Genomic DNA, 72,089 nt, shown 5'->3' with positions numbered 1-72,089 from the left:
TAGAGGGGGGTGAATAGGCGATTTTTATGAATTCTTCACTTAGGAATTTGCGGGTGAGGAAATTTCTAAGCGAAGAACTACTTGCAGTGTAATAAGTACTCAGATGTAAACATAATAGAACACAAGCATGGTCATCATAATGAAATGAAGACAAGCACAGAGTACAAAAACGTAAAGACAGGATAACATAGGATGAAGACAAACAGACTGAAGAAATTGAACTTAGGAAATTGAGAAAGTCTTCAGTCAACGTCTTCGAACAGATATGAACAGGCACACAACACAGTAATGAGGAAATGAAAGAGTTGAGGAAATAGAACCAGTAAGCTTGGTGAAGACAATGATTTGGTAGACCAGTTCCAACTGTTGTGTCAGTTGTACGTCTGGTTGGAGCGGCTAGGTATTTAAACCTGAGGACACACAGTCCTCACCATATTCTTTTTGAGCTAAGGTAACACAGACCTCGCCCAATCACTCGTGGTAAGTCTTCAGGTGAATTCCAAACCTTCACAAACTCGGTCACTCAGCGATCCACAATTTCCTCTTGGATGCTCAGACCATGACGCCTAACCATCTCGAAGAAGCACAATCTTCAAAGGTAACAAGCGTCGGATCTACACAAGATCAATTTCTTGATGCTCAATCACTTTGGGTTTGTAGGTGTTTGGGTTTTCCTCACTTGATGATTTTCGCAGAAAGACCTCGGAGGATGGGATGCTCTCAAATGACGAGTGTCAGTTTCTCTCGGGGCAGCCAACCAGCTAGTGGTTGTAGGGGGCGGCTATTTATAGCCTAGGGAGCAGCCCAACATGATAAGACATAAATGCCCTTCAATGATATGACCTCTAGGTGGGTAGATATTTTGGGACAGCTGACGCGTAGCACAGCAATGGTCGGAATTTTGAGTAGGCGCGGTCGTGGCGGCAGGGCCGGGCCGCGGACAAGCCCGGGACACACGCGTGAGGGCGCACACAGGGTGCGGCCACAGTGAGGAAGGGCGTGGGTGGCGCATGGCCACACGAGGGGCGGCCGGCGTGGTGAGCACGAGCCCGCAGGGAAGTGGTGGGCGGCACAAACGGCGACTAAACAAGGGGAAAGCGGGGGAATCGATGGAGACGCTCACCGCGGAGCTGGGGAAGGAGACGGCGAGGCCGAGGGTGGTCGGGGCAGCGCGGTTCGACGCCGAGAAGCAGTGGTCGGTGATGAGGAAGAAGAGGTCGATGCACTCGATCCTTGATGACTCGGCTCCAATCCGTGGACGTGGGCGATGATGGTGTTGCTGCTGGCGCAGCTCCTAGGCACGATGACGGAGAACGGGGTGGTCGGTGGCCGCGGTGACGCGCGGCGGCCGCGCTCGAGGAGGCGGATCTGGAGGAGGAAGGGAGGCCGAGAGGGTGATTGAGGAGTGGAGGGAAGCTAGGGGCGACACAGTGGGTCTGGGCGGCGGCGCAGGTAGGGCCGGCGGCGTAGTGGTCGGGGCGGCGGCGCAGTGGGTCGAGGCGGCGGCGCAGGTCTCTGGCTCTGGTCTGGTCGTTGGGGAGGGGAGAGGAAGGGAGGCAGATAGGGGGGAGACGACCGACCGGCTAGGTGATTTTAGTGGGGGGAGGGTTAGCAATGGCGCACCTTTTAGGGGTGCGCCATAAACACCGTGATAGCAATGGCGCGCCTTCTCCTGGTGCGCCATTACTAACTTTTTTTTGGATTTTTAGTTGCATGCAATGATTTTTTAGAAAATGACCATAAATTTTAAAATGTTACGATATAAGTAGTTATTAATAATTTTCAAATACTTGCATTGCAAAACATTTGTGAATTGGTAAAACATTTATGAATATGAAAAAATATTCATGAATTCAAAAAGTGCCCATGAAATTTAAAAATATTCATGTGTTCAAAAAATATTAACAAATTCAATACTTTTTGTGAGTTAGAAAAATGTTTGCATTTTCAAAAAATATTTGCAAATTTAAGCAGGAAAAGGAACACTGAAAAATAAAATACCAGAATAAACATAAATAAAAACACCGTGATAGCAATGGCGCACCTCCTAGGGGTGCGCCGTAAACACCGTGATAGCAATGGCGCAACTTCTCCTGGTGCGCCATTACTAACTTTTTTTTACCAGAATAAACATAAATAAAAACAATTAAAATACCAGAAGAAAACACAAAGAAGCCCAAGGTGCCTGTAAATGATGCTTTGCAACAAAACAAGAGGGAGAAGAACAAAAATTCCAAATCCAAGAAGAAAGTGGTCGATACTTCAACTTGGTGATGGAGAAGTTACAAAATATTAAAGGAAGGTAAGTACAGACAACATTAATCCCCACTGTTTTGAACAAAACAGGTTACTGGATAGAGGACTAGAATAGAAGAAATGCCATTTCCATATGTCGAAATACAATCGAGAAATGAAGACTACAATTTAAATACAATCGATCTTAGCTATCTTTTCACAATCTTATTGCCCTTATTTTTTGAAAATGGAGTTCTTCTCTTGAACGGACGTCCTTTAGGTAGGGTGGTCCTGCTTCTTCTTGTGGTGTATGGTACTTCATCGTCGTCGTCATGTTCCATCTTCGGGTCGCCGTACTTGTCAAAGTCTTGCTCATTGGCGACTCCATCCATTTCGATGATCTTCCTTTTGCCTCTCCTCACGACAACACGACTGGGCTTTGACGGGTCGGTAATGAAGAAGCATTGGTCCACTTGGGAAGCCAGTACCCTTGGCTCATTTTTCGCGGTGACTTTTGCGCCCGCGGTCTTGGATTTGGCTTCGGGTATAACCATGGTGGTGAAATAATGGTCTTCTTTTAGGACGCTCTTGGCCCATCTGACACGGAACATCGGGACCTTCTCTCCAGCATAGCTCATCTCCCAGATATCCTCGATCCTTCCGTAGTATCTGTCCTTGTCGTTACCGGTGTAGGATTCCATCGTTACCCCGGAGTTCTGATAATCTCTCTTCATGTCCTTTTCCTCGGTGTAGAATGTGTAGCCGTTGATATCGTATGCCTCATAGGTCACCAGGTTGTGCTCGGCGCCTGATACGTCTCCAACGTATCTATAATTTTTATTGTTCCATGCTATTATATTACCCGTTTTGGATGTTTATGGGCTTTACTTTACACTTTTATATCATTTTTGGGACTAACCTACTAATCGGAGGCCCAGCCCGTATTGCTGTTTGTTTGCCTATTTCAGTGTTTCAAAGATAAGGAATATCAAACGGAGTCCAAACGGAATGAAACCTTCGGGAGCATGATTTTTGGAACGAACGTGATCCAGAGGACTTGGAGTGCACGTCAAGAAGCAATCGATGAGGCCACGAGGGTGGAGGGCGCGCCCTTCCCTGGTGGGCGCGCCCCCTGTCTCGTGGGCCCCTCGAGCGTCCACTGACCTACTTCTTCCTCTTATATATAACCACGTACCCCAAAAACATCAGAGGCGACCACGAAAAACTATTTCCACCACCGTAACCTTCTGTATCCACGAGATCCCATCTTGGAGCCTTCGTCGGCGCTCCGCCGGAGGGGGAATCGACCATGGAGGGCTTCTACATCGACACCATAGCCCTTCTGATGAGTTGTGAGTAGTTTACCACAGACCTTCGGGTCCATGGTTATTAGCTAGATGGCTTCTTCTCTCTCTTTGAATCTCAATACAAAGTTCTCCTCGATCTTCTTGGAGATCTATTCGATGTAACTCTTTTTGCGGTGTGTTTGTCGAGATCCGATGAATTGTGGGTTTATGATCAAGTTTATCTATGAGAAATATTTGAATCTTCTCTGAATTCTTTTATGTGTGATTAAGTTATCTTTGCAAGTCTCTTTGAATTATCAGTTTGGTTTGGCCTACTAGATTGATCTTTCTTGCAATGGGAGAAGTGCTTAGCTTTGGGTTCAATCTTGCGGTGTCCTTTTCCAGTGACAGCAGGGGCAGCAAGGCACGTATTGTATTGTTTCCCTCTACATCATGTCATCTTTCTTAATGCGTTACTCTGTTCTTTATGAACTTAATACTCTAGATGCATGCTGGATAGCAGTCGATGTGTGGAGTAATAGTAGTAGATGCAGGCAGGAGTCGGTCTACTTGTCACGGACGTGATGCCTATATACATGATCATGCCTAGATAATCTCATAATTATTCGCTTTTCTATCAATTGCTCGACAGTAATTTGTTCACCCACCGTAATACTTATGCTATCTTGAGAGAAGCCACTATTGAAACCTATGGCCCCCGGGTCTATCTTTTATCATATAAAGTTTGCTATCTACTTTTATTCGCATCTTTACTTTTCCAATCTATATTATAAAATACCAAAAATATATTTATCTTATCATATTATCTATATCAGATCTCACTTTCGCAAGTGGCCGTGAAGGGATTGACAACCCCTTTATTCCGTTGGTTGTGAGTTCTTTGTTTGTTTATGTAGGTGTGTGGGACTTTTGAGGAGCCTCCTACTGGATTGATACCTTGGTTCTCAAAAACTGAGGGAAATACTTACGCTACTGTGCTGCATCACCCTTTCCTCTTCAAGGAAAACCAACGCAAGCTCAAGACGTAGCAAGAAGGATTTCTGGCGCCGTTGCCGGGGAGGCTTCCACCAAGTCAAGTCAAGATTCGACCTCCCGCCAACGTGCGATTTCTGGCGCCGTTGCCAGGGAGGTCTTCGCTTAAGTCAAGACATACCAAGTACCCATCACAAACTCATCTCCCTCGCATTTACATTATTTTCCATTTGCCACTCGTTTTCCTCTCCCCCACTTCACCCTTGCCATTTTATTCGCCCTCTCTTTCCCAATCTCCCCTCTCTTTCGCTTGCCTTTTGTTTGCTCGTTGTCATGGCTAGTCTTCCTATCCTCGTTATTACTCCCGAACATGAAATTCTTAATTTTAAGCAAAGGGAGGGAGAAAATTTAAAAGATGCTTGGCATAGAATTTGCAATGCTCAAAATAAATCTACTAGGAAGCTTTCTACTTCCGTTCTTCTTCGCAATTTTTATGTAGGCGTTACTCCTTGGAATAGATATATTCTTGATACCATTACCGGAGGGAACTTCTTGGGTAGCCATAGTTTTGATGCCTATAATGCCATGTTAGATTTGTTTGGTCCACCCCCTCTATTGGTTAATGGAACTGTTTTAACTTTGGAACATGTGATGCAAAGGCTTGAAATTATTGAAAATAAAGTTGCCACTGTTGAGTTAATTGAAAATTTGGATAAAAAGATCCACAATCATATTACCCAATATGGATCTAGGGTTGGTGTCACCTTGAAAATTTTTAAGGAAAAAGAACCTATAGTCAATGAAAGAATAGATCTTGATTCTACAAGATTAGTAAACTTGAGGATATTATCACCAACTTAGGGTCGGCGTTTTCTTCCGTGAAAAACACTCCAAACCCACCTACAAAAACTGCCAAATTTATCTATGTTCCTAAAAGTAAGGGTGAATCTTCTAGTAAGGAAAGTGCGGATCTCAAATCAATAAGTGTTCATCCCAATTGTTTCTCTATCATTAAGGAACCTTTTGCTACAAATGAATTTCTTGAATTCTTGCCTAGGGGTTTAATCATTGCTAAAAAGGGGGAAACCCCTAAAAGTTATAAGTGCTTTACTTATGAATTGAGTGCCAAAGATGGCACTACTTAGATCTATCCTTGTTTTTATGCCTAGCTAGGGGCGTTAAACGATAGCGCTAGTTGGGAGGCAACCCAATTTTCTTTGCGATTTTTGCTTTTGCTTCTGTTTAGTAATAAATTTATCATCTACCTTCTGTTTAGATGCGTTTTCATGTTTTAATTAGTGTTTGTGCCAAGTAGAACCTATAGGATTTTCTTGGATGATAACTATTTGATCTTGCTGACAATTCCAGAAACTTTCTGTTCACTAAAACAATTGTTTAAAATCACCAGAACGTGATAAAATACTGATTCCAATTGCAGTAGATCAATAAACATATTATCTAGGTCGTCCTATTTTGGTAGAAGTTTTTGAGTTCCAGAAGTTTGCGTTAGTTACAGATTACTTCAGACTGTTCTGTTTTTGACAGATTCTGTTTTCCATGTGTTGTTTGCTTATTTTGATGCATCTACGGCTAGTAAAATAGTTTATAAACCATAGAGAAGTTGGAATACAGTATTTTTAACACCAATATAAATAAAGAATGAGTTCATTACAGTACCTTGAAGTGGTATTTTGTTTTCTTTCGCTAACGGAGCTTACGAGATTTCTGTTCAGTTTTGTGTTGTGAAGTTTTCAAGTTTTGGGTAAAGATTTGATGGACTATGGAATAAGGAGTGGCAAGACCCTAAGCTTGGGGATGCCCATGGCACCCCAAGATATTCAAGAATAGCCAAAAGCCTAAGCTTGGGGATGCCCCGGGAAGGCATCCCCTCTTTCGTTTCGTTTATCGGTAACTTTACTTGGAGCTATATTTTTATTCGCCACATGATATGTGTTTTGCTTGGAGCGTCTTGTATGATATTAGTCTTTTCTTTTTAGTTTGCCACAATCATCCTTGCTGTACACACCTTTTGGGAGAAACCCACATGATTAGAATTTATTATAATACTCTATGTGCTTCACTTATATCTTTTGAGCTAGATAGTTTTTGCTGTAGTGCTTCACTTATATTTTTTTAGAGCACGGTGGTGGCTTAATTTTGTAGAAATTGTTAGTCTCTCATGCTTCACTTATATTATTTTGAGAGTCTTTTAGAATAGCATGGTATTTGCTATGGTTATAAAATTGGTCCTAGAATGGTAGGCATCCAAGTTGGGTATAATAAAAACTATCATAGAAAGTGAATTGGATGCTATGATCAATTTGATACTTGATAATTGTTTTGAGATATGGAGGTAGTGATATTAAAGTTATGCTAGTTGGGTGATTATGAATTTAAAGAATCCTTGTGTTGAAGTTAGCAAGTCCCGTAGCATGCACATATGGTAAAAGTTGTGTAACAAATTTGAAACATGAGGTGTTCTTAGATTGTGCATCCTTATGAGTGGCGGTCGGGGATGAGCGATGGTCTTTTCCTACCAATCTATCCCCCTAGGAGCATGCGCGTAGTGCTTGGTTTTTGATGACTTGTAGATTTTTGCAATAAGTATATGAGTTCTTTTGACTAATGTTGAGTCCATGGATTATACACACTTTTACCTTTCCATCATTGCTAGCCTCTTCGGTACCGTGCATTGCCCTTTCTCACCTTGAGAGTTGGTGCAAACTTCGCCGGTGCATCCAAACCCCGTGATACGATACGCTCTATCACACATAAACCTCCTTATATCTTCCTCAAAACAGCCACCATACCTACCTATTATGGCATTTCCATAGCCATTCCGAGATATATTGCCATGCAACTTTCCACCGTTCCGTTTATCATCATGACACGCATCATCATTGTCATATTGCCTTGCATGATCCTGTAGTTGACATCGTATTTGTGGCAAAGCCACCATGCATAATTTTTCATACATGTCACTCTTGATTCATTGCCCATCCCGGTACACCACCGAAGGCATTCATATAGAGTCATATCTTGTTCTAGTTTTGAGTTGTAATCCATAAGTTGTAAATAAATAGAAGTGAGATGATCATCATTATTAGAGCATTGTCCCCAAAGAAAAAAAAAGAAAGAAAAAAAGGAAAGGCCAAAAAGAAAAAAAGAAAGGCCAAAAGAAAAGAAAAAATTAAAAAAAATAAAAAATAAAAAGGGGGCAATGTTACTATCTTTTTCCCGCACTTGTGCTTCAAAGTAGCACCATGTTCTTCATATAGAGTCTCATATGTTGTCACTTTCATATACTAGTGGGAATTTTTCATTATAGAACTTGGCTTGTATATTCCTACGATGGGCTTCCTCAAATGCCCTAGGTCTTCGTGAGCAAGCAAGTTGGATGCACACCCACTTAGTTTCTTTTGTTGAGCTTTCATGCATTTTTAGCTCTAGTGCATCCGTTGCATGGCAATCCCTACTCCTCATGTTGACATCAATTGATGGGCATCTCCATAGCCCGTTGATTATCCTCGTCAATATGAGACTTTCTCCTTTTTTGTCTTCTCCACACAATCCCCATCATTATATTCTATTCCACCCATAGTGCTATATCCATGGCTCACGCTCATGTATTGCGTGAAGGTTGAAAAAGTTTGAGATTATTTAAGTACGAAACAATTGCTTGGCTTGTCATCGGGGGTGTACAAGATGGGAGCATATTTGTGTGACAAAAATGAAGCATGACCTAACTATATGATTTTGTAGGGATGAACTTTCTTTAACCATGTTATTTTGAGAAGACATGATTACTTTGATTAGTATGCTTGAAGTATTATTATTTCTTATGTCAATATGAACTTTTATTTTGAATCATTTGGATCTGAACATTCATGCCACAATAAAGAAAATTACATTTAGAATTATGCTAGGTAGCATTCCACATCAAAAATTCTGTTTTTATCATTTACCTACTCGAGGACGAGCAAGAATTAAGCTTGGGGATGCTTGATACGTCTCCAACGTATCTATAATCTTTGATTGTTTCATGCTATTATATTACCCGTTTTGGATGTTTATGGGCTTTACTTTACACTTTTATATCATTTTTGGGACTGACCTACTAACCGGACGCCCAGCCCGTATTGCTGTTTTTTTGCCTATTTCAGTGTTTCGAAGATAAGGAATATCAAACGGAGTCCAAACGGAATGAAACCTTCGGGAGCGTGATTTTTGGAACGAACGTGATCCAGAGGACTTGGAGTGCACGTCAAGAAGCAATCGAGGAGGCCACGAGGGTCGAGGGCGTGCCCTTCCCTGGTGGGCACGCCCCCTGTCTCGTGGGCCCCTCGGGCGTCCACCGACCTACTTCTTCCTCCTATATATACCCATGTACCCCGAAAACATCAGAGGCGACCACGAAAAACTATTTCCACCACTGTAACCTTCTATATCCACGAGATCCCATCTTGGAGCCTTCGCTGGCGCTCCGCCAGAGGGGGAATCGACCATGGAGGGCTTCTACATCAACACCATAGCCCTTCCGATGAGTTGTGAGTAGTTTACCACAGACCTTCGGGTCCATAGTTATTAGATAGATTGCTTCTTCTCTCTCTTTGAATCTCAACACAAAGTTCTCCTCGATCTTCTTGGAGATCTATTCGATGTAACTCCTTTTGTGGTGTGTTTGTCGAGATCCGATGAATTGTGGGTTTATGATCAAGTTTATCTATGAGAAATATTTGAATCTTCTCTGAATTTTTTTATGTGTGATTAAGTTATCTTTGCAAGTCTCTTCGAATTATCAGTTTGGTTTGGCCTACTAGATTGATCTTTCTTGCAATGGGAGAAGTGCTTAGCTTTGGGTTCAATCTTCCGGTGTCCTTTCCCAGTGACAGCAGGGGCAGCAAGGCACGTATTGTATTGTTGCCATCGAGGATAAAAAGATGGGGTTTATATCATACTGCATGAGTTTATCCCTCTACATCATGTCATCTTTCTTAATGTTTTACTCTGTTCTTTATGAACTTAATACTCTAGATGCATGCTGGATAGCGGTCGATGTGTGGAGTAATAGTATTAGATGCCGGCAGGAGTCGGTCTACTTGTCACGGACGTGATGCCTATATACATGATCATGCCTAGATAATCTCATAATTATTCGCTTTTCTATCAATTGCTCGACAGTAATTTGTTCACCCACCGTAATACTTATGTTATCTTGAGAGAAGCCACTAGTGAAACCTATGGCCCCCGGGTCTATCTTTTATCATATAGAGTTTTCTATCTACTTTTATTCGCATCTTTACTTTTCCAATCTATATTATAAAATACCAAAAATATATTTATCTTATCATATTATCTCTATCAGAACTCACTTTCGCAAGTGGCCATGAAGGGATTGACAACCCCTTTATTGCGTTGGTTGCGAGTTCTTTGTTTGTTTGTGTAGGTGTTTGGGACTTTTGAGGAGCCTCCTACTGGATTGATACCTTGGTTCTCAAAAACTAAGGGAAATACTTACGCTACTGTGCTGCATCACCCTTTCCTCTTCAAGGAAAACCAACGCAAGCTCAAGACGTAGCAGCGCCCTGTGACAAGGCAAATATGAGTTTTTCTTCCGCGGAAGAATCCTCATGTAAAGGGTATGACAGAAGCTTTTCCTTGAACCAACGCGTGAAACATGAGTTGTGCTCTTTGATTATATCTCCGTCCATTCTCTGTTGGCCTCGGTCATTGTACGTCTTCTCAATAAAGGTTTTGTGCTCTACCACCCAAGGATCGACCACGTCTATGTGTTGTAGCGCGACTAGGTTTGCTCTTTCAAAGTCGGTGAGTCGACCCTTGAAGTCGACATGCATTTCGTGGCGACCCTCGCGGTGACCCCATCCAGCGAGCCTGCCGAGGTGCCTGTTGACGGGCAGACCAACGGGGTTCTCGATGCCTAGATAATTCGTGCAGTAGGAGATGCACTCTTCGGTCAGAAAGCCCTTGGCTATGCTTCCATCTGGACGTGCCATGTTGCGAACGTATCCTTTGATGAGACCATTCATCCTTTCGAACGGAATCATGCTGTGCAGGAACGTCGGCCCGAGCTAGATGATATCCTCCATGATATGGACCAGCAGATGCACCATAACGTCGAAGAATGCGGGCGGGAAGTACATCTCAAACTCGCATAGTATCACCATGATCTCTTCCTGTAGCCTTCTGTAGCATTTCACGGACGTGCGCGTCCATGATCCCACGGATTTCAACTGGAAGTATCTGCGTCATCAGCACGTGACAGTCGTGAGACTTCATCCCGCTGAACTTCTGCTTCGCTGAGTCTAGGTATCTGCTTATCTTCCTCGCGTAACCGTAAGGAAGTTTTACTCCTATGAGGCAGGTGAAAAACTGCTCGATCTCCTCCTTACTTAGAGTGAAGCACGCGGGAGGGCAGTCATATTCGATCTTCTTGGCCTTTTTGCCTTTGCGACGACTTTCCGTGTCCTTCGCCTCATCATCATCATCATTAGGGAGTTTTGCGTGAAGCTCCTCCCTGATGCCCATTGATTGCAAGTCTGCCCTTGCTTCGGCCCATCTTTGGTCCTCTCTGGCATGTTGAGAAAGGTACCAAGCAGACTCTTGCACACGTTCTTCGTGATATGCATGACATCAAGGCTGTGAGGCACACGGAGGATCTTCCAGTACGGCAAGTCCCAGAAAACAGACCTCGTTTTCCATACCTTCAGCAGCGGCTCTGGTGCCTTTCGCTTCTTTCCCGGCGGTGGGCACTCTTTCCAATTTTTCAACAGCTCGTCTATTTCCTCGCCGCTCCTCGTACGCGGGCGTCTTCGGGGTTCGGTTTCACCATCGAACAAATCATTGCGTTTTCTCCATGGGACATCGTCGTGAAGCCACCTTCGATGTCCCATGAACACGGTTTTCGAAGACCCGGGATCTCTATCTAGCTGGCGATACGTTGTGTCATCCATGCACCTGACGCATGCACAAAATCCGTGGACCACCTGCCCCGCGACATATCTGTAACCGAGATAGTCGTGCACCATCGTGAGCAGTGCGGCTCTCATAGGGAAATATTCTTTCACTGTGGTGTCCCACATATTGGCTGGCGTTTTCCACAGCGTGTCTAGCTCCTCTTTCAGCAGCCCCAGATACAGATTGATGTCGTTCCCTGGTTGTTTCGGCCCGTCAATTAGCATACTCATGTGAATGTACTTCCTCTTCATGCACAACCAGGGGGAAGGTTGTACATCCACGCAAACACAGGCCAGGTGCTATGTGTGCTTCAGTGGCTGCCAAACGGATTGACTCCATCGACGCTCGCGCCCAGCATGATGTTCCTTGGATCGTCCCCAAATTCTGGGTGTTCGAAGTTCAACGCTTGCCACTGGCTCGCATCCTTAGGGTGACTCAGCATCTTGTCTTTTTTATTTATCTCTGGATCATTTTCGTCATCTTCTCGCTTCTTCTTCTCCCTATCCGCGTGCCAACGTAGGAGCTTTGCTAGCTTAGGGTCCGTTTAATACCGCTGCAGACGAGGAGTGATCGGAAAGTACCACACCACTTTTCGAGGAGCTTTCTTCCTCTTCTTGTATCGAGTGACACCGCACACCGGACATATGGTAGACTCCGCGTGCTCGTCCCGATAAATGATGCAATCGTTCACGCATACATGGTGTTTCATGTGTGGTAAATCCAGAGGACACACGATTTTCTTCGCCTCCTCGAAACTGGTCCGGCACTTGTTCCCCTTGGGAAGACGTTCGTGCTAGAATGACATGTTCCCGTCGAAGCATGCGTCAGTCATTTTGTGTTTTACCTTCATCTCTAGGGCCATGAGCGTTACTTTCAGGCGGGTATCCTCGGGCCTGCATCCTTCATACAATGGAGTAACCGCGTCTATCTCCAGTTGATCCAGCTTGGCTTTCTCTCAGGCGGCAGCTCTTGTGTTACCCGTCTGCTTGAGAAGCAGCTCTTGAATATGAGGGTCCTGCACCCAGCCCATCGATGGTCCATCGTCGTCTGCTCCGGCATCTTCATCTTCATGATCATGCCCTTCGTCTTGATCTTCCTCATCATCATGTCCGGCATCTTCTACATGACGATTGTGTCGTGCATCTACTTCGTGATCATGTCCTGGAGATTCTTCATTGTGACACCCAAAATTTTATTTAGATTTTTCAAAAAAAAAAATTGACTTGAGGGAGGTGATTTAAATATTCCTTCAAAAGAACCCTCCCTCTCAAAATATTTTCTTTATGGCAAGAGTTTTATTTGGATTCACCCAAGACATGATTTTGGTCTTGGAGGTTCTTTCTTTTTATTTGGACTCAAACCAAAATACTTATCTCTTGGAAAAATGTCATTTGACAATTCCTTTGAAAAGCCCTATAGCTTTTGGAATGATCTTTTTCCACTTTCAACAAATCTCTCTTGCCATGACCTATGTGCAAATCCTCTTCCACAAACCTTTCCCCACCTTTGGATCATGATGTGCCTCAACTACAGCAAGTTGAACCTCTCCATATATTTATTTTCCATTTATATCTTATCAAAAACAATTTCTGCCTTCTATTCTAGCTCTTGGAGATTTACAAAGGAGCTACCCTTTCTGTTTTGATTTTTGCCCCCAAACCAATTTCCCTTCCTAGTCCTTTGAACCCTCAACCAAGATCCATGAAGATCCACTGGTCTTCAGTTCAAATTTTTCAAACTATACTTGCTGCAAGTTTGGACCAGATTTGCCAAATTTGATGAAATTCATTCAAATCCTTCTCCAAAAATTCTGAGAAAAATCAGGCAGCCTCTGGGTGCATTGAGAGGTCACCTCACCAAGTCCCAGCTCCAGGAAAAATTTTCTTCATACCATATCATTTCATCGAACACCTTCAGAGCACTGTCAATGTCATGTTCAGTCAAATTCAGTTAACAGTGTCTGAACCACTGTCGTTTCTTCAGTGTCCGTTGCCAATCTCACCAGTGCCCCGGCGTCGCCGTGTTTCCTGTCCCCTCCCCCTTGTCCTCTGCACCGCATGAGCGCCTGGATGCTTGCGGGCATCGGCGACGAGCAGGAGGAGGTGCGCTGCCCCGTGATCGACGCCAGCGGCGGCTTTGCGGCCGCCAAAGAGAGGCGCAGCGCAGACGGCGCCGTCCAGCGCCGCCCAAGCCACCGGAGGCCGCCGCGTGGTCTTCCACTCCCCTGTGCGCGCTGCCACCCTCGTCGTGAACCGCTAGGCGCGTAGCGCGCTCTCTGCCGCCGCCGTGCCAGTACGGCGACCCCGACGAAGACCGACACCATTACGCCATGCCCGACCGAATTTAGCAGTGGAACGGGACCAGTAACTCTCACTGGTGCTGCCTGGCCACCTAAACCCTCTGCCAAGCCACTGCCTCGCCGTAATCGCTCGCCGGAGATTCTCCGTTCACGGCCACCCCGTCGAGCCACCTATTAATAGAGGCCCCGAGCTCCAGCTAGTACCCACACCACCTCTGCACTCCACCAAGACCCCGCCTAGCCACTGGAAGAGCCCCGAGGGAGTCTCCTTCCTCAACTCCGGCCGCCGCGACCCGCCACGGGATCCAGCTCGATTCGCTCCCGTGCGTGCACCTCTGCCTCCCATCTCTTGCCAGTAGCTCTCTAGTGCATCCCTCCTTCTGACCCGCGCTTCAATTCGAAGTTTGCAGCACACCACCGGAGTTCCCCACCATCGCCCGAGCCGCCGTCCGCCGGAGAAAGTGTCGCCGTCGACGTGGTGCTCCCCGACGCCCAAGTCCACCACCCACCGACGCGGAAGGACACGCTGATACTCCTGGTACACTCCGATCTCCCTGACTCGCCGTGGTTCGACGCCGGCGACCACCGCAGCCTTCGGGCGCCAGCGAGGTTTTTCAAACCTGACATGTGGACCCCCCACGTCAGCCTCTCTTCTTTCACCCCCGAAGCGTTTTCTGTTGGCGCCTTCGGGCAGAGTACGTTTTCCCTGTGGGCTGGCGCGTTTCTATTCGAACCGTTTTTTGTTTTCTCAGTTAAGCCCCTGGAACTTTTCTGTTTCATTACAGATGAGTCCCTGGACAGAAACCCTTATAACTTTTTAATAAAAAGTGATTTTTGAGTGATTCTTTTTCTGACAGTCTTATAATTTTGTCTAGTTTTTTATGGGATTTATTTGGAAAAATTTTGGAACAACTTTTATGCACGCGTTGGTTTTCACGTTAGTATGCATTTTCGCTATACCGTAGGTTCCGGAAGAGGTGGCGGAGCCGCGAACTTCGCCGAGCTAGACTCCGACTTCTCCGAACCAGGCAAGCATGTTTGAACCTTTGATATGATAGGTGCTTTGCATGTTTGCGTGAAAGGTTGTGCATGGCATATGAGTATCAGTGAGTATCTCGTTGCATGCGAGGCAACTACCCGTGCGTTCCGAAGTTACTGTGATCTCTGATGAGAGATGGCCTAGTCATGTGGTGACATGAAGGGCAGTAAGGTGGTACTATTGTAGCATGGCAGCCTTACGTCATCCGATAAATTCGACGTTAACGTGGACGGAGTCACGTTATCGTTCTTCCCCCTTCCGTGCTACCACATGTTTTCTGCCAGAATGCGGTTTAGTAAGTTGGTAACCTCTTTCCGTGTACACACCAAACAGCGGGGCCGGGATGAGGGTTCCATGGCCCTGGATTAAAGCCAGTCATCCGGTCAGGGGGCATGGGTGTTTCCGGTTGGGACCGAGAGGGGGGCACCCCTTAGAGCGCGCGTATAGAAATTTGATCCCATGCTACGCGAGGTTGTAGCCTCCCCGTCTCAAGGTTTTTCTTGAACGTTGTCGAGGGTGATTCCTGGCTTCGGAATGTTGAATGGGTGTGTACTGGTTAGACGTGTTTCTTCCAAAACACCATAAACGGAACTAGTCCCCGTGACTATTGAAATCCGTTGGCTGTGGTTAAAGTACAAACTCTGCAGAGTCAAATCCTTCCGAGTCATCGTATCCATGGTCAAGTATCGTGATCAGTGTATCCATATCTATGTCAAGTCCACGTGGTATTATCCCCGGTAACCAAACTTGAGTGGTAAACTTGGTTAAACATTTTTCCTAGGGATGGACTAACCCCTGTTATTTATCTCATGCTTGATTATTCCTTTGTTATGATTTAAATTCTTGAGCTACTAAGATATTAAGTTATGAAGCCCTTTATGTGATGTCGCTCAGACGTCCGACTGTGGCATGTTTGTTATTTACTTTCGATATAAGCCCTTTATGTGATGTCGCTCAGACGTCCGACTGTGGCACTCTTGTTATTTACTCTTGATATAAGCCCTTTATGAGAGAAGCTCAGACGTCCGACTGTGGCATATTTGTTATTTGCTTTTGATATAAGCCCTTTATGCGATGTCGCTCAGACGTCCGACTGTGGCACGCACTATCTTTTATTTTCTATTATAAGCCCTTTATGTGGTGTCGCCCTGACGCCCGACTGCGGCATTGTTATTCTTGCATTTTCCTCTCGAGGAGTCATTCAGACCCTCGTTTGGCACCCAGTATTTATTTTGGGATTTCGGGAGGACTACCGCCCGACTTTTCTTTTATTTCCCATGCATTATTGTCTCTATGTCTGAATGCACTTGTTAATCTGTTCATATGCTTCATGTTTACATTTGTTATATCTTATGTCCGAACTGTCTTGCGAGTACTTTCATAGTACTCACCTGGCTTGTTGATTTGGCCAGATGTTGACGAAGGCGATCTCATGGATGAAGAGTTTGATAGTGAGTCCGACGCCTAGAGGAGTCCCAGTCAGCCCCGTGCGATCCTGGATATTGGTCACTTGTATTATATACGCTTCCGCCACCCGCAATAAGTCTCCTCGAGCCTCACTCCGACGCTCGAAGAGTTGTTAGTTTTTCAGGAGTCATACCTCCCACATCGCGGTGATATTTTCACCACCACTTCTATCGTGAGCTAGTAGTTATGCCACCCTATCCGCCATTATGTTTTAATGGTGTGCATGTAATAAATTGTTGAGCAATCTCCGCTCAACCTTGTATTATATTCAGTACTCCTGGTATTTTTCTTCTGTGACCAAGATATTGTCTACCAGTGAGAAGGAATTCTTCTTTACTGGTCCGTAAAAGGGATTGGTCTCTCAATAAATATTTTATTGAAAAACCGGTCGTGACATTCATCTTCTCGCCCGCCCTAGCCGCTATTGTCTTGCTGCCCTTACTTATTTCTTGCTCGGCCCCCATGGACGACTTCATAATCATCTTCATCACCTTGCCACCGATAGCCATCCATGAAACCACGCAAGAGCAGGTGGTCCCGCACCTGTGTGGAATCCGGGTCCATAAGGCTCCTCAGCTTGCATCTTCGACATGGACATCTTATCTTCGTCTCGTTCTTTTGAAGCATCTCGGCCTTCGCGGAGCTCAAAAACCAATTCACGATGCCTTCGGTCATCGTGCGGACCATGGTTGCCTGCGGGGTAGAGCAATACAATATTTTAGAACCCAAAAAAATTTGGCATGACTTTCCCTAAAATAGGACAAAAAAGAATGCACAGTGCCAAATTCTCGCCGAAACGGAAATGAATCAACATTCTGGCAAAATATTGGCAACTATCGCATTTCAAATACCGGTACCTCCAAACACAAACATATGCAACACCACAAACATACGTAGCTCTAGGCCATAAAAAGTGTGCACGTTGTTGGAGGGAGAAAAAAGTAGATCTATAACATAAAGAAAGCTTTCACCTTACTTACCTATCAAAAAAGGAAATTTAACCACTTAATTTGGGTGAATCTATGGTGCAAATGAGGTGAGGAGGAGGAGGCAGCCGAGGCCAAGCTTGTAGGAGGAGGTGGAGAGAATGAAGTGGGGAAAGTGAGTGTGGTAGGTGGCTGTCCAAAATATATAGCTGCACTCAGGTTACCAATGGCGCACCTCCTAAGAGTGCGCCATTAGTAACCCTGGTTACTAATGGCGCACCTGGTGTGTGGTGCGCCATTACTAGTTTTGAAAAAAAATAAAAAAAATTGTTAGTAGTGGAGCACCGTGGTTGTGGTGCGCCATTACTAGTTTTGAAAAAAAAGTAAAAAAACAATTGTTAGTAGTGGCGCACAGAGTGTGTGGTGCCATTACAAGTTAAAACTAGTAATGGCGCACTATCCCCTAGTGCGCCATTACTAGTTTTGAAAAAATAAATAAATAAAAAATTTGTTAGTAGTGGCGCATGATACGTCTCCAACGTATCTATAATTTTTGATTGTTCCATGCTATTATATTACTTATTTTGGATGTTTATGGGCTTTACTTTACACTTTTATATCATTTTTGGGACTAACCTACTAACCGGAGGCCCAGACCATATTGCTGTTTTTTTGCCTATTTCAGTATTTCGAAGAAAAGGAATATCAACGGAGTCCAAACGGAATGAAACCTTCGGGAGCGATCTTTTTGGAACAAACGTGATCCAGAGGACTTGGAGTGCAAGTCAAGAAGCAATCGAGGAGGCACGAGGGTTGAGGGCGCGCCCTCCCTTACTGGGCGCGCCCCTTGTCTCGTGGGCCCCTCGGGCGTCCACCGACCTACTTCTTCCTCCTATATATACCCATGTACCCCGAAAACATCAGAAGCGACCACGAAAAACTATTTCCACCGCCGTAACCTTCTGTATCCGCGAGATCCCATCTTGGAGCCTTCGCCGGCGCTCCGCTGGAGGGGGAATCGATCACGGAGGGCTTCTACATCAACACCATAGCCCCTCCAATGAGTTGTGAGTAGTTTACCACAGACCTTCGGGTCCATAGTTATTAGCTAGATGGCTTCTTCTCTCTCTTTGAATCTCAATACAAAGTTCTCCTCGATCTTCTTGGAGATCTATTCGATGTAACTCTTTTTGCGGTGTGTTTGTCGAGATCCAATGAATTGTGGGTTTATGATCAAGTTTATCTATGAGAAATATTTGAATCTCCTCTAAATTCTTTTATGTGTGATTAAGTTATCTTTGCAAGTCTCTTCGAATTATCAGTTTGGTTTGGCCTACTAGATTGATCTTTCTTGCAATGGGAGAAGTGCTTAGCTTTGGGTTCAATCTTGCGGTGTCCTTTCCCAGTGACAGCAGGGGCAGCAAGGCACGTATTGTATTGTTGCCATCGAGGATAAAAAGATGGGGTTTATATCATATTGCATGAGTTTATCCCTCTACATCATGTCATCTTTCTTAATGCGTTACTCTGTTCTTTATGAACTTAATACTCTAGATGCATGCTGGATAGCGGTCGATGTGTGGAGTAATAGTAGTAGATGCAGGCAGGAGTCGGTCTACTTGTCACGGACGTGATGCCTATATACATGATCATGCCTAGATAATCTCATAATTATTCGCTTTTCTATCAATTGCTCGACAGTAATTTGTTCACCCACCGTAATACTTATGCTATCTTGAGAGAAGCCACTAGTGAAACCTATGGCCCCCGGGTCTATCTTTTATCATATAAGTTTGCCATCTACTTTTATTTGCATCTTTACTTTTCCAATCTATATCATAAAAATACCAAAATATATTTATCTTATCATATTATCTCTATCAGATCTCACTTTCGCAAGTGGCCGTGAAGGGATTGACAACCCCTTTATTGCGTTGGCTGCGAGTTCTTGTTTGTTTGTGTAGGTGCGTGGGACTTTTGAGGAGCCTCCTACTGGATTGATACCTTGGTTCTCAAAAACTGAGGGAAATACTTACGCTACTGTGCTGCATCACCCTTTCCTCTTCAAGGAAAACCGACGCAAGCTCAAGACGTAGCAAGAAGGATTTCTAGCGCTGTTGCCGGGGAGGTCTTCGCTCAAGTCTACATACCAAGTACCCATCACAAACTCTTATCCCTCGCATTACATTATTTGCCATTTGCCTCTCGTTTTCCTCTCCCCCACTTCACCCTTGCCTTTTTATTTGCCCTCTTTTTCCGTTCGCCTTTTTCTCGCCAGATCTATTGTTTGCTTCTGTTACCATGTGCCTTCTATTTTCTTGCATCTTTGCTTGCTAAAAATCTATTGATATGGATCCACTTAAAGTGTTCTACTTAGATCATCTTCGATCCTTATACGCTCGTGTTGAAACCCCAACTAGCCTAGTTGATGGGAAATCTTTAGATGAGCATGCTCATTTTGTGCGTCACCGTTTGTCTGAAAAAGGGAGACTCTTATGGAATCAAATAAACAGATTGCTATGTTATGCTTGGAATCTTTGTGAAATTTGTGATTTTACTTGTTGCTCTAAGAACCCTAAAAAACACCTTCCCTACCTTTGTGATTTTAATGAAAATGAAATCTTATCTTCTTATGCAAAGGGTGTTTATAGTTACTATGATATCGAACAAATTGAAGAATTTGTTGCTTTTAAGGGTGCTTATGAAGTTGCTACTTTGATTGAAAAGTATGATATTACTCTCTACGAATCTGAAAATTTTGACATACTTAAATATTGCTATGAAAACTATGCTCATAATGTCTATGTCAAAGAATTTATTGAGAGAATGACCGTTGCTTTGGAAGAAAATAATGATACGCATGAATCTATAGATAAAGATGATTCCAATGATTTGATTGAAATATCCCTTGATGAACATGATGCTTGCTATTCTTGTGGCCATGATGCTAATATTTATGAAGATGAATTTGCTATAGTTCCTTATGTTAAACATGAGATCGTTGCTATTCCACCCATACTTGGTAGTTCCTTCGATGAAAAGCATGATTGCAATGATGTTACTATAAATTCTATTGATGTCAATTGTGCTAATAATATGCAAAACCCTAAGCTTGGGGATGCTAGTTTGCTATGTCTACTACTTGTTGCAATGATCATGATTGGGGTGATTCTTCTTATGATCTTGAAAATTTATTTAAGCTCCATGATGAATATGAGATTGATAATAATGTTTGCAATAGTATTGAAAGTGGGTTTGGAAGAGTGTCAACTTTAGATCCCACATATTTGGACAATGTTCAATCTTATGAAGTTTTTGATAAAAGTGGGTTTGGAGAGGTCATGACTTTAGTTAATGTTAATCCCACTATTTAGGAAGAGTGTCAACTTTGCATGCATGTGGATCGTGTTGAGAATATGTTATGTGATAGCTATTTTGTTGAATTTTCCTATGATCCTACATGTAATTATTATGAGATAGGAAAATATGGTCGTAGAAATTTTTATCTTACTAAATTACCTCTCGTCATGTTGAGATTGTTATCGTCTTTTTCTTCTTCCTTGCATGTGCTAGTTTTTGCTTGCCTTGCAAATTTGTTTGCTTATAATATGCCTATGCATAGGAAGTATGTTAGACTTATATGTGTTTGTCACGTGTTTCATGATGCTCTCTTTGCGCTTCAATTCTTGACTTTCATGTGAGCATCATTAAAATTATCAATGCCTAGCTAAAAGGCTTTAAAGAAAAGCGCTTGTTGGGAGACAACCCAATATTTTTCCTTGCTTTTATTCAATAAATTTATCATCTACCTTCTGTTTAGATGTGTTTTCATGTTTTAATTAGTGTTTGTGCCAAGTTAAACCTATAGGATCTTCTTGGATGACAACTATTTGACATTGCTGAAAATTCCAGAAACTTTCTGTTCACGAAAACAATTGTTTAAAATCACCAGAAGGTGATAAAATACTGATTCCAATTGCAGTAGATCAATAAAAAAATTATCTAGGTCGTCCTATTTTCGTAGAATTGTTTGAGTTCCAGAACTTTGCGTTAGTTACAGATTACTACAGACTGTTCTGTTTTTGACAGATTCTGTTTTTCGTGTGTTGTTTGCTTATTTTGATGAACCTATGGCTAGTAAAATAGTTTATAAACCATAGATAAGTTGGAATACAGTATGTTAACACCAATATAAATAAAGAATGAGTTCATTACAGTATCTTGAAGTGGTGTTTTGTTTTCTTTCGCTAACGGAGCTTACGAGATTTCTGTTGAGTTTTGTGTTGTGAAGTTTTCAAGTTTTGGGTAAAGATTTGATGGACTATGGAATAAGGAGTGGCAAGAGCCTAAGCTTGGGGATGCCCATGGCACCCCAAGATATTCAAGAATAGCCAAAATCCTAAGCTTGGGGATGCCCCGGGAAGGCATCCCCTCTTTCGTCTTCGTTTATCGGTAACTTTACTTGGATCTATATTTTTATTCACCACATGATATGTGTTTTGCTTGGAGCGTCTTGTATGATATTAGTCTTTGCTTTTTAGATCACCACAATCATCCTTGCTGTACACACCTTTTGGTAGAAACCCACATGATTAGGATTTACTAGAACACTCTATATGCTTCACTTATATCTTTTGAGCTAGATAGTTTTTGCTCTAGTGCTTCACTTATATTTTTTAGAGCACGGCGGTGGCTTAATTTTGAAGAAATTGTTGATCTCTCATGCTTCACTTATATTATTTTGAGAGTCTTTTAGAACAGCATGGTATTTGCTATGGTTATAAATTTGGTCCTAGAATGATGAGCATCCAAGTTGAGTATAATAAAAACTATCATAAAAAGTGCATTTAACTCTAGGATCAATTTGATGCTTGATAATTGTTTTGAGATATAAAGGTAGTAATGCTAGAGTCATGCTAGTTGGGTAATTATGAAATTGAGAAATACTTGTGTTGAAGTTGGCATGTCCCGTAGCATGCACGTATGGTAAAAGTTGTGTGACAAATTTGTTGCATGAGGTGCTCTTTTGATTGTCTTCCTTATGAGTGGCAGTCGGGGACGAGCGATGGTCTTTTCCTACCAATCTATCCCTCTAGGGGCATGCGTAGTAGTACTTTGCTTCGAGGGCTAAGTAAACTTTTGCAATAAGTATATGAGTTCTTTATGACTAATGTGAGTCCATGGATATACGCACACTTACCCTTCCACTTTGCTAGCCTCTATTATGCCGCACAACTTTCGCCGGTATCTTGAACCCATTATTTACCTTCCTCAAAACAGCCACCATACCTACCTATTATGGCATTTCCATAGCCATTCCGAGATATATTGCCATGCAACTTTCCACCGTTACTTTTATTATGGCACGCTCCATCATTGTCATATTGCTTTTTGCATGATCATGTAGTTGACATCGTATTTGTGGCAAGGCCACTCTCATAATTTTTCATACATGTCACTCTTGATTCATTGCATATCCCGGTACACCGCCGGAGGCATTCATATAGATTCATATTTTGTTCTAAGTGTTGAGTTGTAATTCTTGAGTTGTAAATCAATAAAAGTGTGATGATCTCCATTTTTAGAGCATTGTCCCAAGTGAGGAAAGGATGATGGAGACTATGATTCCCCCACAAGTCGGGATGAGACTCCGGACTTTAAAAATAAATAAAAGAGGCCAAAGAAGCCCAAATAAAAAAAGAAAAAGAGGCCAAAGAAGCCCACCAAAAAAATGAGAGAAAAAGAGAGAAGGGACAATGCTACTATCTCTCTTCCACACTTGTGCTTCGGAATAGCACCATGATCTTCATGATAGAGAGTCTCCTATGTTATCACTTTCATATACTAGTGGGAATTTTCATTATAGAACTTGGCTTGTATATTCCAATGATGGGCTTCCTCAAAATGCCCTAGGTCTTCGTGAGCAAGCGAGTTGGATGCACACCCACTTAGTTTCTCTTGTTGAGCTTTCATACATTTATAGCTCTAGTGCATCCGCTGCATGGCAATCCCTACTCACTCACATTGATATCTATTGATGGGCATCTCCATAGCCCGTTGATACGCCTAGTTGATGTGAGACTATCTTCTCCCTTTTTGTCTTCACAACCACCACCATATACCACCATAGTGCTATGTCCATGGCTTGCGCTCATGTATTGCGTAAGAGTTGAAAAAAGCTGAAGCACGTTAAAAAGTATGAACCAATTGCTCGGCTCATCATCGGGGTTGTGCATGATGGGAGTATTTTGTGTAATGAAAATGAAGCATGGCCTAACTATATGATTTTGTAGGGATAAGCTTTCTTTGGCTATGCTATTTTGATAGGACATGATTATTTGCTAGTATGCTTCGAAGTATTATTATTTTTATGTTTTAAAAGCTTTTATCTTTAATCATTTGGATCTGAACAATCATGCCACAATAAAGAAAGTTACATTGAGAATTATGCTAGGTAGCATTCCACATCAAAAATTCTGTTTTTATCATTTACCTACTCGAGGACGAGCAGGAATTAAGCTTGGGGATGCTTGATACGTCTCCAACGTATCTATAATTTTTGATTGTTCCATGTTATTATATTACTTGTTTTGGATGTTTATGGGCTTTACTTTACACTTCTATATCATTTTTGGGACTAACCTACTAACCGGAGGCCCAGCCCATATTGCTGTTTTTTGCCTATTTCAGTGTTTCGAAGATAAGGAATATCAAACGGAGTCCAAACGGAATGAAACCTTCGGGAGCGATCTTTTTGGAACAAACGTGATCCAGAGGACTTGGATTGCAAGTCAAGAAGCAATCGAGGAGGCCACGAGGGTGGAGGGCGCGCCCCCCTGTCTCGTGGGCCCCTCGGGCGTCCACCGACCTACTTCTTCCTCCTATATATACCCACCCATGTACCCCGAAAACATCAGAAGCGACCACGAAAAACTATTTCCACCGCCGTAACCTTCTGTATCCGCGAGATCCCATCTTGGAGCCTTCGTCGGTGCTCCGCCGGAGGGGGAATCGACCACGGAGGGCTTCTACATCAACACCATAGCCCCTCCGATGAGTTGTGAGTAGTTTACCACAGACCTTCGGGTCCATAGTTATTAGCTAGATGGCTTCTTCTATCTCTTTGTATCTCAATACAAAGTTCTCCTCAATCTTCTTGGAGATCTATTCGATGTAACTCTTTTTGCGGTGTGTTTGTCGAGATCCGATGAATTGTGGGTTTATGATCAAGTTTATCTATGAGTAATATTTGAATCTCCTCTGAATTCTTTTATGTGTGATTAAGTTATCTTTGCAAGTCTCCTCGAATTATCAGTTTGGTTTGGCCTACTAGATTGATCTTTCTTGCAATGGGAGAAGTGCTTAGCTTTGGGTTCAATCTTGTGGTGTCCTTCCCCAGTGACAGCAGGGGCAGCAAGGCACGTATTGTATTGTTGCCATCAAGGATAAAAAGATGGGGTTTATATCATATTGCATGAGTTTATCCCTCTACATCATGTCATCTTTCTTAATGCGTTACTCTGTTCTTTATGAACTTAATACTCTAGATGCATGCTGGATAGCGGTCGATGTGTGGAGTAATAGTAGTAGATGCAGGCAGGAGTCGGTCTACTTGTCACGGACGTGATGCCTATATACATGATCATGCCTAGATAATATCATAATTATTCGCTTTTCTATCAATTGCTCGACAGTAATTTGTTCACCCACCGTAATACTTATGCTATCTTGAGAGAAGCCACTAGTGAAACCTATGGCCCCCGGGTCTATCTTTTATCATATAAGTTTGCCATCTACTTTTATTTGCATCTTTACTTTTCCAATCTATATCACAAAAATACCAAAAGTATATTTATCTTATCATATTATCTCTATCAGATCTCACTTTCGCAAGTGGCCGTGAAGGGATTGACAACCCCTTTATTGCGTTGGTTGCGAGTTCTTGTTTGTTTGTGTAGGTGCGTGGGACTTTTGAGGAGCCTCCTACTAGATTGATACCTTGGTTCTCAAAAACTGAGGGAAATACTTACGCTACCGTGTTGCATCACCCTTTCCTCTTCAAGGAAAACCAACGCAAGCTAGCAGCGCACCGTGTGTGTGGTGCGCCATTAGTGATATGGACACTAATGGCGTACCTATATATGGTGCGCCACTACTATATAGCAGTGGCGCACCACATACTTGGTGCGCCATTAATGTCCATATTAGCTGTAGCCTTTTTTCTAGTAGTATGACCAGCAAGCTGAAGCCGCTAATGGTTAGATAAATATCTGTAAACGATTATTATTTTTTGTCGTGGCTACAAATGACTATTTCTTGAAAGCTAATTTGGGAACAATCACCATGCATGTAGAGTACAACTTGTCCTACGCTATGAACCAGGGACTATGAACCAAGGAATCACCATGTACAGCACGTGAGTGGACCAGGACAGTAACATAGATGGATATATAGAGTATATTAAGCATGTTTAGGCCTTTCCTCAATCATATAACCTACCCCTGTCATCTCTTATCACCAGATCAATCTGTTTATACAGTGGAGTTGTCCTGGTTATCACTCAACAAGAATGACTATCCAAGGACAGAACAATAAGTATCACACGATCAAAAAAGGATTCTAGAGCCGAGAGGGAGGATCCAAATTGATACCCACAAGTGCTTCAATTGCTCTAAGGCACACTTATTTCAGCCACGATTAATCATCATAGCCCTAGAACGAAATAGCATGGATCCACAACTACAGAGCTCAAGTAGGAACCAATGCATGAGTAGGTCATAGAGCATCAACCAGACGAGCAGCTCATCAATACAACAACCGAAACGGAGGAAGATGGAGCTCACTAAGGGAGGGAGGCGGCTGCAGGAGGATGGTAACTATTCATTGCGACAGTGTCGCGGGCTCGATCCGACGGCCCAACTCCTCCCACAGCTCGATCCGACGGCCGGAAATGCATCAAGCGAAACGATTGGACGGCCAGGGGCAAGCCGGTGCCCTCCCCCACCTCATCCACTCACTGGCCAACCGCCGCCCACCACACACAAGGCCAAAACATGAAAAGACCAAAATACCCTCTGCGGGGGCACGTTATTACTTGCGGTGGCACAAGATATTTGCCGGCCCACGTGCCCCACAGGCCACACGGACGAAACACATAGCCACGGTCACTAAACAAGGCGGCCCACACACCGGAAACCCCACACGCCAGCGAAATACGCTCAAAACGGCGGAGTAAGCGAATACCCAGGGAAACGGTAACTATTCATTGTGACAGGAGCAATGCATCGATTTGACGGCTTAGGGCATCCGGTGGCTTGATCCGACGGGACGAGAATGCCTCAAGCAATCAGATCCAACGGTCAGGAACGCCAAATCGCTGAGGAGCTGAGTTAATAACATGTGCCACTGATCAATTTAGCAATTCCAGGAGCATAGCTATAGGACCAGGCAATCCAGATGTAAACCACATAAGACAGCTATAAACACTGGAACACAAATAAGCAACACCTTCAAATACAAAAAAAGGTTTAGGGTGCATTGCATAGTGGGCTCAGATTCGCCTTTCCTCCATCATATAACCTACCCCCGTCATCTCTTATCACCAGATCAATCTGTTTATACAGTGGAGCTGTCCTGGTTATCACTCAACAAGAATGACCATCCAAGGACAGAACAACAAGTATCACATGATCAAAAAAGGATTCTAGAGACAGAGGGAGGATCCCACTTGATACCCACAGGTGCCTCGATTGCTCAAAGGCACACTTATTTCAGCCAAGGTTAACCATCATCGCCCTAGCACGAAATAGCATAGATCCACAACTACAGAGCTCAAGTAGGAACCAATGCATGAGTAGGTCATAGAGCATGAACCAGACGAGCAGCTCATCAATACAACAGCCGAAGCAGAGGAGCAGGAGGAAGACGGAGCTCACCGAGGGAGGTTGTAGCCGAGGCAGTACTCAATGGGTGCCGGGGTAGCGCCTGAACGTCGTCCAACCGGCGAGGAACTGCATTAGAGTTGCGCCTTGCACTGTCCCGCCAACGAGCAATGGCTACCCATTTTTTTGCTTCTTTTGTTAGATATTATAATCCCAAAGTCTTCAACCATAGACTAATCCAGTATAATCTTAGTGTCATCTACAAATATGTTCATTCTGACCAGGATACAAATCTAGAGCAGCACATCAACATGAAACAAATACACTAAAAGACTAAATTAATGGGGATAACTAAGGCAATGAAAAAATAGAAAATGAACATGATTATATCGAAAGCTCAAATTAACAAAATTATGAAGATCTTAACTAAATGCTCTTAGAGAATAGGTCACATTTCATAGTACTGAAATCGGTAATAGAAATTGCCACCTCTTACCAAATAATATAAATAACCAAACAAACAACATTTAGCATCCTCTCTCTACCTCTATCATTACATACTAACCCATCATTTATCCAAACTTTATGCATCCCTACAAAGAAATTAGATAAATAACTCTTGACAATGTCTTAATAGACCATCCGTGGAATTGTGAAAGTGCATTATCATGAATAAATTATAGTCCTGGAAGATCAATCAAAATTGAAAACACATTTCACATTCTAGGATGTCTCGCCATCGAACCTACCAGCGAGCCATGGGCATGATCTTCCTTCCTGAGTTGTCGAAGGAGGAAGGGCTCCGGCTGGTGAATCTACACATTGATGGATAAAAATCATGTGAAGCAAGAGGTGCAACAACGGTGGATAATTCACGTTGAAAGATTGCAACTGCAACTATTGGAGGCATGATAATCAAAATCATAACAAACCAGTGCGCATTTGAGATATTTTTGTCTGAGGAATGAGAACATTCCTCTTTTCCAACAACTCTCATTTCTGTAACTTGGTTTCAATACAACAAAGACAATAGCACACGGCAATAGTGTATGAATGTCCAAGACAAATCAATGTTAGATCATAGTACTGTGCAATTAATCGGAATGGCATAAACAACTCAATGGCAAACCCGGGATTAACCGAAGAAAATCCACGCCATCTATGCATTTAATCCTCAAGCCAAAGAGCCAAATAAGAGACTAATCCAGCCCTACAAATCTACAAATTTGGGACACACTTTAGACTGACACAATCCAGCAACTAATCCTCGAGCCAAGCACCTAAACCAGTAAATAACCCAAGGTAACAACGAGGACAGCCTAATATTGTAGTCCTGCATAATCGAACAACAACAACACATGCCAAACCCACAGCCAACGGACAAAAGAAGGAAGAAACAAAAAACTACGAATCTAGGATTGCCATTGGGTCGTTTGCAAAGCAACAAAAGACCCCAGGGATCGAAGCAGATCCGAGCACCAATGCGTCCAAAGTAATTAAGAGGAAAGAAGCAGATTGAAGCAGCGGGTGCTCACCACGGGCCTGTTGGGGATCGTTGCAGAAATTAAAAAAATTCCTACGCATCACCAAGATCAATCTATGGAGTAACTAGAAAACAAGAGAGAGGGGAGTGCATCTTCGTACCCTTGAAGATGGCGAAACAGAAGCGTTGCAAAACGCGGTTGGAGGAGTCGTACACGTAGCGATTCAGATCACGGTCGATTCCGATCTTAGCGCCGAACAACGGCGCCTCCGCATTCAACACACGTGCAGCCCGGTGACGTCTCCTGCGCCTTGATCCAGCAAGGAGGAGGGAGAGGTTGGGGAAGACAACTCCAGCAGCAGCACGACGGCGTGGTGGTGCATGTTGGAGCAGGGTGGTACTCCGGCAGGGCTTCGCCAAGCACCGCGGAAGGAGGAGGAGGTGTTGGAGAGGGGGAGGGCTGCGCCTTGGCTGTGGTCCTGCTGCCCTCCCACCTCCCCTCTATTTATAGGGGCAAGGGAGAGGGGGGCGGCGGCCAAAGGGGGGTTGGCTTGCCCCCCAAGCCAAAGGGGGGCGCCCCCTTTAGGGTTTCCCCAAACCCTAGGCGCATGGGCCCTAGGGGGGTTTGGCGCCCAGCCCACCTAGGGGTTGGTTCCCCTCCATATTCAGCCCATAGGGCCCTCAGGGGTAGGTGGACCCTCCTGGTGGACCCCCGGAACCCTTTCGGTGGTCCCAGTACAATACTGATAAACCCCCGAACACTTCCGACGACCGAATAAGGACTTCCCATATATAAATCTTTATCTCCGGGCCATTCCGGAACTCCCCGTGACGTCTGGATCTCATCCCGGACTCCGAACAAAATTCGGTAACCACGTACAAACTTTCCCTACAACCCTAGCGTCATCGAATCTTAAGTGTGTAGACCCAATGGGTTCGGGAATCATGCAGACATGACCGAGACATCTCTCCGGCCAATAACCAACAGCGGGATCTGGATACCCATGTTGGCTCCCACATGTTCCACGATGATCTCATCGGATGAACCACGATGTCAAGGATTCAAGCAATCCCGTATACAATTCCCTTTGTCAATCGGTACGTTACTTTCCCGAGATTCGATCGTTGGTATCCCAATACCTCGTTCAATCTCATTACCGGCAAGTCACTTTACTCATTCCGTAATACATGATCCCATGACCAACTACTTAGTCACATTGACCTCATTATGATGATGCATTACCGAGTGGGTCCAGAGATACCTCTCCGTCATACGGAGTGACAAATCCCAGTCTCAATTCGTGCCAACCCAACAGACACTTTCGGAGATACTTGTAGTGCACCTTTATAGCCACCCAGTTACGTTGTGACGTTTGGTACACCCAAAGCATTCCTACGGTATCCGGGAGTTACACAATCTCATGGTCTAAGGAAATGATACTTGACATTAGAAAAGCTCTAGCAGACGAACTACACGATCTTGTGCTATGCTTAGGATTGGGTCTTGTCCATCACATCATTCTCCTAATGATGTGATCCCGTTATCAATGACATCCAATGTCCATGGTCAGGAAACCGTAACCATCTATTGATCAACGAGCTAGTCAACTAGAGGCTCACTAGGGACATGTTGTGGTCTATGTATTCACACGTGTATTGCGATTTCCGGATAACACAATTATAGCATGAACAATAGACAATTATCATGAACAAGGAAATATAATAATAACCATTTTATTATTGCCTCTAGGGCATATTTCCAACAGTCTCCCACTTGCACTAGAGTCAATAATCTAGTTACATTGTGATGAATCGAACACCCATAGAGTTCTGGTGTTGATCATGTTTTGCTCGCGGAAGAGGTTTAGTCAACGGATCTGCGACATTCAGATCCGGATGCACTTTACAAATATCTATGTCTCCATCTTGAACATTTTCACGAATGGAGTTGAAGCGACGCTTGATGTGCTTGGTCTTCTTGTGAAACCTGGGCTCCTTGGCAAGGGCAATAGCTCTAGTGTTGTCACAGAAGAGAGTCATCAGGCTCGACGCATTGGGAATAACTCCTAGGTCGGTAATGAACTCCTTTATCCAGATTGCTTCATGCGCTGCCTTCGAGGTGCCATGTACTCCGCTTCACATGTAGATCCCGCCACGACGCTTTGCTTGCAACTGCACCAGCTTACTGCCCCACCATTCAAAATATACACGTATCCGGTTTGTGACTTGGAGTCATCCAGATCTGTGTCGAAGCTAGCATCGACGTAACCCTTTACAACGAGCTCTTCGTCACCTCCATAAACGAGAAACATATCCTTGGTCCTTTTCAGGTACTTCAGTATATTCTTGACCGCTGTCCAGTGTTCCATGCTGGGATTACTTTGGTACCTTCCTACCAAACTTACGGCAAGGTTCACATCAGGTCTGGTACACAGCATGGCATACATAATAGACCCTATGGCCGAGGCATAGGGGATAACACTCATATTTTCTCTATCTTCTGCCGTGGTCGGGCATTGAGCCGTGCTCAATCTCACACCTTGCAATACAGGCAAGAACCCTTCTTGGACTGATCCATATTGAACTTCTTCAATATCTTGTCAAGGTATGTGCTTTGCGAAAGACCAATGAGGCGTCTTGATCTATCTCTATAGATCTTGATGCCTAATATGTAAGCAGCTTCTCCAAGGTCCTTCATTGAAAAACACTTATTCAAGTAGGCCTTTATGCTTTCCAAGAATTATACATCATTTTCCATCAATAGTATGTCATCCACATATAATATGAGAAATGCTACAGAGCTCCCACTCACTTTCTTGTAAACGCAGGCTTCTCCATAAGTCTGTGTAAACCCAAACACTTTGATCATCTCATCAAAGCGAATGTTCCGACTCCGAGATGCTTGCACCAACCCATAGATTGAGCGCTGGAGCTTGCACCTTGTCAGCATTCTTAGGATCGACAAAACCTTCCGGCTGCATCATATACAATTCTTCCTTAAGGAAGCCGTTAAGGAATGCTGTTTTGACGTCCATTTGCCATATCTCATAATCGTAGAATGCGGCAATTGCTAACATGATTCGGACGGACTTCAGCTTCGCAACGGGTGAGAAGGTCTCATCGCAGTCAACCCCTTGAACTTGTCGATAACCCTTAGCGACAAGCCGAGCTTTATAGATGGTAACATTACCATCCGCGTCTGTCTTCTTCTTAAAGATCCATTTATTTTCTCGCCGATCATCGGGCAAGTCTGTCAAAGTCCATACTTTGTTTTCATACATGGATCCTATCTGGGACTGCATGGCTTCAAGCCATTTGTTGGAATCTGGGCCCGCCATCGCTTCTTCATAGTTCGAAGGTTCACCGTTGTCTAACAACATGATTTCCAGGACAGGGTTGCCATACCATTCTGGTGTGGTACGTGTCCTTGTGGACCTACGAAGTTCAGTAGCAACTTGATCTGAAGTACCTTGATCATCATCATTAACTTCCTCTCTAGTCGGTGCAGGCACCACAGAAACATCTTCCTGAGCTGCGCTACTTTCCGGTTCAAGAGGCGGTACTTCATCAAGTTCTACTTTCCTCCCACTTACTTCTTTCAAGAGAAACTCTTTCTCCAGGAAGGACCCGCTCTTGGCAACGAAGATCTTGCCTTCGGATCTGAGGTAGAACATATACCCAATGGTTTCCTTAGGGTATCCTATGAAGACGCATTTTTCCGACTTGGGTTCGAGCTTTTCAGGTTGAAGTTTCTTGACATAAGCATCGCATCCCCAAACTTTTAGAAACGACAGCTTAGGTTTCTTCCCAAACCATAATTCATATGGTGTCGTCTCAACGGATTTAGACGGTGCCCTATTTAAAGTGAATGTGGCTGTCTATAAAGTGTATCCCCAAAATGATAGCGGCAAGTCGGTAAGAGACATCATAGATCGCACCATATCCAATAGAGTGCGATTACAACGTTCGTACACACCATTACGCTGAGGTGTTCCAGGCGGCGTGAGTTGTGAAACAATTCCACATTTCCTCAAGTGCGTACCAAATTCATGACTCAAATATTCTCCCCCATGATCTGATCGTAAGAACTTTATTTTTCTATCACGTTGATTCTCTACCTCACTCTGAAATTCCTTGAACTTTTCAAAGGTCTCAGACTTGTGTTTCATTAAGTAGACATACCCATATCTACCTAAGTCATCAGTGAGGGTGAGAACATAACGATAGCCACCGCGAGCCTCAACGCTCATTGGACCGCACACATCAGTATGTATGATTTCCAATAAGCTGGTTGCTCGCTCCATTGTTCCGGAGAAGGGAGTCTTGGTCATTTTGCCCATGAGGCATGGTTCGCACGTGTCAAATGATTCGTAATCAAGAGACTCCAAAAGTCCATCTGCATGGAGCTTCTTCATGCGTTTGACACCAATGTGACCAAGGCGGCAGTGCCACAAGTATGTGGGACTATCATTATCAACCTTACATTTTTTTGGTATTCACACTATGAATATGTGTAACATCACGTTCGAGATTCGATAAGAATAAACCATTGACCAGCGTGGCATGACCATAAAACATATCTCTCATATAAATAGAACAACCATTATTCTCGGATTTAAATGAGTAGCCATCTCGCATTAAACGAGATCCAAATACAATGTTCATGCTCAAAGCTGGCACTAAATAACAATTATTGAGGTTTAAAACTAATCCCATAGGTAAATGTAGAGGTAGCGTGCCGACGGCGATCACATCGACCTTGGAACCATTCCCGACGCGCATCGTCACCTCGTCCTTTGCCAGTCTCCGCTTATTCCGCAGCTCCTGTTTTGAGTTACAAATATGAGCAACCGCACAGGTATCAAATACCCAGGAGCTACCACGAGTACTGGTAAGGTACACATCAATAACATGTATATCACATATACCTTTGGTGTTGCCGGCCTTCTTGTCCGCTAAGTACTTGGGGCAGTTTCGCTTCCAGTGATCGTTTTCCTTGCAATAAAAGCACTCAGTCTCAGGCTTGGGTCCATTCTTTGGCTTCTTCCCGGCGGCTTGCTTACCGGGCGCGGCAACTCCCTTGCCGTCCTTCTTGAAGTTCTTTTTACCCTTGCCTTTCTTGAACTTAGTGGTTTTATTCACCATCAACACTTGATGTTCCTTTTTGATCTCCACCTCCGCTGATTTCAGCATTGAATATACCTCTGGAATGGTTTTCTCCATCCCTTGCATATTGAAATTCATCACAAAGCTCTTGTAGCTAGGTGGAAGCGACTGAAGGATTCTGTCAACGACCGCGTCATCCGGGAGATTAACTCCCAGCTGAGACAAGCGGTTGTGCAACCCAAACAATTTGAGTATGTGCTCGCTGACAGAACTATTCTCCTCCATCTGACAACTGTAGAACTTGTCGGAGACTTCATATCTCTCAACCCGGGCATGAGCTTGGAAAACCATTTTCAGCTCTTGGAACATCTCATATGCTCCGTGCTGCTCAAAATGCTTTTGGAGCCCCGGTTCTAAGCTGTAAAGCATGCCGCACTGAACCAGGGAGTAATCATCACTACGCGACTGCCAAGCGTTCATAACGTCTTGAGTTGCTGGGAAAACGGGTGCTTCACCTAGCGGTGCTTCTAGGACATATGCTTTCTTGGCAGCTATGAGGATGATCCTCAAGTTCCGGACCCAGTCCGTATAGTTGCTACCATCGTCTTTCAGCTTGGTTTTCTCTAGGAACGCGTTGAAGTTGAGGGCAACATTAGCATGGGCCATTTGATCTACAAGACATATTGCAAAGATTTTAGAATAAGTTCATGATAATTAAGTTCATCTAATCAAATTATTTAATGAACTCCCACTCAGATAGACATCCCTCCAGTCATCTAAGTGATACATGATCCGAGTCGACTAGGCCGTGTCCGATCATCACGTGAGACGGACTAGTCATCATCGGTGAACATCTTCATGTTGATCGTATCTGCTATACGACTCATGTTCGACCTTTCGGTCTCTTGTGTCCCGAGGCCATGTCTGTACATGCTAGGCTCGTCAAGTCGACCTAAGTGTTTTGCTTGTGTAAATCTGGCTTACAACCGTTGTATTCGAACGTTATAATCTATCACACCGGATCATCACGTGGTGCTTCGAAACAACGAACTTTCGCAATGGTGCACAGTTAGGGGTAACACTTTCTTGAAATTTTATGAGGGATCATCTTATTTATGCTACTGTCGTTCTAAGCAAATAAGATGTAAGAACATGATAAACATCACATGCAATCAAATAGTGACATGATATGGCCAATATCATTTTGCTCCTTTTGATCTCCATCTTCGGGGCGCCATGATCATCATCGTCACCGGCATGACACCATGATCTCCATCATTGTGTCTTCATGAAGTTGTCTCGCCGACTATTACTTCTACTACTATGGCTAACGGTTTAGCAATAAAGTAAAGTAATTACATGGCGTTATTCAATGACATGTAGGTCATACAATAAATTAAGACAACTCCTATGGCTCCTGTCGGTTGTCATACTCATCGACATGCAAGTCGTGATTCCTATTACAAGAACATGATCAATCTCATACATCACATATATCATTCATCACATCCTTTTGGCCATATCACATCACACGGCATATGCTGCAAGAACAAGTTAGACATCCTCTAATTGTTGTTGCAAATTTTTACGTGGCTGCTATAGGTTTCTAGCAAGAACGTTTCTTACCTACGCCAAAACCACAACGTGATATGCCAATTTCTATTTACCCTTCATAAGGACCCTTTTTATCGAATCCGATCCGACTAAAGTGGGAGAGACAGACACCCGCTAGCCACCTTATGCAACCAGTGCATGTCAGTCGGTGGAACCTGTCTCACGTAAGCGTACGTGTAAGGTCGGTCCGGGCCGCTTCATCCCACGATGCCGCCGAATCAAGATAAGACTAGTAACGGCAAGTAAATTTACAAAATCGACGCCCACAACAACTTGTGTTCTACTCGTGCATAGAAACTATGCATAGACCTAGCTCATGATGCCACTGTTGGGGATCGTTGCAGAAATCAAAAAAATTCCTACGCATCACCAAGATCAATCTATGGAGTAACTAGCAACGAGAGAGAGGGGAGTGCATCTTCATACCCTTGAAGATCGCGAAACAGAAGCGTCGCAAGAACGCGGTTGGAGGAGTCGTACACGTAGCGATTCAGATCGCGGTCGATTCCGATCTTAGCGTCGAACAACGGCACCTCCGCATTCAACACACGTGCAGCCCGGTGACGTCTCCCGCGCCTTGATCCAGCAAGGAGGAGGGAGAGGTTGGGGAAGACAACTCCAGCAGCAGCACGACGGCGTGGTGGTGTTGGAGCAGGGTGGTACTCCGGCAGGGCTTCGCCAAGCACCGCGGAAGGAGGAGGAGGTGTTGGAGAGGGGAGGGCTGCGCCTTGGATGTGGTCCGGCTGCCCTCCCACCTCCCCTCTATTTATAGGGGCAAGGGAGAGGGGGGGCGGACCCTCCAGATGGATCTAGAGGGGGGCGGCGGCCAAAGGGGGGTTGGCTTGCCCCCCAAGCCAAAGGGGGCGCCCCCTTTAGGGTTTCCCCAAACCCTAGGCGCATGGGCCCTAGGGGGGTTTGGCGCCCAGCCCACCTAGGGGCTGGTTCCCCTCCATATTCAGCCCATAGGGCCCTCCGGGGCAGGTGGACCCTCCCGGTGGACCTCCGGAACCCTTTCGGTGGTCCCGGTACAATACCGATAAACCCCCGAACACTTCCGATGACCGAATAAGGACTTCCCATATATAAATCTTTATCTCCGGACCATTCCGGAACTCCTCGTGACGTCCGGGGTCTCATCCGGGACTCCGAACAACATTCAATAACCACGTACAAACTTTCCCTACAACCCTAGCGTCATCGAATCTTAAGTGTGTAGGCCCTACGGGTTCGGGAATCATGCAGACATGACCGAGACATCTCTCCGGCCAATAACCAACAGCGGGATCTAGATGCCCATGTTGGCTCCCACATGTTCCACGATGATCTCATCGGATGAACCACGATGTCAAGGATTTAAGCAATCCCGTATACAATTCCCTTTGTCAATCGGTACGTTACTTGCCCGAGATTCGATCGTCGGTATCCCAATACCTTGTTCAATCTCATTACCGGCAAGTCACTTTACTCGTTCCGTAATACATGATCCCGTGACCAACTACTTAGTCACATTGAGCTCATTATGATGATGCATTACCGAGTGGGCCCAGAGATACCTCTCCGTCATACGGAGTGACAAATCCCAGTCTCGATTCGTGCCAACCCAACAGACACTTTCGGAGATACCTGTAGTGCACCTTTATAGCCACCAAGTTACGTTGTGACGTTTGGTACACCCAAAGCATTCCTACGGTATCCGGGAGTTACACAATCTCATGGTCTAAGGAAATGATACTTGACATTAAAAAAGCTCTAGCAGACGAACTATACGATCTTGTGCTATGCTTAGGATTGGGTCTTGTCCATCACATCATTCTCCTAATGATGTGATCCCGTTATCAATGACATCCAATGTCCATGGTCAGGAAACCGTAACCATCTATTGATCAACGAGCTAGTCAACTAGAGGCTCACTAGGGACATGTTATGGTCTATGTATTCACACATGTATTACGATTTCCGGATAACACAATTATAGCATGAACTAGACAATTATCATGACCAAAGAAATATAATAATAACCATTTTATTATTGCCTCTAGGGCATATTTCCAACAGGGCCAGATCTGGCCTGGCCGGTGGAGAGGCAGGCCGGGCGAGGCGAGCGCTGGGCCGGCCTTACTGCAGGCAGCGGGCGCTGGAGCGGAGCGGCTCGATGCAGAGGAGGTGTCGCCCTCTGCTCGACAGGAAGTAGCGGCGGCTGCGTGGGACTTGTAGCGGGCTCCGGCGACGGCGGAGCTCTGTGAAGAAGATGGCGGCGGCAACAAGAACTTGGCGCGCGGGCGACAGGAGGCAGCGAGGCTTCGGGCAGGCCAGCGGGGTGCTCGAGCGGGACGAGCAGGCAAGCTCCTGCTCGTTGCAGAGGAAGTTGAGGCCGGCGGGAGCGGACTTGGCGACGGCAGCACGGGGCTCCGGCCCGCGAGGGTGCAGACGAGCCAAGGACGGCGCGGATCCAAATCTGGATGGGGCGGCACAGGTCAGCGAGGGAGCACGAGGCCTTGAGGCGGGTACCTGCGGGAAAAGAGGAGAGAGATCGCTCGAGGTGAGGCGGAGGGAGAAGAACCAGAGGAGAACGAAAATGAAAAGAGAGGGGCGGCGAGAGGGGGTCCTGCAGGAGGTGGTCGACGGGGAAGACGGGTATCGGTCGAGGTGGCGATGGAGTCACGGAGGGAGGAGCTCCCTCTCCGGTCGAACCGCAAGACAGCCCCAACGCCACGCCACCGTCCAATCTGCGAACCAGACAGAGAAGCAAGGAAGATGGTCAGGAGCGAGCGAAATAGAAGAGACGAGCGAGAGGCAGAGGGAAGCCACCTGAAGAACGGCGCCGAATCGAGGAGAACGAGCGTTGGCGGCGAGAGAGGTCGTCGGCGAGAGAAGAGGGGATCCAGAGAAAAAGGGCGAATGGGAGCACGAAGGGGCAAGCCGGTGCCCTCCCCCACCTCATCCACGCACGGGCCAACCACACCGTCCACCACGCACAAGGCCAAAACGTGAAAAGACGAAAATACCCTCTACGGGGGCACGCTATTTCTTGCGGTGGCACAAGATATTTGCCAGCCCACGCGCCCCATGGCCAAAACACATAGCCACGGTCACTGAACAAGGCGGTCCACACGCCAGAAACCCCACATGCCAGCCAAATACGCTCAAAACAGCAGAGTAAGCGAAAACCCAGGGAAACGGTGACTTTCATTGCGACAGGAGCAACGAATCGATCCGACGGCGCAGGTCATCCCGGAAACCCATCAAGCAGTTCGATCCAACTAATCGCTGAGAACGCTCAGGTTTCGATCCGTCTCATGTTTCTGGATGGGGTACAGTACTGCTCTTTCCTGCCGGCCGGTGAGTCTGTCCCCCCTTCTGCTTGGATGGATGTGAAAAGAAAAGAGAGCATCCACCTGTGCCAGTGCCACTAGTGTAGGAGCGCAGGAATAGTGAATGGTGTGACACACCTGACTCGTAGGCACGGGACCTGGCTAGCTCGTGCTCTCGGAAACTACCACGTAATTAAAGGAATCTCCAGCTAATGGTAGGAGTAGCTAGATTTCCTTTTCTGAGTCTGAGACCACTTGCATGCCACTTGATTTTCGCTGTTCTTGGTAGTGGCAGAGAACTAAAATCAGTTTTTGTGGGTTCCAAGTAGCACTTCATACTAGTGTGTGTGTGTGCGTGTGTGTATGAAAAGGAACAAAATCTTGCCTTATCTCATCGATAAAGAGAAGAGAATCGTTCGCTTAATTAACGGAAAATAGACGAAAGCCGTCACAATCATCCACCAAATGGGCCATACAAAGCCAACCTCGCTATCCACACGAAGCGCACACACGCCATCAAGAAGAGAAGACCGCCGTCGAGGTTGCCATTCAGCGTCATCGTCATCGCTCCTCCACGAGCGAGTGACTCTGACTTCAGCCTAAACTGCCATCGACGAAGTCGTTGTCGCCGCAACAGATGCTAGAGCTCATGTCGATCCATGCCAAACAGTTGACCACCCACGCCAGCGGCTAGACAGCTCCGACACTAATGATGAACATCGTAGGAGAAAAAAAAAGCAAAGGTCGCGCCGACCAGGCCTGCAGCTAGCCATCCATCTCATGTCATTGTCACGACCGGTTTTTTTTGGGATATAAATTCCCAGAAAAACGGCCTGTGTGCTCACCAGCCCCAGGATTACTGTTAGCTGATGAGACACCAACTTGATACAAGAATTCCAAGCAAGTACATAAATATGTAGTACAAGACCATTGTGGCCTAGGGTACAACATTTGGTTTCTAATGGTTGAGGGCGGAAGCGATTGGGTACATCTGCGTCTATGGGACTCCATTTCCCACAAGAACAGCTGACCAGGATAACTCCTATCTTCGCGAGGCTGCACACGTCAACACGTAGGCTCCGAGGTCGTCACCGCGATGCATACCTCCACGCAAGGCAATCTGGCCAAGACAATAGCCAGGGACAAGCCAGTGAGTACGTTTGAATGTACTCGCAAATATTAAGAACACGGGTATAATATATCTAACATACTCCAGATTTAATAGTCGATCATACATCCGTCACGAAAATATACGAGAAGCCATGATGCACACATATGGATAAAAATATACCAAAATAAAATACTGGGTGCCAAACGAGTGTCTGAATGACTCCTCGAGCGGAAAATGCAGAAATAATAATACTGGTGCCAAACGAGTGTCTGAATGACTCCTCGAGCGGAAAATGCAGAAATAATAATACTGGTGCCAAACGAGTGTTTGAATGACTCCTCGAGCGGAAAATGCAGAAATAATAATACTGGTGCCAAACGAGTGTCTGAATGACTCCTCGAGCGGAAAATGCAGAAATAATAATACTGGTGCCAAACGAGTGTCTGAATGACTCCTCGAGCGGAAAATGCAGAAATAATAATGCCGCAGTCGGGCGTCGGGGCGACACCACATAAAGGGCTTATAAAAGATAAATGAACAACAAGCATGCCGCAGTCGGGCGTCTGAGCGACACCACAGAAAGGGCTTATACGAGAATAATCACAGTGAATATCCAGGAGGTAGAACCATCCCAGGGATACTCAATAAAAATGCATGATATAAATGGTTAGTCCAAAACAATAAAGATCACAATACATATGTGCCATAATCATAAACAATATTTAGTACAGTCGTTTCTCCATCCGAAAACCGATAATTCAGTCAAGTCGTATCTCCATCCGAATACCGTGACTGAGCTCTAGTTAAACCGTTCTCCATCCGAATACCGTTACAGAGTTCTAGTCAAATCGTTCTCCATCCGAATACCGTTATCAAGATTCAACTCACACTGTGGTCTTTACTCAAGAACAAGACTATCCAACAGGATATATCCTCTGCAGAGGGAGTACCATTTTCCACGAGTAACGGGATTACTCAGTCCCTCGGGACTAATTCCGTCTACGGTCTTTTGGTTGAAAACACGCCTGACCTGCACACACCAGCTTAACTCACCAGTGCCTGGAATCACCCACGACACCTGCCAAGCAAAACTCTAAGTGGGGAGGCTACAACCTCGACGTAGCATGGGATCACAAAATTTATACCGCGCGCAAACTGGGGAAGCTATCCCCTTCGGCTACAACCGAAAACACCCATGCCCCCGGACCGAATGACAGGCTTTAATCCGTGGCCACGGGACCTTCATCACGGCCTCTCTGTACGGTGTGTGCTTTGGAAAGGGGTTGACAACCTACTGAACCATACCCTGTCCCCTGCAGGGACAAGTGGTGGTACCGACAAAAGGAAGCTACTGAACAAGACTCGGTCTACAACCGACTCAGGTGATCCAAGTATCCACCAACAATATTACCACTAGTGAAATAAATCACCACTCCTCGAGCCTCACCATGCTATGCCGGGCATACTCGTCACAACGAGGGATTAGGGACAAGCTCGTGTCTACCCAAGACCACGACTTTCCCGCTTCCTACCGGTGTGCAAGAGAAGCTCACGAGGGCGATCCAAATCCTCAGGGTATCCATTGCTGGCCACAAACAACTCCAAAGTGCACTCATGCACGAGACTACATCGATACATAAACTGTCACATATATTCCAAGTCAAAAGGTGCTGTGATCGTATCCAAACACCACAACAAATATTATGCCAGAGTTCAGAAATGCTTGCCTTCAAAAGTATGCAAAGGATGCACTTAGTGAAAGCTTTCCTCTTCCTCCAAAAATCCTATTTTGCAAAATACACAAATACAAATATTTCAAACACAGTACCAAAACCTGTCTCAAATATTTTTTAAATAAATCTTAAAATAAACTAGATGAAATTTGAGAGAGGTAGGAAAAAGAATCAACTCATTTGGAGTTTTATTTTAAAAGTTATAGCCAGTCAAAGTTTGGTCAACTCTGTTTTTAAATAAAACCAGAAAAAGGAAAACGTTTCAGCAGAAATACGCTTTCGCAGCAGAGAGACGTACGCGGGGGTTTGCGCCTCCACTTAAACAGAGAGAGGGCGCTGCGCGGGTCGCTGACAGTGGGTCCAGAGGGCCCACTAGTCAGGTTTGACTGGTCTCCCTCTCCCTCCCTTTCCTGTGCCCGAACGGTGGCGAGGCTCCGGCGATCGCCGGCGACAGACGGCGGCTCCTCGAGGGCACCCAAGGGCGGGAATGGGACGGCAAGACCGAGGCGGTCCCCGGGGTGGTTGCTGGGTCGACGGAGGTGGCAGGAATCGCCGGCGGCGAGCTCCGCGGCGGGGGAAAGCTACGGTGGTGAAGTGACTTAGGTGCTCCGGTGGTCTCCGACCGAGCTTGGGTAGCTGGGCAGCACCGCATGGACTAGACGAAGCTACTGGTGGCGTTGGATTGGCGAAAGGGTGGCCGGCGGCGACGAATCGCGCTGGGGCTTAGCAGCGGCCGAGCTGGCCGGAGTTGAGGGAGACGGCCACTACAGGTCGATCTACTGCTAGGGGAGCTCTACGGGGAGTGTCTGAAGTCGCGTGAGTGCTCGGAGGGGCTCGGGGACCCTTTATATAGCGTGACGAGGCTGGCTCCACGGCGGCAGAAGATAAGATCGCCGGCGACCACTTTCCTGTAGTTGCAGGGCATCGTGGCGGCGACGAACACGTTCCGACGAGCGGGGGGATAAGCACGGCCTGTGCTCCGGGGCAGCTGTCGTGCGCTGGTGGCTTGGGCGGCGCCGTCCGCGGCGGAATCCACTGCCGACGCCGGCGTGCCGCCAAGGGCGCGGCCAGCGGTGCAGCAGGACGCCAGAGGGATCGTGGAGCAGGGAGGGCGGCTAGTGCACGTCTCAGCGATGCAGAGGGAGCCAGGGTCGGGTCGCGTCGAGTGGCAGTGCGGCGTGTCGGGGTAGTGCGCGCGCGTGCAAAACGTGCGCTCTGGGCGCGCCCAGAGCACGCACGGCACCTGTTCGACGCAATGCCAGCGCGCTCTAGAGCTCGAGGGTGGAGCTGGCACTGCACAGGATGGAGGTAGGGGTAGCAAGGCACTCTGTGGACAAGGTGTAAAGGTTAGGGGTTCAAGTCCACAGTGCAAACCAGAAAGCTTGCCAAAAGTGGCTGTGCACTCCAGGTGTTCGACAGAATGCCAGATGCACATAGGCAATTCTTGGAGTGGCCAAAAACTCCAGATCAGTGTCTCTCTAGGTGCAGGAGATGATGGCAAGGTTAGTTTGGCAAAGACAGAAAGTTGATAGTGCAAGTTTTGCAAAACACCAGTTTTGGGCAGAAAGCAAAGCGGTTTAGAACATGCACTTCAAAATCTCCAATGAGCCCAATCTCCTGGACTTAAGAGTTTGGTAGGGAGGGCTACAATCAGGAGAAAGCTCAGGGTCACTAGAGCAAGGAAAAATATGGTTGCAGTACAAATCACCAATTTGGACCAGAATGCAAAAGAGGTTGATCCACTCAAATTTTCCAAAGAACATCATTGGGTTTTTGCTTGAAGATGAATTGTATGCATCCACTGTCATCTCCAAACACTTGGAAGAATTTTTGAAGAAATATTTAAATGGGTTGTAGTGCAAAAGTGCCTACTGGACCAGATTGGAAAAATTGGTGTAGAAGCTCAAAATCTCCAATGGCCAGAAGGTATCTTTGCATAAAAGTGATGTGGAAACATCACATGACATCCCCAAATTTTGGTGGAATTTTTAAAAGCATTTATCAAATGGTTGTAGTGCAAATAGGCCCCAAATGCAAAAGGAATCATTTTAAAGAAAGAAAGCTTTTTGAATAAATAAATCTTGCAACATTTGAATCCACTGAAAAAATATTTGTTTTATTATAGAGAGAAATCAAGTCCAATAATACCTTGAAGGTTTTTCCACTAGAGGCAAAAATCCAAAAACCACAAGAGGCAAGACTTGACAAAAATGGAAAAGTTTTATTTCCTGGCAATATTTTAATAAATAAAACAAGGTCAAAATTTTGGGGTGTCACAGTCATCGTCACCACCAGGGCCCCTCCACTGCAGCTTCGAGTTCACAACGACGCAACAAAGGCACGGGATACCTCTCGAACATGCCGGAGAGAACTGACTATTAAAACTCTGCAAGTATCCAGCTCCGCACGCCACTGCCATTGTTGGCAAACCAGCCACCATGCCAACAGATCCAGGGTCGCTCCCCAGCATCCCCACACCAAGCAAGCAACCACCAACATCGACAACCGAGCCGGCACCTGAATGATGCCTTGAAGAAGAGCCACGACGCAAAGTGTGTCGCTTGCGTCACCATCGTCCGTTCCAAGAGATGGAACAAGGGTTTCCATGTTGCCCGGAAGGGGTGGACAAAAGCCTCCCAGCAGCAACGCCTCCAAGGAGGTTTGCGGCTCCCAAGGGCATCACTGTTGCCGGCTCCGGTCAAGCCGGAGCTAGATTTTCACCACAAGATGCCAAAACGTCCACCCCAAAGCAACGGTGAAAGACACCTGCAGCCAGCTTACTCGCCACCCAGTCAACTCGCAAGAACCAGAAGCACCAGACTACCGTCGCCACCAACATCACCATGCTGAGTTGATGAGCAGAGCCGCATGAGAGGCAGGGCCCCCGCGGGTGCCAGATCCAGCCGCACCCAGCTAGTCCTGGCGACCACTCACACGCTGCAGCACCCCAAACTCCAGCCAGAGCACAAAGACGCAGACCAGAGCCGCTGCCAAGCCGTAGGAGCCAATGCCCGTAGCCAAAGCCCGCCCCGAGCACCGCCAAGTTGCAGACGTCGTGCCTCCAGATCGGGCAACCGCAGCAGCCGCCGCAAAGTTCCGGTGCCGCCTCCCCGGTATCCACGCGCCGCCGGCAGAGCATATAGAATCACAAATGTGCAATTCGCCTTCGCGTCGCTCCTCCCTCCTCTCCCCTTGCCGCTGTTGGGCGACGCCGGCAGGGCCCCTTTCTCTCGTGCGACGAGGGTGCCGGCTGGTGTGGCGCGTTTGCCCTGGACAACACTAGTGTTGTTTCTTCCTCAATGAGAAGAAGGATGAAAAAACTCTGAGACTACCCACAGTCGGAGTAACATAGGTAGTAACATCACACATATCTAGGTTAAATAGATGATGTGGCATGCAATAAATAAATAAAGAGATGAAAGTGGTAACATAGCTAGTTACTACTAGTATGAGTAACATCACACATATCAAGGCAAGATGTGTCTATAGCCTAATAAATGAAGTGTTGCATGTTACCATACATATGTTACTCCCCACTATAGAGGTAGTACATAGACTAATAACATGAGCATGTTACTAGTCTATGTTACTACCCATTGTGGCTAGTCTGATTCTATGCACTCTGTCCAAAATTAACTATGCTCACCAGTAGGGTGGACCAGTAGCACTAGTGGTGGCAGGTAGGGTCGGCATGCACGACTGCCACAAAGGAAAAGACAATGTCCGGCTACTGAATGCATGAAGAGCCGCGCTTCAGTTCGGCTTCGGTCGAATCATCGACACGGACAGCCGGATGGACGGACCATATCATACGGGTAATTGGATTGGATTGGACGTACGTGATTAGCCGGACTATTACTAGTATAGTAAGTAAAACCCTATCTCCATCTTGCCTAAACAGAAAAAAACAACCTATGTCCATCTCTTCCTCCTCCTCCCCCGCCGTCGCCGCACACGCTCTTCTCGTTTTCTCTTGTTCGTTCTGGCTCAGGCTCACCGGCCCGATTCGTCCATGGCTGTTGATTTCTCCCACCGGTGTAGCAAGCTCACCTTGCTCAGGCTCAGGTATGGCAAGTTTTTTGTTCTCCCCTCGACCGATTGATTCCCTTACCCGGCCGCATCGTTGCCGATTACTTAACGTGTGTTCTACTAGATCTGATTACCAGACGACCTATGAAGCTGCTGAGTGCCTCGATCTGCTCTGCTCCTAGTCACCTGGTGACACGGCCGGCCGCCCGGCAGATGTTTCCTCCTGATCTCCGATAATGGTGCACCGAGGTATGCTGCACATCTTGGTTTCTTGTTTTCCCCCTCTCTTCATTACCATAACTTCTCACTGGTTTTCCCTTGGATCTGTCTAGTTCATGTCTCCGGGCTGGCGCCCCGATCCATCCATGGATATATGTTGGTCTTCTCGGGATGGATGGCGATGCACGCGCTAGCCTTGCTGCCCAACGGCTGGTGAACGCCGCTGCCGCCGGCCGGCCGTACCTTGCTTGTTGCCATCTCGCGACTGGCCGTTTCTGATGTTTCCTTCTGATCTCCGACGATGTACCGAGCATCCACATGACAAGGTTATGCCGCATCTCTTAGTTTTCTGTTTTTTTCCCTCTGTTCATCACCATAACCTCATTGTTTGTAGTCAGTAGTCAGTCAGTCAAGATCCATCTATGGATCACCTGCCTCGTGTCTCCACTCTCAAGCACAGTCAAGGAATCGGAAATGTACTTATGTTAGGCTAAATTCCCATATTACTCCGTCCGCCCCCATTCGTAGGGTGTAATCTTCCAGTTGCGCCACCTCTCTGCTCGATCTGTTTGTAGTCAGTCAAGATCCATCTATGGAGAGTCCAGGAGCGAAAATCATTTCAATGTTGCCAAGGGTCCATACCTCCCTGCGTCTAGAGCCTAACACATGAAATCGTGTAGAGACATTGGTTTGGCACAATACAAGGTTAATTTTCCTGGTTATTATGTAATTCTTCGTATTAAGTTTGCACTGTTGATACTCTTTAGTACATCATGCTGCTATATTCATACTCTTTAGTATAAACGAGTCCCAGCTCTAGTGTGTGATGTCCCCGTAGTAGCACGGCCACAGGATCGACCCCTTCGCCTGCATATGACCAGCACATTTTCCGGTCGGAGTCGAGGGGGAGAGAGGGGTTTGGCCCTTCCCTGCTGTATATATCTGTAGCTCGTTTCCTTCCCTAGTGGAGTTTGGCGTTATAATCCCATAACCAGATTTTATCCAGTGTGTCCCGTGGTATACAATGCAGTTCTACACCCCTCTCGTTCCCTTCTTTTTGCACTTATATGTGGCTAAATTCCGACATTGCTCTGCCCCGTCCCAATTCCTACACTCGCGTCACCCACAAGGGGAGAACATTAGCGAAAATCGTTTCCCATGTTACCCCAGAAAAATCACATGCAGCAAATCTCGCTCGAAGAGATTGCCTCCTTCCTGTTTGCATGTCGCGCCCTCCATTGCCCTTGCATTCTCACACGGGCCAGCAATGTTGGCAAGGGCAATGCAAAACGGTGCCCTGCCACCGAGCAATCGTCATGTCCCCAGCACAAAATGGTAGGACCAGCGAAGGCAACAATTTTCCAAGGAGGAGCGCCGTCTTGATTTATTGGCAGCTAAAAGTTCTTCAGCATTGTGCACACATAGCTGGAGGTCCACATGTGTCGCACCATCGTCGGGACCCACATGCAGGGTAGAACTAACCAAAACCCTAATTTACTAGATGTACAGAGATGCAAGAAGTCTTGATCGTTCGATCAAGTGACCCGGAGGCATCATTGGCTATCCACACCTCCTCTGCCCCGAGTCATGTACACCCTCCGGTCCTTTTTACTATGCATATTAGATAAGTCTTTGACGAAATTTATATTAAAAATCATCAACATCTACTATTAAACCTGTGAATAGTTTCAAATCCAGATTAAAACCAGCCCAAACCACATGACTTTCCTCCAACAAACCAATCCAATCCAATCCAAATATTGAGGTCTAGAAGCCAGACCGGACCAAACTAGTTGTATTTTCCATCCAAACCAATCCAAACTGTTTCACTTTTTTAGATTAAAATCCATAGTTAGAAACCATGGACAAGCTGCTGCGTTATTACGTGAAGCTTTTGGTCACTTGCTTCGCCGTCTATGCGCTTAATGGAGAGACACACGGCCTTGATGCTGCTTGTCGCCGGGCGTACACTTAATGAAGAGAGAGATGACACACCATCAGCCACTCGCCGCCGGCGGCCGGCCTGCCGCCGCCACCAAGGAGGGGGCTGCTGCCATGAGCAGGGAGCCATCGCTGCTAGATGGGACATCCAGATGGAGGCGGGCGGAGGAAAACACGGCGGCCGGATCTCGAGCAGGCAGCCGGCGGCAACGGCGACCCCAAATCCTAGCGGCTAGCGTGTGGAAGATGGCCGTCTGATGCGCTGGTCTCGCATACAGTGGTCGCTGATTTGTTCCTGAGACCATGGATCGAAACGATTTGAGACCAATTGGTCTGTGTCCAGCCCGATCCAATCCAGTCCAACTAGTATTAAAGCCCAAACCAGACCAGATTACATTAGGGCCTCAGACCATTTAAACCAATCCAAAGACAATCCACTAGAAAACCAAACTAAAACTTAGGTTTCAACCCAAACCATTCTCAGGCTTATCTACTATACCAAATAACTATAATATGAAAAATATATTCTATGATGGATGTAATGATAGTGATTTTGCATTATGAATGTCAATACTTTTGTATAAACATGGTTGAACTTCAATGACTTTGAATTTGGACAAATCTAGTACTCGGAGTAAAAAGGAATGGAGGAAATACCAATTTCCATGGTTAGGTTGGAGCTGGAATAACATGTTGCTTAGAGCTGCATTGAGCATCGAGTGTTGATCCTACGATGGCATTGGCGATGTCCAGGAAGAGTCAGATGGGTTGGAGTAGACCATGAGATAGGCCTATGTCGGAGCACCGGAAAGGTGGGCATCACATCGCCCGACGCTGGGTGGGTGGGGAGAACCCATGGGCCGCGCCACGCCTCCCTCGTTGCCTTTTCTTTTGCACTTATATGTGGCTTAATTCCAACATTGCTCCGTCTGTCCCCATTCATAGGGTGTAAGAGCATCTCTAGTAGATCCTGCAAACCACGGTTTTCGTTTACTGTATCCCGTAAATTAATTTTGTGGTTCGGCGGTCACCGAGACAGAACAGATCCCATAAACAAACTCAAACACACACACAACATATTCAGACTAGTAGTTCGCGCCACTTGAACATCACCGAAATTCATACTTAAAACATAGTTCATACTAGCATAAACGAAAATTAAACTAGATCTGCTCGTCAATACCATCACCGGACTTCCCGCCGCGAGGTGGTGCTCCATTAGTGTGTTGGAGAGCATGAAGGTAAGGTCGTATTCCTTTCTCAACGCCGGCACTCGCGCCGCTGCAGCTTCCTTCCCGGCGGTGGCCGTCTACTTTGCGCCGAACCACGTTCGCTCCATCGCCCAGGGTCGCTGGATCGCGGGCGAGAAGATCCGGTCGAGGCGATCGAATTTGGTCCACGCCCGCCGGTCGGAGTTGCGGGACAGAGCGTTGCGCTTCCGCGCCTGTTCCTTGCGCCACTCCTGCACCGGCGGGCGGAGGGAGGAGTTCCCGGCCTCATTGTCATTGCAGTGCTTGCGACGGGATCACCGCCATGGTTGACAAACCCCCCCCTCGGCCACCCCTTCCGGCACCCACGCACGACATCAAGGCTCCATTCCGATGGCCACGCACGCCGCAAAAGGCTGCCGGAGGAGAGGGGTTTGTCCACGAAGGAGAGGGGATTTGCGGCGGAGGCGATAGGGGAAATGAAGGACGGGAACCCTAAAATCCCCTCGCTTCTAGTATATGTCGCAGATTCGAGGAAGGTTTACGGGCCTACCGTAAAAGTTTTATGGGCCGGGCCATTTTTACAAGACCTGTTTGGGCCGAGTTTTTTGCGCGTACCGTAAATCCGCAGAAAAAACACGGCCCAGCGAGCTTTTACGGGATCTGCTAGAGATTGTAGAAGACATAATGCATCTTGATTGTGCTAATTTTTTTTGTCTAGTTTGCTCCTGTCTGCTCCCTCATGTTGTCTAACACCCCTCCTACAATCTTCAATCCTCTCTAGCCTAGCCAAAAAAATCCAACAATATTACCTCTATTTGTGCCAAAGCTCATCGAATCTTGTGAGCGAACCTTTTTTTCCAAGAGCACACTAATCCCCAGCTCACCAGGGTTCAAATCATGGTGCTCATAGGGGTAGGATGTGCGTGCGTGCGTTCATAGGGGTGAGTGTATGCACGTGTATATGAGCGCTTGCGTCTGTACTGTGTTCAAAAAAAATTTACGATAGTAGATATCTTGTGTAGAATATGGTGTCATGGCCATGGGGGTCATACGAAAAGTTTGAGATAGTCTAAAGGGCATATTTCTGATTCCGTTTTGCGCCGCACCCTCTTGTTTCTATGCCGGGGCCAATTAACTGTTTTGCACATCCATGTCATCATTCCCGGTCTATCACATGTGTCTTGTGATTTTGACATATGATATATGTATATGAGAGGTACAATGTATTCTTCACTTGAATTACTTAAAGACTTGATCAACCATGACCTAACATATGGACCCATCATGATCGCATCTTCAAGTTATATTTAATATTCTTCTCTTTAATCATCCTTTCAAGATTTGATCCATCATGGCTCACCTCTTTAGCCCAAGGCACCAGGTCATGTCCTACACCTACCAACAAAGCCGCTTGTCGAATAACGGTGATCACCTCCAAAGAGCAACAACTCCGAACGACTATCCTTGTCGAGGCACCAACCATCCTCGAGTGCCTAAAAAGAGTTGGCAGGTGGATGTCGTGACTCAGACAGACCCAAGAAAGTCATCGTCCTGGGCTCACCTGCGACTGTGTACATAGTGCTCCTGATGAACAATCCAGAACATCAGGGAGCACCAAAGGAATGCTAAAGCCGTGTCTCGACAAACAATGCTCCCAAAAGAGGAACGATCGACAAACGACGATCACCTCCAAAGAGCAACAACTCCAAACGACTATCCTTGTCAACGCACCAACCATCCTTGAGTGCCTAAAAAGAGTTGGCAGGTGGATGGTGTGACTCGGACAACCCCGAGAAAGTCATCGTTTTGGACTCATCTGCGACGGTGTACGTAGCGCTCCTGATGAACAATCCAGAACATCGGGGAGCACCAAAGGAATGCTAAAGCCGTGTCTCGACAAACAATGCTCCCAAAAGAGGAACGATCGACAAACGGCGATCACCTCCAAAAAGCAACAACTCCAAACGACTATCCTTGTCGACGCAACAACCATCCTCGAGGGCCTAAAAGGAGTTGGCAGGTGGATGTCGTGACCCAGACAGCCCCGAGAAAGTCATCGTCTTGGACTCACCTGCGATGGTGTACATAGCGCTGCTGATGAACAATCCAGAACATCGGGGAGCACCAAAGGAATGCTACATAGAACCTCCAAGCCGTGTCTCCACAAACAATGCTCCCAAAAGAGGAAGGACGCTGGCATCAGCTATCCGTAAGTGGACCTAAGGTTTTGCCCGGAGACAACCAACCAAGCAACCAAGTAATAGAGAGCGAGGAGCGGACACACCATAGCGACACCTTCTAAGGAGGGGAACGACACGCGGAGGCTGGCACCGACCGGTCAGCGTATTAATTTGTACTCCCTCCGTTCATAAATATAAGTCTTTTTTAGAGATTCCATTCCTATATAGACTACATACGGAGAAAAAATAAGTTTTAAAAATATGTCTGTATACATCTGAATGTAGTCCATGTTGAAATCTCTAGAAAGACTTATATTTAGAAACAGAGGGAGTATTAAGCATGGTTAAACTTCTCAAATAATAAGTGCCACAAGTTTCAAAAAAAAAAAGTGCCACACGTGTGGCACGAAGCATTCAGGCCCTGACATTTTTTACAAATAGAAGTTGCCATCCGAAAAGAAGAAAAAACAAACGTATGTTACTTTCACTATGAGTAGTCTCAAACTCAATGGTCAAACTCAAAGATGAATAAAAAAAAAATTTAGGGGAGCACATCGTTTGTCGAGAAGAGAAGAAGAAGCATGAAGAGGTGGGCTTAAAGTGGATGATGGGCCGGTGGGCGATAAAAAGAATGAATAGCTCGTCCGCTTCAGTGTGGTGAGCGTTGGTGGTGGCGGCGCAGCGCAGCGCAGGGAAAGGAAGCAAGAAGAAGGGCGACGAACCCTAGCTCTGGTCGGACGGAATCCCCTGTCCTAGCTAGATCCACAGGTGAGAGCAGCAAGATGAGTCCCCCCTATGCGTCTGGTTGGTGCAGATGCAGGCCAACTCACTCTGACACTTGTCCGAATCTCCCCTCCCTCTTTTGCAGGTGAAGCTGATGGCTGCTGTGCTCCGATCCGCGGCGAGGCGGTTGGCCGGCGAGCTGCCGGCGGCTGAGATGGGGCTCCACCGCCTCCCTCTGCACTCCCAGGTAGGGGTCCAAATCCCCATCCCCTGCTGTGACTGTGAAATGGACAGACTGATTTCTGTTTGATTGCTCAACGGATGGTGGTGTTTGCTTGCATTGGTCAATCAGCTCACCCTTTTGCCCAATGGAAGCTCGGTTCTGAGTCCTCTTGTGCTGCAGGCCAATGTTTGGAGCGCCTCATCTGCTCCTCGCTCTGCCCCCTCTTCTCTGACCAAGGCAAGTCAGACACTTGAATTGTCTGTCTGGACTATCTTGAGCATCTTGTTAAACATGCACCAGTGCAGTAGTGATCTTTCTTCTCAATATTGTTGACGAAACAGGCTAAGGCGGCGATGGAGAGCGCCATTCGCCCGTCATTCATCCCGCGTCACACAGTGTCCACCTCTTTCGGCCGCGCCGCCTCAAAGCCTCTGTGCAAGTTATGCACACACAGCTCAAGTGTTTTTATTATGTGATTTTGATGCTGGCTGGTCATGTTAGCTTCTTGTTCAAAGCTTGTGCTATAGGGGGACCGATTGATATGGTTCAGCCGTTGTTATGCTAGCGTAGTGCCCTGCTTGTTGTCCATCTAATAGAGTGTTGCATCGTTTAAACCACCACCAACATGCATGACTTGAGGATCGTGCGCCTAACGTCTTTCAGCTTGTCTCCTTTGGATTTGAGGATCGTACAAACCCTGCTCAACATCTTGTTGCATGTACTGTAGTAGTAGTAGTACTAGTTAAATACCACTGATCTTCGTTTTGTTTTATTTGTGGTTTGATGCTGCCTGCTTATCTTAGATGCAGCAGTAATATCTTGAACATCTTGTTACATGTAGCATTCAAGTAATCATCTTTTGTTCTTATTATTCTTGACGAAACAGACCAAGGCGGTGATCGAGAGCACCCTTCTACCACAACTCATCCCGCGCCGCACAATGTCCTCCTCCTCCAGTCGCGCCGCCTCTCAACCAGCCGACAAGGTAACTAACATGATGCCCATGCTCAACTGTATGATGTGGTTTTGGTGCTGGCTAGCTGTCTTTGGCTTGACTGCATGTATTTTCAAAACTTGATACGGTTGCCTGTTGCTATGCTAGCCCAGCGCCCAGGTTTTGTGCTTCCTGCTCATCCAGCAGGGTGCTACAACATGTAAACCACTACTAACATGCTTGATCTGAGGATCGTAGACCCCGCCGAACCTCTTTCATCTTTTCTTCTTTGGGTTTTGTGAGAAACCGTGCTGAACATCCTGTTAGATGTACTGTTGCAGTTAAACACTGGCCTTTGCTTTGATTGTTGACAAACCAGACTAAGGCGGTGATGAAAGCGCCTTCTGTTTTAATTGTGGTTTTGATGTTGGCTGGTTATGTTATACTATTCGTGTTCAATGCGTGTTATATAGGGGCATGGTCTCATGGATGGATTGATATGCTTGCCCTGTTGTTATGCTAGCCTAGGGCCCGTTATCATGTAAATCACTAAGTTGCTTGATCTGAGGCCCTGCCAAACCTCTTTTAGCTTATGTCGTATTGATTGTTTTTACAAACCCTGCTGAACTGTGTTAGATAGATGCCTAGGAATATCGTTTCTGCATCTTTGTGTGCAGTGCATTGCTTACTTAAAATTGGACTGTTGTAAACTGCTGAAACCGTTATTTTTAATTTTATCTTCAGTTTTGGCTTGAGATAGTGGGTCACAGGATGAAAGGTCCGCAGAATCCGTGCCCGATGATTTTCAGAAAGCGAATCAGTGGTGTGGATGCCGACAAGGCTGAAGCAGTCTTCCTGTGAGTATACATCAAGGACCGAGCTGAACTGATGTTAGGTTCTTTTCTGTTTTCCCTGATTGTATTTACTTATGTGTCCATGTAGCGACGTGATGATGATGGCTAAATATGATGGGAATGTTCCACCAAATATGGTATATTCAACTCTGTTTTCTCCTTCTCATTTTGAATGCTTTCATATTCATTTTGCTAACCGCTGTTATGCACCCTTGATGTAGATGAGTAGTCCCGTTCGAGCGTTGCTCCGGAAGGCGCTTATCCGATACATGAAGATTAAGTGGTTTATTAAAGAAATTGCTCTATCTCTCAAGATACGTGTCGTTTTTAAGCTGGGCAAGTTAAACTTTGCCGTCATCTGCGTGTTGCTTTACGTGACATACGGGAGGCCCCTATCTCTGCTCCGGAGGTTCTGGAAGATCCTAAATTCTCAAGGAGGCGATGACTCGGAGTAATCAAGCAGAGAATGCGACTATTGCAGCAATGTAATAGTGATGTTGTGACTAATAATTAAGACAAACATGCTTTTTTTTTGTTATATTTGCCATTGTTGTGTAGTACATGGTTAAACGACCCGTAAATTTTCTGTTGGTGTTATGTCTGTTGTGATTATGATTTCTTGCATGATTGCTTCTGTTCTTTGGGATTCCCTTTATATACATTTCAGTTTAACTTTTTGTGGGAACCAAACACGGGTTAAGCGAGGTAATTCTTTTCTGTTAGTATCGAAATTTACTGACAAGCTGAATGTTGAAATTTTGGTCAATCTGAATGTTTAGAGTGAGATTTTCTGTATCTTTAAACTGAAAGTTCTGATCACTCTGAATGTTGAATTACAGACATTGACAGAGTTCTGAAGGTTGAGATTTTCTGTATCTATTTTTAGAGTGAAATTTACTGACAAGTTGAATGTTGAAATTTTGGTCAGTCTGAATGTTTCAACTGAATGTTTAGAGTGAGATTTTCTGTATCTTTAAACTGAAAGTTCTGATCACTCTGAATGTTGAATTACAGACATTGACAGAGTTCTGAAGGTTGAGATTTTCTGTATCTATTTTTAGAGTGAAATTTACTGACAAGTTGAATGTTGAAATTTTGGTCAGTCTGAATGTTTCAACTGAATGTTTAGAGTGAGATTTTCTGTATCTTTGAACTGAAAGTTTTGGTCACTCTGAATGTTTTAGTCAACTTTTGTATAGATTCAGTACTGTCAAATGTTCCTGTTGCATCATCAATACAAAACTGAATTTTGTACTCCATTCTTGATTTTGACCAAAATGTTCCTGCTGCATCATCTATGCAAAACTGAACTTTGTACTCCATTCCTGATTTTGACCAAAATGTTCCTGCTGCAACATTTCTTGATTTGTCAAACTGAATGTTCCTGCTGCAACATTCAGATTTTGTATATATTTTTTTACGGAGTATAGTTGACAGTATACAGATTTTGTAAACTAATTTAGACAAATGTTTTGGTCATCTCTGAACGTTGAATGTTTTGGTCAATGTCATGCTGCTCCATTTCTTGATTTGACATTGACAGAGTAGACTGAATTTTGACACAGTAGTTAACAGTTAACAGGTGCATTTAGTCCTCTGAACAAATCATGCTCCTACAGAGAGAAACTTCATTTCTCTGTAAACTGACAGTAAACAGATTGATCCTGTAAACAGGAACATTGCCAAGTTTGTTTCTGAACATTTATAACCTAGCAAATTTTAGAATGACTGAATTTTAGGAGTGTCAGATGTTCAGAAAATTTCTTTGAATGTGTGGCGTACACTGCATACTCTGAACATCACACAAGTTTCTTTGAATGTGTGGCAAACACTGCAAATTGGCAGATTTTATACTGCATCTAACTCTGAACCAACAGCTATTTAGTTACACTACATCTAGCTGGCAGGATAATCTGTTGCATGACAAATGGCCAATCAGCATCTTTGTATTATCTCACTGCCGGCCATACTTCATGCCTACTAATAAAGCGAATGAAGCCCATCATTGTGGTTACCAGGCACGAATGTCTTGTTTCCTTCAAGCAGCTCATAACACATGCTTGAAGCTCTTCGCCAGAGAGGACAGTCGGAGCGCCGCCGCGCTGTCCGTCGTTGCGCAGACCGTGTCCCTATTAACAGTTGAAGCTCTTGTTTCCATAAGTGTTTTATTATTAATCTTTCAACCGCGTCCCTATTCACAGACCGTGTTCCCTGAGAGAAGGCGTAAGCCAGGAGTGCACGTTAGACGTCAGCATTGTTTTTCAGAAAAATATATATTATGAAGAGCGGGTGAGCATTATGTAACTTCTTTTTTTGAAACTCGCATTATGTAACTTAACCTTCGCACATGCATAACTTTGTGTGATACTAGCTCAGACCGGGGTGGCTCTTACGAACAAATTCAAGATTCCAAGAGCACTACCGAGCAATGTTTTTTTTTTGAATTTAATTATGTTGCTGATGTTTTTTTTTAATTTGTATATCGTGCCAGGGTGCCCATAAATATGATTTTTTGTGTGTGAGAAAACTGGAGTTGTTCGGTGCATGATTGTGATATCCTTGCATATTTTGGTCTTGATGTTAGCCGGTGGTCATTGTGTGAGCTCATTGGGAGCTTATATTCCATGATGAAATTGTATAATTGCTGATACAATGTTCACATGAGTCGGTCCACGAATCTCCCACTCGCTCTCTGATCGACTCGCTCGCTTAGTAATATATTTTTGCGCCCGCTCTACTACAATCTTTTGAAAAGCCCCTTATCTTTTTTGTTTTTTTGGTAAATCAAAAGATTTTTTTAAATGCACGGGAATTTAGAATATTCATAGATTTTTAAAAATTGCAAATTTAAAATAAATTTCACGGATTTTAAAAAGTTCACAGATGACTCTCAACGATTTAATTCACAACATTTTTAAATCGACTTGCCGCTTCAACATGCGACCTCTCCTAGAGCCCAGCTACCCTCCACACTACACGGTAACACGGAGGAGACGTACCAAAGAAAAAATGAAGACGCAAGGGACCAGCTACCCTCGTAAAACGTCTAACCCACTATCACCGGGGGCCCACACACATTCCACACCCCACGAATTAAATAGGAGAGCTCCTGTCAAGGAGCTTAGAGTTTAGGGCTTGTTTGGGACCGAGTCAATTGCGGTTAGGTTTGTCGAAAACCACCAACTCGTTAATCCGTTATAAAAAACACCAAAAATTCTGTTAAGTCGTTGCAAAAAACACTGATCGGATGATTGCAAGCTGAAAAACCACCAACTGCTCCGCTTCACCAAAATCAGCTTCACTCCATCAAATCCACTTTGGAGCAGTTTTATACAGAAGGTGTAGCACTATCAAAGAAAATGTTTGGCTTCCATGTAGCTCCAGCTTCAAGAATGAAAAATTTGGTGGAAGGATATATTTGATTGGATGAGGGAGGAACGAAGGGGTATCCACTTACTCGTGACAGTGGTGGGTAATTTCCCTCCAACTCCATCTTCTAGAGTTTTTTGGAGCACCCCCTCAAGAGCTTCATAAAGAAACTGAGAGTTGTACCCTAGATTCTAGTTTTTCTGCGGAGCGGCATATCGTGGAGCTACCCTATTTGGCTTGGGTTTTCTAGAGCGGAGCTGAATTTTAAGGAACAGAGTAGTCCCAAACAGGCTCTTATAGGTGATATAAAGGATGTACTAAGCAGGCCGCCACCTCGCCTATGTCTGTGACTGTGACTGAGGGCCGGTTCTTTCCGCTCAATTGTGAAGAATTACTGCCCGGAGAAGCATAATTACAAAAGAACTCACCTCTGCCTCAGGAATTGTCCACAATCATCTCACAATTGCAAGTGCAATCTAGAATGACCAATCTTTGGCAATTCTTATAATTCTGGGCAATCCCTCAAAGTAAAATTGTTCGTTTTAAACAAGTACCCCTATTGGGCGTTGAAATTACGGCCAAAATGCCACTCCCCGACCCAACAGACCCGAGCGCAACTCCTTCCTCCTGTGCCCGCACACTCCTTTCGTCCCCAACCTCTGTTCTGCTAGGGTTGGCGCCGCCAGGCTGCTCCCCGCCGCTGCTCACCACGGAAGCAGGACACTGCCCCGACCTGGCCGCCAGCTAAGTTGTATTACTCTCGCACACAAATTACATTGGCCACGATGGGCTTATATAGCAGAAGTACAGAGAGAGAGGGAGAGAGAGTATACAACGGCACCCCTGCCATGCAGGGCGTGCGGGCGCACGTAGGCGCATGAACAGCGTGGGTAGTTAGCCTAGCTAGAGACCCGGCGAGTGGGTTAGCCACCTGGGAGCTGTTGTAGACGAGTAGTCGAACACCCCCCCGCAGCCGAAACGTGAGGTTCGCCGACGTTGAGGCTGGACCGAAAGTCGTTGAAGACGCGCGTCGGCAACCCCTTTGTGAAGATGTCCGCAAACTGGGAGCTCGTGGGGACGTGAAGAACACGCAGCTCGCCTAGCATGACGCGTTCACGAACGAAGTGGAGATCGATCTCAATGTGCTTCGTTCATTGGTGCTGCACCGGGTTGCTAGACATGTGGACGGCGCTGAGGTTGTCGCAGTAGACCACCGTAGCTCGCGCGGGAGGCTGATGAAGTTCGCCAAGTAGTTGACGTAGCCACACCGTCTCGGCGACGGCGTTTGCCACGGCGCGGTACTCGGCCTCGGCACTGGACCGGGAGATGGTACTCTGCCGCTTCGACGACCAGGTGAGAAGGTTGCTGCCGAGAAAGACGCAGAGGCCGGAGGTCGACTTGCGTGTGTCTGGGCAACCTGCCCAGTCGGCGTCGGAGTAGGCGGTGAGATCGGTGGAGGTGTCCCGATGGAGCTGGAGTCCGAGGTGCGTCGTCCCTCGCAGGTACCGGAGGATGCGTTTGACGAGCTGGAAGTGGCAGTCACGCGGCGCATGCATGAACAAGCAGCACTGCTGGACGGCGTAAGAGAGATCGGGGCATGTCAACGTGAGGTACTGGAGCGCACCAGCCAGGCTGCGGTAGAGCGACGGGTCGTGGAAGAGAGGCCCGGAGTCGGCGGAGAGCTTGGCGAGCGTGTCCACGGGCGTCGAGAGCGGCCTGCAGTTGAGCATCCCGGCACGGTCGAGGATCTCCAACGCATACTGCTCCTGGGAAAGGAACAAGCCACGCGGCGAGGTGGTGACGTTGATCCCGAGGAAGTGGTGGAGCGCGCCTAGGTCAGTCATCGCGAACTCGCGATGGAGCGCCTGGATGACGGTGTTGAGGACGGCGACAGTGCTGGCGGTGAGGATGATGTCGTCCACGTACAGCAGGAGGTAGGCGAGTTCCCCGCCTCGGCGGAGAATGAACAGCGACGAGTCCGCCCGCGACGCGACGAAGCCGATGGAGCGCAAGTACGTGGTGAAGCGCGAGAACCATGCCCTCGGCGCCTGCTTGAGGCCGTAGAGGGAACGGTTCAGCCGGCAGACGTGCGAGGGTGAGGTAGCATCGACAAAGCCGGACGGTTGGGCGCTGTAGACGGTCTCCGCGAGGTGGCCGTGAAGGAAGGCGTTCTTGACGTCGAGTTGGTGGATGGGCCAGCCCTTCCCGGTGGCGAGACCGAGAACCGTACGGATGGTCGCCGGCTTGACGACGGGGCTGAAGGTCTCGTCGTAGTCGACACCAGCACGCTGAGTGAAGCCACGCAGTACCCAGCGCGCCTTGTAGCGAGCAAGCGAGCCGTCGGAGTGGAACTTGTGGCGGAAGATCCACTTGCCCGTGACGACGTTGGTACCTGCAGGACGCGACACTAAACTCCAAGTGTTATTCCGCATCAGTGCATCATATTCTTCTTTCATTGCGTTGTACCAATTAGGGTCTCGAATGGCTACCCGAAAGGAGGATGGGATGGGACTGATGGTGGTTGGGGTTGGAGAGGAGGTGGTGAGGGCCTTGGGCTGAGCAAACCCGGTTTTAGCTCGTGTGCGCATGCGGTGAAGGTTAACCGGAGGGGTAACTGGGATTGCACGAGGAGGCAGCGCGGGGACATGCGGAGCGGCAGGAGACCGGCACGGTGTAGGCACTGGAGATGTGCAAGGCATGGAGGCTGCATGGGTTGTTGGTGGCGTGGGGCTGGCAGCATGTGGTGGCGTGAGATCTGCATGGGGGCTCGGTGGGGAGGAAGCGGCATGACCCGGGGACGCAGAGGAAGGCTGGGGCGTACGTGCATGTGGTGGCGTACGTGCATGTGCATGTGCTGGGGAGCGCGTGGGGGACGCGTGGGGTCGGGGTGAGGCGGCCGGTAGCGCGCGCGGTGGGATTGGGGTGGAGGGCGCGGGTCCGTCGGGTGGGAGCGACCGATTGGCTGCCACCGGAAGTGGAGAAGGCTGGTACGAGGTAGGTGCGGGACGGGATCTGGCGAAGGATTCTGGCCCGGGATTTTCTGTGGACGTGCGACGCGTGTGTGGGGATGGTGAGTCGCCAGAAAAATATGGGAAGACGCATTCGTCGAAGGTAACGTGACGAGAGATGATCACTTTGCGCGTAGAGAGGTCCAAGCATCTGTACCCTTTGTGCTCGACGGGGTAGCCAAGAAAAACACAACGGGAGGAGCGAGGGGAGAGTTTGTGTGGACTGGTGGCGCTGGTGTTAGGAAAACATAGGCACCCGAACACGCGCATGTGATCGTAGGTAGGATGCTGGCCGAGGAGACGATGATAGGGCGTTTCAGAGGCAATGGAAGAGCATGGGCGCCGGTTAAGGATGTAGGTGGCAGTGTGGAGGGCCTCGACCCAGAAGGCGGGTGGTAGATTAGCGTGGATGAGGAGGACGCGTAGGATGTCATTGGTGGTCCGGATGAGGCGCTCGGCCTTGCCATTTTGTGGCGATGTGTGGGGGCACGACAGACGGAATGATGCACCATAGCGAGAGAAGAGATCGCGGAGGGAGGTGGTGAGGAATTCACCCCGTTGTCGCATTGCATGCATTGTATGGGGACGTGGAACTGGGTGAGGACGTACGCATGGAAACGGTGAAGTGCGTCGACGGTATCGGATTTGTGGCGTAACGGAAACGTCCAAGAGTAGTGCGAGTAGTCATCTAATATCACTAAGTAATATTGAAAACCAGAAAAACTACTAAGGGGAGAGGTCCATAAATCACAATGTATTAATTGAAAGGGGGCAGTAGTAAAGGAATGTGAACGAGGAAAGGGCAGCCGGGGCTGCTTGCCTAGTTGGCATGCCGTACAAACGGAAGGTGTGGATACATCCTTATTACAGTTTGGAAGGAAATAACTAGATAACAGGGAAACAGTTTTATTGCTCGGGTGCCCCAAGCGTTGGTGCCATACGTCGCCGCCGTTGACAGTGAGAAGAGCTTGCACGCCGGTGTTGGGGAAGAATGGGTAGAGGTCCCCGTGGCTATTGCACCTCATGATTGTCTTGCGAGTGGCTAGGTCCTTCACGGAAAAACCGAACGGATCAAATTCTATACTGCAAGAATTATCAATGGTAAAGCGACGAACGGAAATGAGGTTTTTGATGATAGTGGGTGATACTAGGACGTCATTAAGAGAAAAGGAGGAAACAGTAGTAGAGCCAACAGCAGTAACGGGTAAGAGAGACCCATCTCCAACAACAATGCCAGAAGATTGACGCATAGATGGGGAAGAAAGCTTGGAGAGAGCGTGCGTCATACCAGTCACATGAGAAGAAGCTCCGGTGTCGAGGAACCACTCTTGGCCGCCGCCGCCGGCGTTGTGCTGCAGGGACAGGTTCTGGAGGGCCGCGTAGAGCTGGTTGTATTGCTCCCACGAGGGCCCTCCGGTTGGCGGCGCGGCAGCCACGGGATAGGCCTGGTGAGGCGGCGGCGGGCGCGGGCCGAGGACGCCCGCAGCGTTCGGCGCGGCCCATGCAGGACGAGGCGGAGTCAGGCCCGGGAGCATGGTGCCGTAGGGTGCAAAGAAACCGGAGAGCGGCAGGCCTGGGGTCGATGTAGCAGCGCCGCGCCCGGTCGAGGGGCCAGCGGAGGAGTATGAGCCGCGCCCACGGCCACGGCCGCGGCCACGCCCACGGCCGCGGGAGCCTGGGTCGCCGTTGGGGGAGGCAGTGCTCCCTTTGCCCTTGTCGTTGGAGGCCCGTGCGTGGGAGCCCCGATCGGCGGAGGAGCCCGAGGGAGTCCGGTCGTTGGAGGAGTTGGCGGCGCCGGCGATGGTGAGGGCGGTGGCAGTGACCTCCGGGCGTCCGTCGAGGCGAGCGCGCTCGTTGGCCGCGATTTCCTCCATGAGGAGTCGCGAGCGCGCCTGCACGAACGAGGGGAACGGCGTCTGAATCGGAAGGAGCGTCGCCATGATCTGGAACTTGCGGGAGAGCCCGCGAATGAGCTGGAGGGTGAGGGCCCGATCGGTGATGTGGTCGCCGACGTCCCCGAGCTCGTTGGCGAGGGATTTAAGGCGCCGACAGTACTCGGCGATGCACAGGTCTCCCTGGACCAGGTTGCGAAATTCCGCGCCGAGGATGACGGCGCGCCCTGCTTGATTGTCGCGGAAGAGCAGGTGCAGCTGGGACCAGATGTCGAACGCGGCGCTCTCCGGGGAGGCGACGACGTCCAGCAACTCGTCGGCGACGACCCCGTGGAACCAGAGGACGACCATGAGGTCATCGTTGCGCCAGACCGCGCTCTGGTGAAGTGGCGCGGCGTACTCATCGAGATGGGTTTGCACGTTGTATTTGCAACAGATACAGTAGAAAAGTTTGCGCCACTTGGTGTAATTACCGGACTCCAGTTCCAGCGGCGTGTGGAAGTGGTGCGCGATGGATGCCGGGAGGTCGACGGAGGAGGACGAGCCGACGTCCGGCGCGGCCAGGTGTGGGAGCACGTCGTGGGCGGGGCGCGGGACGGGAACGCTCCCGGCGGTGCGAAGATGAGTCGCGACGGGGGCAGGTGCGGCGAGGTGGAGCCCGGGAGCCGCGGTGGAGGATGAAGAAGGGGCAGCCTCGGGAACCGGCTCCTTGCCACGGACGACGTCGGGCGCGAGACGGGGAGCGGGGGCTGTCGGGGCCGCGGCTAGAGCAGCAGCGGGGGCCGTGGTGACCACGGCGGGGGCGGCAAGGCGGGCCGCGGCGGGTGCTGTGGTGTGCACCGGCACTGGAGTGTAGACGGGGTCCGTGTCGAAGAGGCGTCTGGCGGAAGGAGGAGTGTAGAGGGATTCGAGATCGGCAGAGCGAGAGCGGCGAAGGAGCCGATCCATGGTGGAAGCGGAAGCGGAAAAAGTGGATCGAAGAAGTCTGATACCAAGCTAAGTTGTATTACTCTCGCACACAAATTACATTGGCCACGATGGGCTTATATAGCAGAAGTACAGAGAGAGAGGGAGAGAGTATACAACGGCACCCCTGCCATGCAGGGCGTGCGGGCGCACGTAGGCGCATGAACAGCGTGGGTAGTTAGCCTAGCTAGAGACCCGGCGAGTGGGTTAGCCACCTGGGAGCTGTTGTAGACGAGTAGTCGAACACCGCCCTCCTCATCGTCTCCTCCTCGCCCGGCCGCACCTCCTCAAGTCCTTCCCCGCCTGGCCCGAGCTCCAACGCGAACCGCCCCGACCAGGCTGGTCCTCCCTTCCCTCCGACCGAAAGCAGGCCGCCAACCACCGTGCCCAGCTGCCCCTTCTCCTCTGCGGCCAGCCACCACCGCGCCCGCTGCTGGTGAGTTCCCCTCTATCTCCCTCTGTCTCTTCAATCTAGGGGCATTACAGACATTTCAATAGACAACTCATACAACAATCACACAGGCTAGAATCACAGAAAAGAACTGGGCAGGCAATTCTCCAGAATTATGATGCGAAAAGAACTGGGCAGGGCTCAATGGCTCATGGTGACAGACATCAAGCAGTTGGGCTAGAAGCACCTGGGGTGGGTTCATGGGCACCAGTTAGCTAGAGCGAGTCCAAGCGCCAAAGGGTGCGGTATGATATGTGCGTTTTTGACCTCAGGCTCAGGGTCGGGTCGCACTCGCCATCGGCGTCAAATTCCAACAGCCGACGCCGTCGCTGACCGCCACGGTTCGGCAACAGCAGAGCCTCCATGTGCCGGTTGGCGCGTGCTGCCGCCGTTCGTTGGGTTGGCGACCTGGGATACGAGGCCGCATTCATCTGCGGTTTTGTGCCGTGGTGGTTGGCAACAGTGCCAATGCATCTCCATCAGGGGCAGCGTCGGTGCCTACTGCTTCGACCCGACACGCCGCCTGGTGCACGGACGAGCACGGGTGAGCCGAGGAGCACCACGGGAGGGCACGAAGGAGACTAGATTTTTTTTTTTTGAGAAGACACAAAGGGGACTAGATGGGCGAGGTCATCCGTCAGTCCAGGCTAAACCCATGCCAGCCTAATCCATATCACTGTCCATTACAATCAGTCGAGACGGGTTGCCATTGCGTGCCACCCCGTGAGGCGGAAACTAGTGGCCGATTTGGTTCTCAGTTCATGATGGGTCGAAAGTTGAAACAGTTTGAGATCGTTTGGTCTGTGACCGACCAGACGGAACCAAACCAAACCAACTTACATTAGAGCATCTTCAACACACGCTCGGGAAAAAATAAATTACAGCATTGAAATAGCATTTTAGCGCGTCCGGAAGGGTGGTTGCTTTTCCAGACGTTGCAAAATTTAGCTGAAGCTTTTCCAGTCACAAAATAGTCAGCGCGCTGGAGCTGGTGCGCAAAATATCCAGCGCGCGATGCAGGTTTCCCCAGCGTACTGAATCTTGTTTACCGAGCGCGGCTGCTGGAGCGCTACGTTTGGTCGCGCGCGCTATATTTCGTTTTATCCAATGCATGGCTTATTTAGCGCATCCGTTGAAGATGCTTTTAGGAACTCAATCTTTTTTTTAATCCAAACCAAGAGTCCAATAGGAAAACAAAACTGATCCAAAATTGAGGTTTGAGTACAAACCATTCCCAGGTTTAGGTAGCTAGAGAAAAATGGGCTGAGGGGGCTGAAACGGGCTTGGTAGGGCCTGAGATCAGGTTTTTCAGGGTTACAGTGAGGCTTTTTAGGGCCAAAGCGGCCGTATATGTTGCTGCGCGTCAATCTGGCGGCTGAAAAAAAAAACAGAACGACGAACGCGCAAACACTTGCGCATGATTTCTCTTGGCGAATTCTAAAGTAAGAGAAGGGGTAGCAGTGATAGTGGGGTCAAGCTGGTTGCGAAGAAGTCCTTTTCACAGATTCCAAAAATTTTCATTAAACATCGGTAGACTATGAAAACATAATTAGAATCTTAAATCAGTTGTTTATTATTTGAGATTTCCAACGTATGTCTAGCTATCAAAATCTGATGCATCATTAAAAATAATAATTCAAATCATATGTCTCCGTAAGAAGTTGACTTTGTAATCGTTGCAAGATTACAAACACCACTAACTGATGTTGCTACTTTTCCATCTTCTGTGACCCATAAGCAATGCTCCATGTGCTTGCAGTGTATACGCATCCATGTGACTTTCCCTGAAATGGTTAATAGCATATTCAGACTTTCAATGAAATTAGGAAACATGTTTGGGTCTCTAATTAACAGATCCCCATGCAACGGGATATGGCAAAAGTTTCAAATATTTCAATATGCAAAAAACAAATACCTTTTAAACTTCTTCAATATTTTTACAGTTTCAATTGTGTCATTAAGGACACAGTAGTTAAAAAAGTCTATATATGAGCAGAGATACAGTAACCTCTAACTTGTGACATGAGCAGAGCATTATTATTACAACTAAAAGCACTGACGACTGAAAATCTAGAGAAAGACGAATTACTGTATAACCTACTTACCTTCCCTTGAACTTGCAATCAGCCGTAGTCAGTTTATTTTGCAAGTGGTTTCCCGATGAGGTGGCGTGGTTTTGACCTGCTCGGCATCCACGTGGCAATCCTGGTGGATCTTCTTTTTCCTTCTCTTTCCCCAGTTGGGAATTTCGTCGAGCAGTTGCCGTGCATCAAGCAGCAGGAGCAGGACGTGGGCGTGAAAGCCTCCGGCGCGGTGGCTCTGGTCCTGGCGAGTGGCGACCTCCGTAAGGCCGCTTCTCGGTGGCACAGGAGCTCATGGCGGTGGCCGACGACGCGCTCAAGACCACCTGCGCATCCGACGGCATCCACTCGCCCGCTCCAGGCGCTCCTTCCTTGAGCTCTCTAGTTCGCTCGCTCCAGCCGACAGCCATGGCCGAGCGGATCGCGGCGCCGCCGAGGCTAGCTGAGTGGCAGCGATGGCAGAGCTCGAGGGTGGCACGGTGGCCGACATGACGGCGTCCTCCGAGTTGGGCAAGCAGTTCGGGAACAAGCCGCCGGCCGCCGGGCGCTGCTCCGCGCCGTCTCTGCGTTGGGAACCCAGCCTCCAGCGAGTCGTGTCCCTGCTCGGCTACTACGTCGCCGGACCCGACTGCGTCCTTGTATACGACTACGAGCTCCTCGAACAAGGCAGCCTCCACGCCTGGCCCGTTCCCGTGGCGACTGCGGCGCACCTTGGCCCCGATGGCCACGCATGCACCGTTGTCGTCTGCCCCGTGCTGCTGCGAAGTTGCTCTTCGACACCCCATCTGCGCCTTGGCCAAGCTCACCGTGCCTGAGACATCGTTGGCCCTGCTGGCCGTCGCCACCGCGTACGTGCCGAATCGTCCTCGGCACTACTGGCCGCGCCGATGTGTGTACATGCTTGATGGCCGGGTGATCCTTCCTGATGGGTGATGGCCGGGAGAGCAGCATGGCCCATGCGAGCGGCATGCACAACACATGTTCGATATTTTGTCTCAATGGAGTTAACATAAGTGCTGCGTGTGTTTTTCTTTTCTTTTCTTTTCCTTTCTTTGTACCTAAAAGCTTGGCCTCGTGTCACTTTGGACCGGGCAAAACCACGGTGAGTCAGCCTAGATACCGCTCGAGGGATAAAATTAGTCTGGTTTCAAGAGTTGCGGGTGCAAGCTGTCCCGTTTCTTAGTCGAGGGACCAATTTTAGACTTCGCCAAGACTTGAGGGACGAAAAGTATAATTTTCTCTATGAGAATCAACTTAATGTGACCCCTGGTAATGCAACACAACATATAGCTTGTCAAACAAAGAGAATTATAGCTTGTTCAACAACTAAAATGGTAATACATTTCGTTCAACAATAAAGGAAGAGGATAGAAGCTTAACTGCGTTCATTTAGTGTTTACGAAAAATATAAGATGCACCTGCCTTTATGATTTTAGGATCTCGGATCATGAATAAATTTAGAAGGCCTGCAATTTATTACATTACACTATGATGAATGGAGGCATGCCATTTCAACTTCTCCATAAATCATTAGCATGATTATCTGGCCAGATCACACAACTTTGTGTGGAAATTTCACGACATAATCGAACAAGAGGGGGCAAATCTTATAAATACTAACTTCAGTTCAACTTGTGAAGAACTTTTACAACCAGTGCTGAAAATCAAAAGAAGAATAAGCTCCTGCTAGAAACTTCTAGAAATTAAAACTCAAGCCAGTCATATATTGAAATAAGATGCGGACCTGGCCTTAGAAATTTGGTACCATGCGGGCATACAGTAGGATGAACATGGTTATTCTATCTACTTCATCTTCTCCTAGGATTCATAGCGGAAGACCAATAATGCCTTTCTGTTGGAATATTAGGCAAGTTCATGATTAATTCCAGTAAATAATTCATGACTAGAAGAGATACTAGCATGCAATAATCTAGCAAACTAGAAGAACAGCAAGACATGCATAACAGCAGCAAACACATAACAATAGCTGTAGAAACAGACATGAACAGAGGATGTTGGACGTACTGATCGTTAGCTATTATGGGTGCGACAGTGTTGATGACGATGTTGGTGACGATCTGCTGCTGACGGCGATGAATACGACGATGAGTAGCACCGCCCGACTTGGACGGAAGACGACCCGTGATGACGAATTTGAGCAGTCGCGCACAGCGCTTCCCAAAAACCTAATTCGTCCTCTCCCGGTGCAGGATCGCAAAGACGAACGGTTCCGGAGACCTGCTCTCCCACGCGCCGATGCACGCCGGCGTTTGGGATGGAGTAGACTATGATGGCGGCGCAAGTTGTGAGATGAGGCAAAACCCTAGGTGTTTTTCGGTGTGTCTCTGGCCGCAGCCGGTAGCTGTATATATATTAGGACCAGAGGCGGTATTGTGTCGCGACCACAATCCCAAACCGACTCGGTTTCTAATTCGTATACTTACCAGACAAGAAATCAAAAACTTGTCTGCCAAGACATAAAAATAAAACGGCAAAAGGAAGCTGCGCTCCTGCAAGGAGACGGACCGGATTTCGGCGGACCATTCACGCGCATGTCGCATGTACGCGCCGCCACGCCACGCCCCGGCCCGGCCAGGCCAGGCGAGGCGAGCGAGCGCGCGCGTGTGGTTTTCCCTTTCTCTTCTCACACACCACTTAGAGTGGTGGAGAGAACCCACTATATAAAGAGGTCCAACTCTTTTTCAACTTCCAAGGTGGGACTAAACTTAGCACCACCACTTGCCATTTTACACATGGGCTTTGAGATTTCAGAAATTGCTATGGGCCTAGCCCATTAATTCTTCTCAAATACCCATTTAGAGATTTGCCTTCTCTCATCACTTGTTTAATATACCAGTGTTTCAGCAGAGACTGTTAAGTTGAACTTCTGCCTAGAACTTTAAGCTACATCCATTCACAACTTGACAATGGACTATGCCTTGAATTGCTAGTTTTGTGTGAACAGGTTTCACTCAAAGTCTTAACCAGTACCTGACCGCCAGTAGGCTACCCCGCAGTTTGGAGCTTATACGTCATACTCCCTGGTCTCTTCGTGAGCTTACTAGAGATCACCCAAATCTCATAGACTGCGACGTTTACAGTCAGAACTCATATAGGTGTGTTCTTTCAAGACTGCTCTGTAGGACAGCATCTTTGCTAATTATAGCCAATAGAACCACATTAAGGCATGTTGCCAACCTGCCTTACAGATCTGAGCCTTACAGCTCTGAGAGTTTTGCATCTTCACTTGGAGACGATCATAAGTTATTACTCTCCTCAGTTAACCAATAGCTTGTTCTTCCCAGATCCTAATTCACGGGATCTCCGATCACAAAGGTTGGGTTACTACTATGGTGTAACATCTATGGGTCTCATACCCATCTCCCTCGATGCAATATCTATCACATTTCGTGATAGTCCCTTTGTAAAGGGATCTGCCAGGTTTTTGTCTGTTTGTATATACGTAACAGTTATTACTCCGGAGTTTCTCAACTTCCTGACAGACTTCAAACGTCTTTTCAGGTGTCTTGATGACTTTGCATTATCTTTAGAATTGTTCACTTTAGCGATAACCGTTTGGTTATCACAATTCATAAGAATAGCCGGTACAGGTTTTTTCAACAACCGGCAAGTCCATCAAGAGCTCACGCAGCCATTCTGCCTCAACAGTAGCTGTGTCCAAAGCAGTTAATTCTGCTTCCATAGTTGACCTCGTCAATATGGTTTGCTTGCAAGACCTCCATGACACTGCGCCACCACCATGAGTAAATACATACCCACTTGTTGCGTAAAGTACATCAACATCGGAGATCCAATTTGAATCACTATATCCTTCTAGCACAGCAGGATGCCCTGAATAAGTAATTCCGTAACTCATAGTACCTCTCAGATAGCACAAGACCCTTTCTAGTGCATGCCAATGATCATCACCCGGGTTGGACATGAACCTACTCAGTTTGCTCACAGCAAAAGAGATATCTGGTCTTGTAGCGCTAGCTAAGTACATGAGTGAACCGACAATTTGAGAGTATCTTAATTGATCTCTCGTTTCTTTCTTGTTCTTTCTGAGTGTCACGCTGGGATCATAAGGTGTTGGAGAAGGCTTGCTATCCATAAAACCGAATCGGTTCAAGACCTTCTCAACATAGTGAGATTGCGTTAATGTAATCCCACTCTCATCCTTAATAAGTGTGATGTTTAGAATTACATCGGCTTCTCCCAGATCTTTCATGTCAAAACTTTTCGATAGAAAAGACTTGACCTCATTAATTGCATTAATGTTTGTACCAAAGATCAGTATGTCGTCCACATACAAACATAATATGACACTATTGCCCCCACCATGGCGATAGTAAACACACCTATCAGCCTCGTTAATGACAAATCCTGCAGAAGTCAGAGTTCTTTCAAACTTCTCATGCCATTGCTTAGGTGCCTGTTTCAGACCATACAAAGATTTTAACAACTTGCACACCTTTCTCTCTTCACCCTTTACCACAAACCCGTCAGGCTGATCCATATAGATCTCCTCTTCCAACTCTCCATTGAGAAAAGCTGTCTTTACATCCATTTGATGAATGATAAGACCATAAGAGGCAGCCAAGGAAAGTAACACTCGAATGGTGGTCATTCTAGCAACGGGTGAATAGGTGTCAAAATAATCTTCGCCTTCTTTCTGAGTGTAGCCCTTGGCCACTAGCCGCGCCTTGTACTTATCAATAGTACCATCAGGCTTCAGCTTCTTTTTGAACACCCACTTACAGCCCACAGGTTTACAACCATATGGTCTATCAGTTAGTTCCCAAGTTCCATTAGAAAGAATTGAGTCCATCTCATTATGAACAGCTTCTTTCCAATCATCTACATCCGGAGATGCATATGCTTCTGCAATCGTCTTGGGTGTGTCATCCACAAGGTATACAATGAAATCATCACCAAAGGATTTTGCAATCCTTTGTCTCTTGTTCCTTCTAGGAACTTCATTGTTATCCTTCTCAAGGACTTCCTCATGTGATTGTTCGAAATATTCATCAGTTGTACTAGATTCAGGAATTATCTCAGAAGAAAATCTAGCAATGCTATGCATATCTTTCATAGGAAATATGTTCTCAAAAAATGTTGCATCACGAGATTCCATTATAGTATCAACATGCATATCAGGTACTTCAGATTTTACCACTAAAAACCTATAAGCAATGCTCCGTTGAGCATACCCTAGAAAGACACAATCCACTGTCTTTGGTCCAAGTTTGCGTTTCTTAGGAATAGGAATATTGACCTTTGCCAAACATCCCCAAGTGCGCAAATAAGAAAGTGATGGTTTTCTCCCAACCCACTCCTCATAAGGGGTTTTCTCTTTATTATTGTTGGGAACTCTATTCAGGACATGACATGAAGTCAATAGAGCCTCCCCCCACCATGCCTTAGATAAACCAGCAGTGTCTAACATGGCATTCACCAAGTCAGTCAATGTGCGGTTTTTCCTCTCGGCCACTCCATTTGATTGAGGTGAATAGGGAGGCGTCCTCTCATGAATAATACCATGTTCCTCACAAAATTCATCAAAAACTTTTGGAAAATACTCTCCACCACGATCGGACCTAAGACGCTTGATCTTTCTCTCTAGTTGATTTTCAACTTCAGCTTTATAGATTTTAAAGTAGTCTAATGCTTCATCTTTAGTTTGCAACAAATAAACATAGCAAAATCTAGTCGCATCATCAATCAAAGTCATGAAATATGTCTTTCCACCTTTTGTCAACACACCATTCATCTCACAAAGATCAGAATGTATGAGTTCTAGAGGTGCCAAGTTTCTCTCCTCGGCAGCCTTATGAGGCTTTCGAGGTTGCTTAGATTGCACACAACTATGGCACTTAGAACCTTTGGCAACTGTGAAGTTCGGAATTAAACTCATGCTGGATAGCCGAGACATTAAACCAAAATTAATATGACATAAACGAGAGTGCCAAATACTTGCATCATCATTAACACTAGCACAAATTTGGTTTATTGACTTATTGCAAAAATCTGAAAGAGAAAAGCGGAACAAGCCTCCGCACTCATAGCCTTTTCCTATAAATTGTCCAAATCTTGACACGATTACTTTATTGGACTCTAAAACTACCTTAAATCCATCTCGACATAGAAGGGAGCCGCTAACTAGATTCTTGTTCATAGTAGGGACATGCTGCACGTTCCTTAGTTGCGCGATCTTTCCCGAAGTAAACTTCAGATCCACTGTGCCAATGCCACGAACAGAAGCATGTGACCCATTCCCCATTAGGACGGAAGAATCCCTTGCGACCTGATAAGAAGTAAACAGGGAGATGTCAGCACACACATGAACGTTAGCACCCGAATCAATCCACCACGAAGATGATTGAAATACTGAAAGCACAATAGGTAAATTACCATACCCATCAGTATTGCTAGCGGTCACCATGTTGACAGTCTTGGAGCTTGTTTTCCCTCTGCGGTCTGCACGTTCAGGGCATTCCTTGGAAAAGTGTCCAGGCTTCCCACAGGCGTAGCACTCTAGCTCAGCCT

At 46.8% G+C, this 72,089-nt stretch overlaps 1 protein-coding gene across 5 annotated transcripts; it reads left to right on the top strand.

The window, feature by feature from the left end:
- The first annotated feature begins 45,274 nt into the window (after positions 1 to 45,274).
- LOC123182638 (uncharacterized) lies at positions 45,275 to 54,385 on the top strand. 5 transcript variants are annotated; one of them, XM_044595274.1, is made up of 11 exons: positions 45,275 to 45,524; positions 45,613 to 45,737; positions 45,821 to 46,033; positions 51,585 to 51,807; positions 51,908 to 52,009; positions 52,115 to 52,222; positions 52,327 to 52,425; positions 52,872 to 52,970; positions 53,664 to 53,776; positions 53,862 to 53,910; positions 53,995 to 54,385. In XM_044595274.1, exons 5-11 carry the CDS (start codon positions 51,917 to 51,919, stop codon positions 54,226 to 54,228), a joined length of 795 nt encoding a protein of 264 aa, XP_044451209.1. In that variant the 5' UTR covers positions 45,275 to 45,524; positions 45,613 to 45,737; positions 45,821 to 46,033; positions 51,585 to 51,807; positions 51,908 to 51,916; the 3' UTR covers positions 54,229 to 54,385. The 5 variants fall into 5 exon arrangements, with proteins under 5 accessions (XP_044451209.1, XP_044451212.1, XP_044451211.1 ...); XM_044595276.1 differs by having other exon boundaries at positions 45,276 to 45,524; positions 52,166 to 52,222; XM_044595277.1 differs by lacking the exon at positions 52,327 to 52,425.
- Positions 54,386 to 72,089: the final 17,704 nt, after the last annotated feature.

The sequence above is a fragment of the Triticum aestivum genome, chromosome 1D (genome assembly GCF_018294505.1).
Source record: "Triticum aestivum cultivar Chinese Spring chromosome 1D, IWGSC CS RefSeq v2.1, whole genome shotgun sequence".
Lineage (NCBI taxonomy): Eukaryota > Viridiplantae > Streptophyta > Magnoliopsida > Poales > Poaceae > Triticum > Triticum aestivum.
Note: the sequence above shows the minus strand (reverse complement) of the source record. Positions and strands in the feature narration are given on the sequence as shown.

Bases quoted from the DNA above. Each gene is read 5' to 3' on its own strand.
- LOC123182638 (XM_044595274.1), top strand. From the start codon at position 51,917: ATGGCTGCTGTGCTCCGATCCGCGGCGAGGCGGTTGGCCGGCGAGCTG. The intron at 52,223-52,326 runs GCAAGTCAGACA...TTGACGAAACAG, and splicing joins CCCCCTCTTCTCTGACCAAG to GCTAAGGCGGCGATGGAGAG. The intron at 53,777-53,861 runs GTGAGTATACAT...GTGTCCATGTAG, and splicing joins AAGGCTGAAGCAGTCTTCCT to CGACGTGATGATGATGGCTA.